Source organism: Lissotriton helveticus, chromosome 5_1 (genome assembly GCF_964261635.1).
Source record: "Lissotriton helveticus chromosome 5_1, aLisHel1.1, whole genome shotgun sequence".
NCBI classification, from domain to species: Eukaryota; Metazoa; Chordata; class Amphibia; order Caudata; family Salamandridae; genus Lissotriton; species Lissotriton helveticus.
In genome coordinates, this window is record NC_136065.1 from 2,109,999,235 (window position 1) to 2,110,071,323 (window position 72,089).

Consider the following 72,089-nt stretch of genomic DNA (forward strand, 5'->3'; position numbering starts at 1 on the left):
CCGAAACAAGAAATCAAGAGTCTAGGAATCTGGCTGGATGAAGGCCTCAATTTCTTCACCCACGCAAGAAAAACGGCTGGTGTGTGCCATGGCCTCCTACGGACCGCTAGAAAAATTCTGCCTTTACTTCCAACACAATCCCCAAAACTCTTGATTCACGGCCTTGTGTTGTCCCACCTAGACTACGCCAATGCCCTCTATTTGGGGGCCCCTAAAAAAGTACTATCAAAACTTCAGACAGTACAAAATACTGCCGCCCGCCTTCTCACAGGAACCCATCGTCGCTGTTTAGCCAAACCAGCCCTGAATGCCTTGCATTGGCTGCCTATTCAGGAGAGAATACAATTTAAGGCACTTTGCACGACATATAAAATTCTGCATGGTAAGGCTCCACTAATCTTAAAAAACCTTATCACCCCCTATACCACCAAGAGAACGCTACGTTCCTCACACTGCAACTTGGCATTCGTACCCAGAATCAAGAAAGCCCGTTCTGGAGGTCGACTCTTTGCATATAATGCCTCCAAGTTATGGAACGCATTGCCCCCAGGCATCAGAGCCCAGCCTAACCTACTCGCATTCCGCAGGGCACTCAAGACATGGCTGTTCCCGTAATGCTCCCCCTACACCTGGTTTCTTGTCACTAGCGCTGGGACGCTTACGGGCAGCCATGCGCTTTACAAATCTGTAAAATAAATAAAATGAGGTGTACCTACCTCTGCTGGAGAACTTATGGCACTATTATACGCTGATGATATCCTGTTGATGTTGTCGCCTCCCTCTACCCCCTCTCACATCTTACTGCATTCATCTCTGACTCTTCCATCTTCTAGGACTACCGGATTACTTGGGGGAAAAGTGAGGCAATGCCAATGACCCGCGCTCCACAATCGTCCCGCTCCTTTTTCGGCAATGCCCCAAACATCTGGAATGCCCTCCCAAAAGACCTGCGATGCAACCCTTCCTACTCCAGCTTCAAAAAAGACCTCCAAATGCACCTCCTTAACCCCTCCCCTGCTGATGACGGAACCGCTCCGTCATCAGCTGCGGTGGCGCTGTGCTGATGACGGAGCGGTTCCGTCATGGCCCGCTCGGAGCGCCTGCGCGGCGCGGATTCCGCGCCTGTGCTGAGCGTTCCATTGAGTGGGCGGGGCCATGACGGAACCGCTCCGTCATGAGCACAGCGCAACCGCGGCTGGTGACGGAGCGGTTCCGTCACCAGCATGCGCCCGCCGCGCGGCCGCCCCGCCCCCTTAGCACTGCGGCGGAGTAGCTGCCGCAGTGAAGGGGTTAATACATATTGGGGATCCCTACCAGTGCCCTGAACTCGCCCCTTACACTTCTCCGGTCCCCCGTCCCTCCTACCTTTCTCCTTCCCCCGCCTCTCCCATTACACTCTACTGGTTCAGCTTCCCCCATTTCCCACTTCTCTCATCCTCGGCCATCACCACCCCTCCTACAAAATTTCCTCCCCTTTGCTTCCTCCCTGTCTCACGTCTAACTGCCTGCACCTTGTTGGCCTTCATGCCTTGCCCCCTCCCATAACACCCTACGAAATCTGATCTCCCACATCCTTGTTTTATTTATGTACATAGCACCCACCCTCTCCACCTGTGTATTTGATTTTTAGTAAACTCAAGCTGTTCCTAATTTGTTGACATGTTGGTTCTATTTGCTATTGACTGTTTTGTTTTAGACTGTGACCACCTTCTTCCCAGGTAAAGCGCTCTGATATCTCTGGGTCGAGCAAGCGCTATATAAAACCTCTACATAAATAAATAAATAAATAGACGTTGTTCTGAACCCCGGATTATCCAATGTGGACAAAGACAATACAAGTCCTATGTTAACTAAGATACACAAGAATTAGAGAGATGGATGAACTTAAAATTTTCCCTTTGGGGCATGGTATAAATAATTAAATAATTCAAATGAACTTAAATGAGATTAAGCATTGAGTAGGTAGTGCACACAGCGCTGCTGGAGACATCCTTTCCTACTTTTAAAAAACATGTTCAATCTTTTAAATTGTTTTTAGCCTGTTTAATTGTAACTGTGTGATTGTGTGGAAATCTTATACTGCCACTACTGTTTTTACTTTGTTTCTCTGCCGGTTGCACTTTAAACCCGCTCATCTTCATTAGAGGTCTCCTGCTGCTCCGCTCCCCGTTCCCCCGCATCAGCCAGGCTGGTGATTGAGTGGAGGGAGTTGTTCTTCTCTCCAGGAAGCGGGTGTTCCCACCCACTTCCGCTGGGCCACTACACGGCGGCCATCTTGGAGGTGAGGCACTCTAGTCTTCCTCCAATTGGCATTTAGGCTCTGGGTATAAGTGTGGCGATGGCGCCAACGCGCAGAGGGCGCGCTATAGGCACGCCAAAGGCAAGCCCATCTGCGCCCATCTGCGTCCGGCCGGGGCCAGGGGCTACCCGTGGTAGTTTTAACTCAGACCACCTTATGCATTCACCAGAGATACTAAGGAGATTAAGGATATCTCCCAGCAAGAAATGCTTTTACTCCATTTGTCCTCTCATGGACAGTCTGAGTTGTTATCAATGCTCCTATACCCCACTTCCCCCACCTAAACCCTGCCAGGGTCCTGCCTCCCACTCAGCCTACAAAATGTTGTGTATAAACTGTAGCTCACTACCTAAACATGTCACACAAATCCCCATCTTACTACAAAAGGAATGCCCTGACGTGCTATTCCTCACAGAAATCTGGCTCAATGCAGAGTCAGAACCAGACCTAGTCCAATGTCTCCCACCAGGTTATTATATCCTGAGGAAAGACCGGGAACAGGGGAGGGGAAGAGGCATTGCCAACATCCTAAAACATGGTTTTAAATGCCGCACCACCCCAGATATCCTCCCTGATTGTGAGAACTTCTCTTTTTCCATCTCACTCTCTCCAACTCACACCTTCTCAGGCATTCTTATATATCGCCCCCCCGGGCCACACGGATAACTATTTAAAACTTTGCCAGAAGTCGTTGCCAATCTGGCAAATTCTCTTTCTTACTTTATTGTACTGGGGGATCTCAACTTGCATTTTGATGACCCCTTAGACCCAGTAGTGACTGATCTCACCCAAAATATTCAGGTTCTTCAGATAAAACAAAAGGTTACGAGTCCCACTCACGAAAAAGGCCACCTTTTAGATACCATTTTCTCCAACTTTAACTCTCAGTCAGAGATCTAGTCCCAGTACCTTGGCCCGACCACTTCTGGTCCACTTCTCATGGGATCTAGCAACCTCTCCAACACTGGCACAATAAGTAGCTGGAAATGCTCCTGGTCCAACCTCCCGCTGGACTCCTGGAATTCAGCTCTGGAAAACAACATACCCATCTTAGATCCCTCCCCAAGGTCGCGAATGACCAATTTAATCAGTGGATCAACTCCGCGCTGGACTCGGCTATACCTAAGAAACATATCCATAAAAAAAACAGGAACAACCCCTCTCCATGTTACTCCTCTAAGCTGAATGAATACAAACAAATCTGCAAAAGACATGAGAGGAAACAGAGATGAAACTACGACACAACAAGTAAACGAACTATAGGGATTCTATTAAAATGTACCAATCTAAAGTGAAGGAGACACAAGCACTATACTAAGAGGAACGTATAAACTCCACCTCAAACTCCCCATGCGAAATTTTTAAGATAGCTAAGCACCTCCTAAAACTAACAGCCAGGGATGTCCCATCTGACAGCTTAAAGACACGCTGTAACAAACTTGCTCAGTTCTTTTCCAATAAAATCAAGGATATCTACAACCCCTTCCCCTCCTCCACCCCTACCATCTATCAGTGGCTTATGGAGTATCCCGTGTCTGGTAAGCATCTTCTAAGGGAGATTCCCTTCATGGACATGGACAGCCTAGTGGATATATGCGCCTCAGTAAAATCTGGTTCTCCCAATGATCCAGCACCTCCTCAAATCTTAAGTAAGGCCGGGGATACAATCCTCCCAGTAATGCTGAAGCTGATAAACTCCTCCAGCTCAACAGGTCTAGTACCCCCACCCTGGAAACACGCCATGGTGAGGGTGCTATTGAAGAAACCCAGTCTCGATCCTGAAACACTTGGGAAATTTTCGCCCAATTTCCCTCCTCCCTGGCATTAGCAAAATGCTAGAGAAACATGTTAACTCAGTGGTCTCTGCTTTTCTTGAATCCAATAATATACTCCACCCATCACAAACTGGATTTCCTCCCCAACATGGGACTGAAACTGCACTACTTGCAGTGGTTGAAAAGGCCAAAAAGATCCTGGATGAAGGAGGATCGACGGCTATCATCCTTTTGGATATCCTTCAGTGTTGCCTTTGACACTGTTAATTATGACATCCTGATCCACAGGCTGAGGAATGTTGGTTTATCAGGTAATGTCATCACCTGGCTACAGTCCTTTCTCAAGAACAGGAGTTTTCATGTCTTTGAAGGAGACAACTCCTCAGATCAAATTCCACTTGGATGTGGAGTCCCTCAGGGCCCGACATTCTTCAATGTCTATATGAGCCCGCTGGCACAAATCGACCTCCCCTTCGGGATAGACACTGTTACCTAAGCCGATGACACCCAATTAGTGGTGGCCCTAAACCATCCAGGAGCCGTTGTGTCCAGTCTAGGCCCCTGCCTGGAGAGTGTCGCCAAATTGATGGAACTCTCCTCCCTTAAATTAAATGGAGACAAAACGGAACTCATGCCGCTGGGCAACTCGTCTATTGATGGCATTGATGGCATTGGCCCAGCACGGCCATGCTCTCTCGGCTCCCCACCCACACCCAAAAACCAGATCAAAAGTCTAGGTATGTGGCTAGATTAGTCACTCACTTTTGATCATCAGACAACAAAATTGGCTGTATCATGCTACAGCATCCTGCGGTTGCTCCGTAAAGTTCTCCCGGTTCTTCCCTTTTCAGCAAGAAGACTCATGGTCCAGGCCTTAATTCTTTCTTGCCTCGACTATGGAAATGCTTTATATTTAGGAGCTTTCAGGCCTACCACAAACAGACTGCAAGCCATCCAGAACTGTGCAGCACGTATGTTATTAATGACTCCCAACAGCCACTCTGCAAGGCCTGCCCTGAAAACCCTACACTGGCTCCCGGTTGTGGACAGAATACAATTTAAATCTCTTTGCATTGCCCATAAATCTTTCTAGAAGAAAGGCCCCTCCATCCTCCAAGCCATAATTTCCCCTTACTGCCCAAATAGACGCCTTCGATGATCCAGACTCTACCTAGCCGCGGTCCCTAAAATTAACAGTGTGAGAAGTGGTGGTCGATCTTTCTGTTTCATTGCTGCTAGGGTCTGGAACACTCTTCCCATCCACTTACACTCAGAACCTAACCTACTTCTGTTCCGTAAACTTCTGAAAACTGGCTTTTTCAAAACCCCAACCTATTAAGCTGCTGTGACCTCCCTCCCTCTCTCTCTCTGCTAGAGCTGGGACGCCTTCGGGTAGTCATGCGCTATACAAATATCCATATCATAACAGAACATAACATAACTTAGCACCCCGGAGAAACAATTTATTTACTATCCTCCCCATGGTCCTCCCCAAATAAATCCCCATAGATCTCTTTCGCATGCTCACATTTTTTCTTTTGGGGAGGCGAGGAAGCCCCAACTAAAGCTTGACAACTTTTACACTAGCACAGTAAGTGGAAGCCTCAGACTAACCAACCCTAAAATCTATTGGTTGTTGTATCGACTAGCGCATCTGAAACACTTCTTTCATACGACTCATGAAACACAGAGATAGGTCTCTATTGGTAAAATCCTCCATGGGTAAAACAGGATGAATGGGGATGCTCTATTCAGAAGAGAAACAGCAGCTGGTCATCGCCCGCCCTGTCCCTAGGGCTACCTCATTTGCATATTGCAAGGCTCATAGCCTATTAAAAGTGGAGAGACACTACATGTAGGGGTATCCTGTGAGGCAATGCCAAAGCTCAAATAGGCTTCCAAGGACCTACATGGGCTGATTTCAGCAATAGAGGGATACACCTCAATGACCACTTTCTAAAGGAGCACAGGCTAATGTAATTTGAGGAGACCCGCACCTCCTACAACCTTCCGGGGTGGCAGTCATGGAGGCATCGTCAATTGTCCCACTTCTTAACCACTGCACCAGAAAGACCACCCATTGCCCTATCAACATCTCCCATACGATCCTACCTCCAACAGTGGAGAGCCTTCAAGGGTGTGGTCTCTGGCCTCTATGACTCCCAATCAACTCAATTGTTTCCGTCCCAGTACGGAACCAGCTCAAAAATGGTAGTCCACACGACTTTCTATGGAATCCACAGACGAAGACTGGTCCGACCGCCTCACCTAACAAGATAAATAATTGCCCGAGGCCAAATAAAAATTGGCATATTTTCAGGGATAACTAAGTGGGACTTGTCCCCACGCAGGTTACACAAGGCAAGGATCGCCATTGATCTCACCGATTGGAAATGCAAGGCAACAGATGATGACACTGCATGCATAATTTGGGAGTGTCTATTACTGGGAATATCCTGGACAGAGTTTTGGGTTGAACTAAGCACACACACAAGGGTTGCGGGACCCTAACCGGTGCAACTGTGCTGCTTCACGATTTCCGGAATTTGTTCCACAACTGGGCCCATGACGTGCAACGGCACTGGTGGTTGCCCAACAATGACTCCTCTAACATTGGAAGACACCCACGCTCCCCACGATTGACACTTGGCTTGGTCGGATGTTTCTTACTCCCTCTTACAAATGGGTTATTTATAAACTGGAGTATCTCCTCCCCTCTTGGATAAAATTTGGGATAACTTCCTCCGAACTCGATGTCGAATACTGACAACCTTTATAGATTTCCAGGCCGGGTCTGCTGGGCAGTGTATGGTTTGGTAGTTAGAGGGTGAGGATGCCCCCTTCCCCCTAGAAGACTGACCACACAGGGATGGAGCCCAAGGGAGACATATCGGACACTTGACCTTTCTTATCCTTTTCTTACTCCTTCATCTTGTATTCATGATACAGTTTGTTTCTCTCCCATGTGCCAGGAGATATAAGGGGGGCTATGATATGGGTGAGGGGAGGGCGATGATGTGGATGAGGGCAGGGTCAGAGGGGCACTGGGAGAGGTAGTTTCACAAACCATGATATACTGAAGATATAAATGTGTGTTGCTCTGTTTATCTCAAAGGTTATTCCTCTCACTCTGGACAGTGGAATCATTGGCATGGTCTTTGTTTTACTAGTTCAGATACTTGCAAAACTTCTATATTGCAATTCTTTTGGGTGGATGATCTCCTTACAGTTTTCGTTAAGACTGTATACTTCTATTGAAAATAATACAAACGATTCACATAATAAAAAATACTGAAAATCTCTGAGGCTGTAATTAATAACACAGGACTTACCGGCTTCTTATAGATGACCGGCCAGCACTCCTTGTCTCCTCTTCCACCTTCCATCCCATGAGCTAGCCCAGCAGCAGGAGACCTGGGGAAGACCCTCAAGCAGCAACCTGGGTCAACAAATTCACCAACCCTTGTGAAGCACTATTGTAATTGTAATTAAATAGAACTTACTACCCGTGACGAGGCATTGAAGAACCTGACGGTGAGCAGCACTCTACTCCGGAACCCAAAATGGATTAGTGATGGATTAAAATAGGGAAATCTTATTTTCCCATTTGAGCGGTGAACATGTGAGTCTGTTAGTTGGATTCAAAAGGTAAAAGGAGGTCTAGAGGAAGGGAGAGTCTAGAACGTATTAGTTAGGAGATCATAGTTGTAAAATGAGGTTTGGGGTGAGTCAAAGGAGGGATAGAGGAAGAAAGAGTCTATAAAGTGTTTTTTGGGAGATCATAGTAGTAAAATGAGGTTGGGGATGAGTCAAAGGAGGGATAGAGGAGGGAAGAGGCTAGAAAAGTTTATTTGGGAGATCATAGTAGTAAAATGAGGTTTGGAAAAGGTCAGAGAGTGGAGGTACAGGATATATTGAAAGAGGTATAGTATGAGACACAAAGTAGTGAGTTGGAGAGAGTTGTAGGTTTTTTTTAGTTCATGTATTTTTTTTCTACAGTAGTGGTAAATTAATAAATATATAGATACATAACTGCATAGAAAGGTATACATGCATATGGAAAATAATGGAGAGATAAACTTGATTATATAAAGTTGCATATGTACATGTATGGATAAATAGTTAGAAACTCCAACTTTCAAGTGTTGCTGTGCATAAAGCAATTTTAATTTATTTTATATTATATTTTCGGTTGGGAGTTTGTTTGCATTTTTGTTTAATTTGTTTATGTACTTATTTTTATTTTATATTTTCCATAATATTTTACTAGTGAAGCATGTATAGATACAATTGTTATAATCATATTCACACTTTGTGATAGATAAATAAAATAAAATAAAAAAGGGACCCATAAGCATATAATCAAATATTTGATATAACGTATCACATATTGTGATAGATACAATAAAACCAGAGACACATAGACATATAATGAAATTAATTATATACAACTATGCAGTGACCTATATACATGTTGAGCATAAAAGAATATATACATTAATCATAAGAACTATATTGATTTGTTAAGCAGACCTATAACAATATCTATATATTTGTAAAGCATAAGTAGTATATATATATATATATATATATATATATATATATATATATATTCACTGAAAAAAAACATAGGTTATAGACTATATATAGTTAGGAATTAGCATTTACAAAACCTAGAAAATTCACTGAAAAAACCATAGGTTATAGACCATATATAGTTAGGAATTAGCATTATCAAAACCTTATTTTACTCACACAAAACCATTGAAATTCGCATATATAGTTAGTTGCACTAACTATATATCGCGCACCCGCAATCCACTGCTGATGATATCACATATTACATCATTCATGACATTGTCAGTGACATCACTGATGACATCACTGATGACATCTCAAATGACATCACTGATGACATCACTGATGACATCTCATTTGACATCAATGATCACATCACTGATGATATCATTCATGTGATAATACAATGCATCTCCTCACACTCTAATATAACCTCTGTTACACCCAGTGTTAAATACAGAGTATAATTTTTGAAACCATTGACACACCAATACTAGTTACTACATACACACTCACTGATTCCTACGTCTACACACACATTCACTCATTCACCCATACAATCATTCATACATACAATCACTCATCTTTACAACACTATCATATGCACTCATACACCTATACAGACACTCACACTCTGCCACTCATCCATGGAGTTACTCACACACCTAGTCAGTCCTGTAAAGAATCAATCACACTTCCATTTTCTCATCTATACAGTTAAACATAGAACACCTTACATTTTCAAACATATACTAACACATACTTACTCTCTTATACAATCACTGATACAAGTACACATTGATCTGCACAGAGTCACACACCTCCCAGCCAGCCACACACACACTCAGTCTCCCATACAAATACTTGGGCAACCAATCAATAACCCATATAGCCACTCATATAGCTACTGATCAACACATGCAGCAGCTTGCACAACAACAGACATACTGATGCACACTTTCAGACAGTTTAGTCACTAACCCATGCATTCAGTAAGACACATTTAATCACTCACTCATACAGTCAATCACGCATCAACTAAAACCTTCATTCAGACACTTATACATCCACTCATTCTTCAATATGTAAAACATATTTAAACTTTACAGAAACACACAGTCACTGGATGATGTCATCAGTGATGTCATTTGAGATGTCATCAGTGATGTCATCAGTGATGTCACTGACCATGTCATGAATGATGTAATATGTGACATCATCAGCAGTGGATTGCGGGTGCGCGATATATAGTTAGTGCAACTAACTATATATGCGAATTTCAATGGTTTTGTGTGAGTAAAATAAGGTTTTGATAATGCTAATTCCTAACTATTTATGGTCTATAACCTATGGTTTTTTCAGTGAATTTTCTAGGTTTTGTAAATGCTAATTCCTAACTATATATAGTCTATAACCTATGTTTTTTTCAGTGAATTTCAATGGTTTTTTAATAGCAAATATCAAATGGTGTAAAATATTTTCTTCTTTTAAAGGAAAAATATATTTTATATGTATCTAATTTAGTTTTTTTATGTCTTTAATTTTTTTAATTATTTTTTTTGTTTCGCTACCGGTCCGCGCACCGGGTAGCTTCCCGTTAGCTCAATTTGGTGCCGCGACCCGATACGCGCACCGGGAAACGTTCCGTTAGCGCAACTCCCGCGATCGAACACAACATCGTGACGCGTCGCGTAAGCGCGACGTATCGCATTGCCGCGTAATGCGTCTTATGACGCGCCGCGTTAGCGCACCCGGAAGCGCTTCGGTCCGCGTCTCGAGGCGCGAAACGCAACACCCCGGAAGTGAACCGGGCGCGGAACGGGACGCGTAACGTAAGTGTAACAGGTCATGTGACCTGAAAATAACACTTTTCATTGGTTCATTAAATTTTTTTTTTCACAAATGATGAAAGCCCCCACCTTTTTTCCTCACTCTGACTTTCATCTTTGTGAGAGGAAGACCTACTTTCCATATTTTCTAAAATGGCAAGTGTTGTAGCTGCAGCTGCTGGGGCCAATCCACCACCACCACCACCACCAAAAAAGGATGGACCACCTCCTCAGGTCATCCTTAATCAAGAGGAGGAAGAAGAGGAAGAAGAGGAAGAGGAGCAAGAGAGGAGGCATTTTTTGCCTGAAGAGCCAAGGAGGTCCCATGTGAAGGATAATTATATCTGGCAATTCTACACATTTCCCCGGGGACAAAAAAAAGTAAATGCCCGCTACGTCACATGTCTGATCTGTGACAAATTTCTGTCCAGAGGGACTGATAAAAAGTACAGCTTCGGGAATTACACCATGCATCGGCACATGGAGAGGTGGCACCCTATAAATTATAGTGCTGCGCAGGTATGGGACCTGCAGGAAAACCCCCCTCCTGTGGCCAGTACATCAACCGAACAGGCAGTGACGGGACCAGAGGCGAGGGAGACGGTCCCAAACATCCAGATGAACTTTGGGGACCTGAAGCAAGTCCGCATTTTTTGCGGCAAATTAATTTGCTATGGGGAGAGAAGCATAAATCTAATCAACAGAGCTTTTGAAAATCATAAATGTACAAAACGCCCCAGAAAGTAAATTATCTTTTTTTTGTTGCTCCTGTTGAGCTCTTTATAATGAATGATTTTCGTTTCCCCCCCCAAAAAAACAAAAAAAATATAAAACCGTTCAAAAAATACAAAAAAAGTAAAAAAATGTTCAGAAAAATAATAAAAAAAATATAAAACAACAAAAACAATAAAAAAAAAGTTATTTTCAGAACTACCTCCCATTTATAAAAAAATGCTAGAATGTTTAGCACTCTTGCAACCTCTATTTCTTTTGATTCGCTTCCCGGTTCGCGCGCCGGTACGCGAACCGGAAGCGAAACAGAATTTTTTTTTTTTTTAAAAGGAAGAGTGAGTATAAGAGAAGGAAACAGAGAGTAATGTTAAAAGAAAGACAGCTAGAGGGAGTAACACAGAGATACTGTTTAATAGATCTATTTACCAAAGAAAAGATGTAAGAGGGTATAATTGAGAAAAACAAAATAGATAAGGAAGTGAAAGAAAAAAAGGAGAGTAGAAGAATAATAAACAAGAGTTTCTTGGAGAATGTGAGTGAATGTTCAAATTAAGAAGAAAAACAGTAAAGGATGTGGAATGAGAGGTAGGGATAGAACCGGACTAAAAGAACAACCCTGAGGGAAAGTGTTAAGAAAACAGTGAGCGAAAGTAAATAGGAATAAAACAAGATGTATGACAGTGACTAAGGTTAAAACATGTGGAATAACAGAGAGAAAAAACAGAAAGCAGAAAAGAAGAAGTGACAGAAAAGGAATAATTGAAACAGCAAAGAAATGTAAATAACATAGTGTGCTTGAACTACAGGGAGAAAGCATAATGAACAAGTAGTGAAAGAGTGATGAGTCAGAGACAGTGAGAGTAATAGAGACGGAGTGAGTGAACAGGAGTGAGGAACTATGAGAACAGAGGGACTGAGAAAAGGAGTGGAAGGAGTAGAGTAAGTAAGTAATAGAAAAAGGAATGAGGGAAGTAGCAAAGGCAGGAAACTGAGGGTTAAAGAAATGAAGCAGTGGAACTAATAGAAGTCAAATGTGATAGAGATGTAACGGAAAGAGTACAAAACACTTACCTTATAATTGTCGTTAACTTAGTTTGAAAAATATTAAAACATGTATTTAAAAATTAGAAAAGACAAGGGAAAAGATTAAAAATCATCCAATTTTACAAAGAAATAAAGTTAGAGATAAACATGCAGAAAGAAAGAGAAAGAAACGGTGATAGACAGACAGAGACAAAAAGAAATTGTAATAGAGTAAATTAATAAGAGAAAAAAAAGGAAGATACTTTCAGTGACAGAAAAGAAGAATAGAAGAGAAAACTAAATTGAAGTTGTGTAAGCTACTAAAATAAAGTGAGTAAGGTAAACTATATAAGGAAAGGGTGAATAAGGAAAAGAGAGTGAGGGAGAGAGGAGACAGAGGAAGTGAAGGAAAGAGTGTCAGATACAGACTGAGTGAGGCAACAAAGAAAGATACATGAGTGAGGGTGAGTTATACTAACTGATTGCACCAAAAAAGGAGAACCCAAAAATATTTAATTTAGAAAACAAAGGGAGAAGAGATGGAAAAGACAAGCAAAGCAGAGGGTCTAAAAGCTGGAAAATGGTGCAAGGGAGAAAAGAAAAAAGCAGAGTTGGAATAGGGAAACAAAGGTTGAAAGATAAGTGGAGTTAGAGAACAAGGGTGAAAGAGAATAAAACAAAAGGCAATGTGAGTATGTAAAGAGGATTGATAGAAGGTAGTAAAAGACGAGTGAGCATGAGACAAGACGAGTACAAATTAAAATTCACAATACAAAGTACAGAATTAATTATACATGTTAAATGGTTTATTTTTGCTGTTCTCAGAATATATCAAATTTCACTAAAAACAGTGAGTTGAAGGTATTCATCATATAACAGCGGGGAAAAAAAACACAATCAAAATGATTGTGTTTAAAAAACCCATATAACATAACCAATCAGAAATCAGAACTCCTCAAAAGTAACTTACTTTCCATGACGTCGAAGGATGTCCTATGAACAGCTTATACTCTGTTGTGCTGCTATTATTTTCTGCCCGCCACTTTTTGAAAGAAAAGCTCCATCGTTTTGACAAATATGTTACATACAATAAATGACTTCTCGCTCTCTACCGCACTTCTCCTCAAGGCCAAATAGTGTAAGAGCCATTTATAACTCTTGGAATTCTTCTAAGCAAATCCCGTCATTTTCTTTTTCCACAACTTTCAGAAAGAAAGAAAACGTTCAAGATCACTTTCACAATCCTGTACTAGTAATATCTCACCCTTCTTGCTCACTCATGTTCCACATTTCCTATGACACTGATACTGCTTACTATGAGGCACACTTACACTACCTCTATGACTACTACAATTATTTAATTCTCTTGATCACTGTTAATCACAAAGCAATTTAAAACAGTACATAAAATTATATCAACTCCTAGAATCATTATAGGCCAGTTACCTACCCTAAATTCTCTCTTCTGAAAACACAAAGTAAGAATATTTTAAGTCAAAAGGCAACATTGTTTCATAGTCAAATGGGAATCATTTCCGAAACACCAGCTTTACATTTTAAATAAGCTGTGTAATAAGCGGATGTTGTCAAAGGACCATCATGTCATATAATAGCTGCAGTTACAAATGTTCTTCCTAAAATCAACGACTGTGTAGCCACAACATTTGTAATTAAAGTTGAAAACTTACTTTCATCAGGTTTATATAGTTGGAATTTTAAAATGACATTATAACCAAAAGTTTGTACAAATAATGTGGACAGCATTGCAGACTTACATTACCTCTACTCCATGTTTTGATTGGCTGCTTGAATTAGCTTATTAAAAGAAACAGTTTTTCTGAACTCATTCAAAGTGCAGTTATTTTTCCATGACGTCAAGTGTTATGGTAAGAACACCGTTTGCTTTGGGAAATACTCTGTTGTCCTTTAACTAATCCGTGCCCACCACTTTCTGTAAGAAAACCTTCTTTTTTTTCAGGAACTACTTAAAACTCAAAAATAACTTTTCACTCTGTACTACACTTATCCTCAAGGCCAAATAGTGTAGGAGCCATTAGAACCTCTTGAAATTCCTCAGAGCAAATCCCGAGATTCCTTCCCTAAAATTTTGGTTGTAAAAACACCAGGTAAGAATTTTTAAGGTCAAAAGGCAATCTTTTTTTGAAAGTTAAAACAGAATCATTGCAGAATGACCAGCCGTTTCCAGACTTCAAATAAGCTGTGTAATGTCCTGATGTTGTTGAAGGACCGTCATGATATATAATTAGGGCTCCCGGTTTTCCGTTTTTACGGATATTTACATATAAATACAGACGGAAATGTATATTTCCTTTGTCTGTATTTATAAATAGAAACGGCAAAACACTAGTAAATGTCGCGCTGCCGATGCATGCAGTTTCCTTTGCATGCAGAAATTCATTTAAAGGCAGCAGCAGGGGATCGTATCCTCCGACGTCATGTGGGTGGGGGGAGGCGGGGGGTTATTCTCGTCTTCACAGTGCAGTGCTTCGATTTTTGATTTAACATACGAATTTAAGTAAAAGCGGTTTCGGAATGGAGGGAAAGGGTGCGATGTCGCGCCATTCCATGATTGATTGCAGCCTAGTTAGCCCGAGGGTTAACACACTGGGGAGGTGGGGGCGGGATGGGGGCTTCTGCTTGGGGGCTCAGAGCGGCCTTTAAGATAGCACCCTGTGCAGATGGAAATTTGGTGCCGATACTAAAACATAAGATGCAGCAGGTCACAGGTCACTCCTTGGCTGAGCAGGGACTGCACCCTGAATAGAAACATCGCCAGACCTCCCTTAGTGCACCCAGAGCACCAATCGCTTAGATCATTAGCTTCCTTATGCTGAGGATGATTTTGTTAATGTGTGTCAGCAGGGGTGAGACGGTGAGGGAGGGCAAGGGGTTAATGCAGTGTTAAAAACATTGTCCACAGTATGATAGTGTAGGATTAAAACCACTTACTGCCAAATGAGACCGAAACAAGCTCTTAGCGACACTGACAAGGCTGGAGCAAGACGACGGAAGTGCCGCTGTTAGCATGACCTTAATCCACAGAGACAGCACAATGCGCCGATCAGAATATTGGCGCCTGGGGCCTGAGCCTAAAGCCTCTCTTCGGTGACAATTTCTAGCGTTGTGTATTTCATTATCAATATTTTAATTCTTTACCAGCCCAACGGCGATAGTATACTCACAAAGCCATCGAGAAAATGAAACAACACAGACTCGCAGCCTATCAATTGAGATAGTGAGTGTAACAGTGGTTTTGTTAGACCCATGCCAGAGCCATCAAGACCCGTTTCTCCCAGTCACGTGGTTTTGCACGGCCCTGAAGCTAATTTTCTTTCCTGGCCTATCTCGAGCAGTTCCTATGGTAAGAGTATGAAATACACTTTAGGTTATCTTTTGACTGTGTCTATTTAGGCACACTCTATGTCTTTCCTAAACATCACGTTTCTGCTGTACTAATACATGTAAATTACTGCCAACCAACTTAATGAAACTGAATTTACTTACCTTGGAAGGATGAAAGGTTGAGTTGGACTTGGGAGGGGAACAACTTGTGACTTGACTTTGACATCCCTGCCCTTTTCAGCAGGGAACGCTCACTCCAGATAAGGACTGGGAGAGGGTGCACTGCTGTGAGATGCATCGTGGGAGGATTTTCAAAGAGTACCCATTGCTTGCCAATAGACATTATCTCTCCTTCATGCACACTGAAGGCCTGCCCAGCTGGGGTGCATCAGTTTGCACGACAGGACACCTCTGTTGAATAACTGGGAGTGACCGAGGAGTGGACTAATGTGTACACTGTAGGGGCATGTTGTTGTTCTCGTGGTTACAGGTACAAATCTGGGTTGGCCCACTTCACAAATAGGCGTTATGTTACTTAGGCTGCCTGCTTGCAAAGTATTTCAGTTCCAGTTGAGGTTCCCCTATGAGATATTGTGGGTGCTTCTGTGGGCACGTGCATAGGGTTAGTACATAAGGCCTTTTATCTCCAAGTTCCTCAAAATGTGCCTTAATCAGCGAGTTCTCATAATCTGACAATCACTCTGCGTCTCCCCTGTCTTTTGAGTGAAATCGAACAGATGAATGTATTGTGTTGACCAATAACAACCGGGCGCAGGTGTGCATTGTCAATTTAAATAAATGCGGAAAAATACTAGCTGTAGCTGCGTCTTTTGCGTGTGGCAAAAATAAAGGTGGATAAATACAGAAACAATACCCCAAAAATAAATATGGATAAATACAGACGGAAATGGCCAAAAAATAAATACCATAAAACCGGGAGCCCTATATATAATTGCTGCAGTTACAAAAGTCCTTCCTGATATTGACAACTGCGAAGCCACAAAATTTTTAATTAAAGTTGTCAATTTTGTTCCATCAGGCCTACATCGTTGGAACATTAAAATGACATACTGGCCATATCTTCGTATAAATAATGTGGACAGCATTGCAGACTTACATTGGCTACACTCCATGTTTTGATCGGCTGCTTTTACTAGCTTATTAAAGGACACTGATTTACTGTCTGGCAAAGTTAAATATATAAATCTTTCTGAGTCTACACTAGTAGTACTTGATACCCTACAGTTCTCGCAGTCATGCTGCCATTGATAAGAAAGGCCAAACAGATGATCTACATCTACACCTTCATCTTGCAATACATCAAGCATATACATTAAAAACTCCTGACAATCTTGCTGAATATTTTGAGAGAATTGCGTTTGACCTGAACATTTGTCTAACAGATTTCGAATTTCAGACACACTTTCTATTTTTGTTCTATCAGTGCTACATTTCTCTAACACAGAATTCAACGAACAGCAAAAACTTTGATCCGAATTGATCACAATCTGTTCTTTTAAAGTTTCTAGAGAAAAGACAACATTAACCACTACATTAGCATAGCAGTTGACACCAGAACTATTTTCAAATTGAAAACCAACAACATCTTCAACAGAATCCATTTTCTTTCTGCTTATAATTTCGGGTTCATCGACTTTTCGTCTTTTTGCTACAACCTCCCTACTAAGTGAAGTAGTGTGGCTCACTGGATAGAGGCGGCAGACCCGAGAGCAGAGGACGGCCCGGGACCAGGGTTCGATTCCCGGCGCGGCAGGTTTCTGGACCAGGGTCAGCGGACTCGATAATTCTCTCGCCTCGGTGCCCACTCTGATCAGCGATCACACTCGGCAACTCTGGGCATTAGCTTGCCTCATCTTCACTAACGGCCCCACCAGACCGCCGGGGATGCCTGGTCTCACCCTGGAGATACCCATTAAGGGACCATCTCTCAGGGAAGCCAGGAAGGGTTTCGCAGCGGTCGAAGCGCCTTGGGACCCTACGGGTAAGTAGTGCGCTATATAAATGCCTATACATACATATACATACATACTATTGGTCACATTTCTTCGTTTCCGGCCTACCACACGTTTCTCAAACAAAGGATATTGAGGCAAATGTGGCGCATACTCTCTTCTTAACCTATTGTATTCCTTAACACAATCTAGATCCACACAAATGTTTGTGACATCACACTCAATCAAGTACAATCCCGATAAAGTTCTGACTCGTGACAATGCCACATATGCCATACCCTCCTTGAACACAGAACTGCCAATATTCACCAATGCACTGTCTACACTTAAACCTTGCGATTTATGGATTGTCACCGCATATGCCAAGCAAACAGGAAACTTCTTACGGCGAACATATAAGTCTTTTACAAGCAAAAACCTAGCAGAGCAACGACCAATTAGCTGTACTTCCTCAATGCCATCAAATTTAATTTTTAAAAATTCAATTCCATCTCTATTTCTGTATTTCTCAAAATCAACAACATTACCCATTGATCCATTTACCAGACCTCTTTCAACATGTAGATTCCTTCTCAAAATGATACGGCAATTTAAGCACACCTTCAGAGTCTTTTCAAAACCAGCAGTTTTAGATATAGTCTTCTCTAATGAATCCAATTTAGATTTCAAATTCTCAGACAAAATAATTGTTGCTCCCATATGCTCTATTCTGTCAATAGCTTCCAGTTTCACAATCTCTTGGTTTTCTAAATTCAACATTTTGTTGTTGAAGATGGCACATTCTGCAAGAGTTGGCATTGTATTTTTTTACAATCACTTAGTATCCTGAGTGCTTCAGTTTTTTTGTACGTTCCTTTTTTCAGATAGCGTCCTTCACTTCTTGATGAGGTATGTTATGTTGTCACTAGATTAACAGTGATTTCAGTCAAATAATCATGCAGTTGTCATATATTATCGTATAGAATTTGTCTGTTTTAATGCCTTCATTTATTTGTTGTGAATCGCTCCTTTTCCCACTTGAAGCTTTCTGAACAGTAGTATGAAATATATATGTGTTTGAAGTACGTTGTTATACTGTGAATCCACTACAAATATTCAGCGAGGCATTGTTTTATTTTGTTTCCTTGTTTTTTTTCAGTTGTCAACCGGAACCCCTGACGAAGGGACAATTCTGTCCCGAAATGCATAGGGTGGTGGTTCATGAATTTGTCAACAAAAAGCAATAATGAAAGTTTAACATGAATTGATGTATTGTATCTTTAATTTAAGTGATGGCCTAAATACATGAACATGTATTAAATACACAGTTGATCAAATTGAAAATTTTTGTTTGAATGCTTATAAATTCATAGTCAGTAGTGCGCACTGTAGTCCTAACAGCCCTGGTGGTGTTAGGCCTTATTTCTAAAGAGTTGGCATCAAACATATTCCAGATTTCTTCTCAGTAATTTTCCGAAAAATATTCTCTGGCAGAACGTCTTCTTCTGGATACAAATTTGACAGTAATCGTGCATGTAAAGCTTCTTTCCCATGCTCGGACACTTTTCCGATTCTAACATCTTGTAGAATATTCTTATAATCTTCATCCTTCGCTTGACGCATATTTTCACGCAGTTCAGCATAATTGAAGTTTAACCATATATTAACGTTGCCAATGCTCCCTAGGCACTTCCTGGTATCTTCATGTGTAAGTAGTTTAAACACTGGTTGTCCTTTCACTGGTGTCAGCTGCAGAAGCTGCATTTGCCACCAAATAACACATCATACTCTGTTTTAAGAACTTCTTGCATTCTCAAATGCACAAAGGCAAGCATGACATTGGAAACCATGCTTACTTCGTCAATGATAAGAAGTTTCATTTTCCTCAAGACTCTTGAAACTTCACAAGAAGCATCTCCAGATAACTTGTGGTATTGTAATTTGTTGTCATGCTCCACTGGCAGCATCAGTAGACGATGCAAAGTAATACCTTTAATGTTATGTGCTGCCAGTCCAGTTGGAGCGGTGACAACACAAGACAGCGATGACTCAGTCCTTTTCTGCAAATAACATGAAATTGCTTTAATGAGGAAACTTTTTCCAGTTCCTGCTTCTCCACTCACGTACAGTCGGACAGGCTTCAACGACGTACATGAGCACTCTTTCTTCTCATGACTTAATCCATGATCAATTTGGTTGGTAACTTCGTCATATATTTTCCTCTGCTCAACGTTGAGTTGTCTTTCCAAATCTTCTAAGTTAACCGCATCCTCCTGAGCCTGTGCCATGGCTCTTTCCACTTCAATCATGGCAGTGGCAGCTTCATTTTCGATAACTGGTCCTCCTAGTGGATCCTGACTCAATGAAACAGAACTCTGACTGTCCTGAGAACTGTCTCTAGCAATCTCGGCTGCAATTGTTGCTTCCTGCTCGATTTCCGCATTCAACATTTCTAGATATTTTGGAAAAACAGGACATTCTATGGTCTCCTTGGCTGCATTGAAAGAGTCTTCGTAACAGAGGAAATCTCCAAGCAGTTCCTCTTCTGCACGCCAAGGCTTGAAAAGTTGCAAAAGAGCTAAATAGAAAAACTCTTTTCTTTCAGGAGATTCGCCACTCAATTTTCAATGATTTACCAATTGGCATTTTCTTTGCTTGACCAGACATCCCTCACTTCCAATTACAGCATACACTCCTTTATCAATATCTTCTTTGATGTTCCTCTTGAATATGTAATTTTGTAGAACCTCATACAGACAAACATTCTCGAGGTGACTGCTTCTATTTGGATAATATGTATCCAACATGTTGGTCTTCAAAATATCTGTACTGTTTGGCTCCTTTTCCGCCAAATACTCAATTTCCCGTACAGGTTTCAGAACTCGATTACGCGTTGCAGCAAGACCAAGACTCGCCCAAATGATACTCCTAGATTTGGCATAGAGACTTGCTAAAGATAACCGGTCAGAACATTCGTAAGCTCCGATTTCTCGATGCGACAACATCTTCAGACTGAAACTGTACAACTTCTTACTGAGGCTCTTTTCATGGGAAATGTCCTCCCACATATCCTTCAATTCTGTCTTTTCTTTTTTTGTGATGTAAGATGTCACATACCGAGCCACAGCCATACAGTTATCAGCCACAAACTGTATATCCATGTTAGCATTCCACATGGACAAAATCACTGGGTTGTAGTCGTTGATGTACTTGGACTCTTCGTTTCTTTTCAAATTGTATGTATTTTTGGGTGATTTCCTCGTCACAAGGCACCACTTTTGCGTCACTATTAACATGGGGAAAATGACATCAAAGTGACTCAAAGGCCTTGTAAATATGCCCCAAGCAGGCTATGAAACTCTAGCAGTACATATCAAGAAACCTAAATGATTTCAAGAAACGTTCTTAAACACATCAAGTAAGCAAAGTATTCACCCAGATTCATGGTGAAGTGACTTAAAATGCCCTAACACACATGGGGGCGTATTTACAAGGCCCTTGCACCACTTTTGCGTCACTATTAACATGGGGAAAATGACGTGAAAGTGACTCAAAGGCCTTGTAAATATGCCCCAAGCAGGCTATGAAACTCTAGCAGTACATATCAAGAAACCTAAATGATTTCAAGAAACGTTCTTAAACACATCAAGTAAGCAAATTATTCACCCATATTCATGGTGAAGTGACTTAAAATGCCCTAACACACATGAGGGCATATTTTACAAGGCCCTTGCACCACTTTTGCGTTACTTTTAACATAGGGAAAATAACATGAAAGTGGCTCAAACATGAGAGTGTATTTACAAGGCCCTTGCACCACTTGTACGTCACTTTTAATATGGGGAAAATAACGTGAAAGTGGCTCAAAGTCCTTCTAAATATGCCCCATGCTGGCTATGAAACTCTAGCAGTACATATCAAGAAACCTAAATGTCTTCAAGAAACGTTTTTAAACACATCAAGTAAGCAAATTATTCTCCCTAAATCATGGGGCAAGTGAAATATTTGTTTAAAGAAGCAGACACCATTATTTCCTTGTCATAAATTTAAAAAGCATTCCTTTTCCTCAAAAACGATTTTCAAGTCATAATTTGAAAACACAGCACAGCTCCTATGTACAAGCACACCCTGTCAGTACTAATACTTCACATTATCTCCAATTACAATTTGTCAAAGAAACAAAATCTATTTCTAAAACACTTGACACAAAGCAACATTTTAAATACAGAACTTTCTTCCTAATTTTTTCCCTTAAGCATACTAATCTCTATCTAAATTAAATGAATCTTTTCTCACCTTAGCAAATACTTTTTGAGTTTCAAAACAGTCTCAGACACACACCAATTTTTCTTTAGCAGAGCAAAGGGTATGCACTCCAGAGGCTGCAACCAACAAAGGCACAGAAATGCTGTAATTCATCACACATATCTCTCATGTCACCCAATCAAAACTCTTCCCTCACTTTTTTCAAATCAACACCCTTCCCCCCTCTACCCTTTCTGCCTTTTTTCCATAGCAACTACCTCCTGAAAGACCTCTCATGTTTACAAGTTCACACAACAATGTTTCAATTGAACTCTGAACTCTCAGTACACCTGCGTATCCAGTGCATTGTTTCTTAAAATGATTTTTTCTTAACCATTCAAATTTCATCTTTCAAAGAACTCATCCATGCACCCTAACTTTCTGTTTTCAGCAATCAAAATCCACCAATCACTGCTACTGAATCATTAGCACTGAAACTCCACAGTTTTTTTCATTACAAACTCCTACTGTTTCAACTGCCATTTCATTCCCACACTTCATCTGACTGCAGCAGAACCTCCTCTCACCATGTTTTCTGTCTGGATTATTGGACATAGTTACATCCACTGGACTCAAAGGTATGCTGATAACAGAAATTTACACAACCTCAATTTACAAAATGTGGAAATCAACTGGATTGGCCACAGAGGATTGAGATGTCACCAATTGATACCATTGGTGAAAACCTTTTTGCATTTGCCACACCCTGACCTGTTAATTGTGCACTGTGGAGGAAATGATTTGGGCACTTTGACTGGGGTAGGTCTGGAAATGCTTTTAAAGGACACCTTTGAACAATTGATGGCACTTTTTCCTCAAACTGCCTTGGTATATTCAAATATATGCCACAGACAGAAATGGAGGTGGTCCAAGCAATTTTGTCCACAAATTGAGAAATCGAGGAAGCGTGTAAATAAGTCTGTTTCAGCTTACATGAGAGACCATGGAATGGGCTCCATCTACAACAATAACTTGCGTTACTACATGCAAGATATCTACAGAGGAGATGGAGTGCACTTCTCAGATGAGGGGAACAGAATTTTCATCCTGAATTTAAGACTATGTATTGGTACCTACTTATAAGTACCTAAATCTACCACAGACCCAAAAGCTCTTTTCAGAGCTACCCTAACTATGATCACTCTAAATAAATTTTAAATGTAATTTTTTTTAACTAATTTTCACGATTTACGCTTTCCGGAGCGCTACCCGGTTCGCGCACCGGACGCTGACCGCGCAAAACCTAGGGGGTCAGGATATGTCTCCCTTGCCCCCTTTTACACAATCCCAGCATTGTTTAGCATCCATCTTGTGTCCAAATTAGACCTTAATGCAAGATGGCGGACTCCCGTTACGCTACCGGTAAGCTACCCGGTTCGCGTACCGGGTAGCGCTTCCACCGCGAAAAATCGATTTTTTTTTTTATTTTTTTTTTGCCCCGTGGGGCCCTTCAATAGGCCCCACGTCAATCCTAGGGGGTCAGGAGGGGTCTACCTTGCCCCCTTTTATTCATTTCCCCCTTCATTTATTTCCACCTCTTGTCTCTCGATCCTACCGAGAGACAAGATGGCGGTCGCACCGGACTGTTTAGAATGTTGACAGTCACCGGAGAGCCAATCCGCTTCTCCTCGCAAAGTTCCGTTACGCGTCAGGTACGCGAACCGGGGCGCTAACCGGGACGCTGTCACAGATATATATATATTTTTTTAACGTTAATTTCTCAAAATCCACTGGAGCACATATATTGAGACCTAGCAAAGGCGCATCGGGCAAACAATATCTACAATTTTGCCAAGTTTCGTGGAAATCCATTCAGCCGTTCGAGCTAAAAGTGAGTCCAACCGCCCTATGGAAAATTGCATGGGAAAAACGCGTTTTGGGACCCCCTTTTTTCTCGGCCCCCCCTTGACGAAACCCCCCCAAATTTTCAGGGGCTGCTCAGAAACAAAATGTTCCATTTTCCTGAAAATTTCAGCCAATTCCGTCATCAAACGCCAAAGTTATTCGACATAGAATTTTCAAAAATCCCATAGGAAAAAAATCCTAACTATATATACCTACTGGCGACCGCCAGTAGGTAATAAATATATATATATATATATATATTTGTAGAAAGGAATGCACATATCTAAGTCCATACGTATAATTAAATTGTACATGTTTACATACCCAGGGATATGCTGTACATTGTTGTTTGGTGGTCATGTAGGAAAGAGCCAACACTTGAGTAGTCTTTTGAAGATAAGAAAGGTATTTGTGGATCTTATATTTGGGGGTAATGAATTCTGTAGTTTGGCTGCTTGAACAGAGAAAGATGTATTGCCCATGTTTTTTCTTGTATGCTGGGCTTTTGAGGCGAGGTGTCAATCTTGTGCGAGGTTTCTTTGTTGAATGTATTTGGTGATTTTATTCCTGAAGAAGAGCAGTCCTGTTCCATGTATCGCTTTGTGGGTGATACCGAGCAGCTTGTATGTGGATCTTCTGGCAACCGGTAACCAATGTACGGCCTTCAAGGCAGGGAAGATGTGGGCTTGTGGCTTTACATCAAGGAGTAGTCTGGCAGCAGAGTTCTGAATCTGTTATAGTCTTTTCATAGTTGTTAAAGATTATCCATGGTAGAGGATATTGGCGTAATCAAGTTTACACGAGAGATAGTAGCCTGGAGCTTGTGTGGAAGTCCCAGGAGGGGGAAGATGCGTCGCAGAGTTTTCATAGGAATGAAGTTTGATCTTGCTAACTTATCCACTTGGACATTCATTGATAACTTGGAGTCCAGGGTAAATCCATTGCTTCTTACTTCCTGAGATACTTTAGCAGGTGGTCCCAGATCATAGGCCAGGCTAAGAGTGGGTCATAATTTCCATTTGCCACATGTGAGTATTTCAATTTTTGAAGCGTTCAATTTGAGATGGCTCTGTGTCATCCGCCGATCAACGGCTCTGAGGCAGCTGAAGATTATTGAGTTTCCAATGTTTTTGGGGCTTTCCAGTTTAAGAAGTGTTGCGTGTCATCTGCGTAGTTATAGCATGTGAGCTGAGATTCATTAACCCCTGAACGAGCTGTTTGTTGTGCTTGGTAAAGCCCAGCCCTCCGAAAGAAGGCAATGGTAGCCCCCCATAAAGACCTGCAGACTCCGGCCAATCACCGCCTAATCTTGAGCCTGCCCTATTGCTACAAGATGATGTCACTAAGGTCACTAAACAACCCCACCACAGCAGAGCTTAATTTGTGCTGGTGGTTGCAGTTGGGGAACACCGGCACTCATTTTTTGGGACCAACAATTATTTTTCCTCAACAGACTTATCTGAGGTAAAAGAGAGAATACACATAAGGAAGAAGAGAAAGTCTGACAAACAGTGACAAAGGGAGAAAGCAGGGTTAAGAAATAACCAGAAAGACTGAGGTAAAGAGGCAGGGAATGACTGTGGTGGATGAAAGAGCCATGAGGTGCAATCAAGACTACACAGTCTTGGTATTACGCACCCTGACATTCAATAGCTCCAGCCATGGCCTTCTGAGCAAAACTTAGGCTTTGTCCCCTACAAATTAAGCAGGGCACCACAGTGAGATCCCCACACTCTTTAGCAGCCATCAGCCAATGAGCTTCTGAGCTTGCCCGCTTTGTTTGTTACCCAGGTACACCCTGGCCACTGCTCGCCTCAGGGAGGTGTTGATTCTCTCTCCAGAGGGGTCTACATAAAGACATGCCCCATGAAGAACCCCCAATGGTGGGTGCACTACGTAATCCCCCACTTATTGTCAACACACGTCAACCTCGGGGCCCCATGGGCCCCACGTGACCAAAGCAACACCTTCAGCTAAATCAGTACTTAATTTGTAAAACAATACGTTCCAGGGCCCCTGTCAGGAGGACACTGCACCTTGCACCGCCCATTGCCCCGTCAGTGTTGCCAATGACAGGAGCAAGACAACCACCAACCATCACACTCCTACAAGTGTGATAATTCAAAGTATTTCAGGCCCTTAAAGCTATAAGAATGGCTTGGACGCCAGGGATTAGTCATTTTTTAATGTGTGAATTAATACACAACTGTAAGTTTGGTCATCTCTAAATTAAAGAAACAGCGCCACCATTTGGCAGACTGTGCCAGTGTTGCCAATTAAGTGCCTGTGCTGAGCACCGGAAACCACTGGCTCAAATTAAGCACTGAAAATTAAGGTTACCTCATGTCAACCAGTGTGAGTCCGGGCCTCAGCCTCAAGGTTCATGTGATAGCATTGAATATTTACCTTTCGGCCCATCAGTGAATCCTGACGTCAGACAGCCGCTCTTGCTTAACTTCCACCGATGTAAAGTCCTACTGTACCCTTTCTCGATACTCACGCTACTCCTTCCCTCCTCTCCACCCACCTTTCTGCCTGTTTATCTCTTTGCTGTCTGTCCGCCCATTCCGTCTGTCTGCCCATTCTTCGGTTACCATACCTACTAGAGGTTGGCGAGCTCCTGAAAGTCGAGCCAGGCTCGAGCCTGCAGCCTGGCTCAGGCTCAGCTCAAGGTCCTTTTGGAACCTCAAGCCCAGAACGAGCCGAGCTTTCATGTGGCTTCTCACTTCTGCCTCCTTCCCTGAACCTGGGTGTGGATTTATGACCCGAGCTGCCGACTATGGAACTCGGGAACCAGGTTTGAGCCTCAGCGTTGGCTCAACATCATGTGATTCCGGCAGTGGTAGAAATGGGCGGGATCGGAAGGGCACGGCGTTCCCCTACTTGTAAAAATTATTTCAGTCCATTCCCCTACTGTTCCCCTACTTCTTTCTTTCAGTAAAGCATCCCGGGATGACAAGAATAGTCCTCCTTAAAATGATAACATTTTCATTCAGCTTGTGTGGTGCCAGGGGCGGCTGGCACTTCCCTGTTGAACTCCAGAGGCTGCAGCAGCCCCTCCCTGAGCTCTCACCGGCTGAGGGCGGCCCATTGTCATTTCGATTGAGGCTGATTATCCCCTTTCGAATGACAATGAGCCCGCCATCTGCATTTAGCACATCAAGTGCCAGTGAGGTCGTAGTTAGTGATTACAAAGGAGCTTTCCCCAAACAGAGTACTGTGGAGAATTTGTCCCCTTGTGTAATTTGTCAATGTTGTACACAGAGTGAGCAGGTCAGGAGCAGTGTCGGGACAGGAGAGGCGGCAGGAAAGGAGAGGTGATGGGGCAGGAGAGGTGACCGGGCAGGAGAAGTGACAGGGCAGGAGAGGTGATGGGGCAGGAGCAGTGACGGGACATGAGAGGCGTCAGGAAAGGAGAAGTGATGGGGCAGGAGCAGTGACAGGGCAGGAGAAGTGACGGGCAGGAGTGGTGATGGGGCAGGAGAGGTGACGGGGCAGGAGAGGTGACGGGGCAGAAGCATTGATTAGGCATGAGCAGGAGGAGTGACCAGGAAGGAGCGGTGAATGGACAGGAGCAGTGAACAGACAGGAGCGGTGAACGGGCAGGAGCGGTGAATGGGCAGGAGCGGTGAATGGACAGGAGCGGTGAAAAGGGCAGGAGCAGCGAACAGGGCAGGAGAAGTGACGGGGCAGGAGAAGTGATGGGCCAGGAGAAGTGACGGGCCAGGAGAAGTGACGGGGCAGGAGCGGTGATCGAGCATAAGCAGGAGTACTGACTGGACAGGAGCAATGAAAGGGCAGGAGCAGCGAACAGGGCAGGAGAAGTGACGGGGCAGGAGAAGTGATGGGCCAGGAGAAGTGATGGGCCAGGGGAATTGACGAGGCAGGAGCGGTGATCGAGCATAAGCAGGAGTACTGACTGGACAGGAGCAATGAAAGGGCAGGAGCAGCGAACAGGGCAGGAGAGGTGACGGGGCAGGAGAGGTGACGGGGCAGAAGCATTGATTAGGCATGAGCAGGAGGAGTGACCAGGAAGGAGCGGTGAGTGGACAGGAGCAGTGAACGGACAGGAGCGGTGAACGGGCAGGAGCGGTGAATGGGCAGGAGCGGTGAATGGACAGGAGCGGTGAAAAGGGCAGGAGCAGCGAACAGGGCAGGAGAAGTGACGGGGCAGGAGAAGTGATGGGCCAGGAGAAGTGACGGGCCAGGAGAAGTGACGGGGCAGGAGCGGTGATCGAGCATAAGCAGGAGTACTGACTGGACAGGAGCAATGAAAGGGCAGGAGCAGCGAACAGGGCAGGAGAAGTGACGGGGCAGGAGAAGTGATGGGCCAGGAGAAGTGACGGGCCAGGGGAATTGACGAGGCAGGAGCGGTGATCGAGCATAAGCAGGAGTACTGACTGGACAGGAGCAATGAAAGGGCAGGAGCAGTGAACAGGCAGGAGCGGTGACGGGGCAGGAGTGGTGACGGGGCAGGAGCAGTGATTAGGCATGAGCAGGAGCAGTGAATGGGTAGGAGCAGTGAACAGGCAGGAGAAGATAACGGGCAGGAGCATTGAACGGGCAAGAGCAGTGACGGGGCAGGAGCAGTGACAGGGCAGGAGAAAGTGGCAGGGCAGGAGAAGTGACTTGTACTTGTGTTCCTTGCCTATTTATTAATATACTATTGAATGACATCCACTGATGTGTCTGCAAAGCATACCTGTTGGAGAGAGAGGGAAGCGTGTTTTGTCCAGTGGCTGTTTTACTCATCTAAGGTAGCGTAGAGGAGCAATATGCCTGCTGCAAAGAACGTGTACAATGCATATCAAAGAGCAATATTTTATGTGCATAGTTCAGTGGGTACTGCTTTATGTTCACTTCCCGAATAAAAGGACACATGAATACATATGGCCTGCCAGTTCGGGCTGGTCTGTTCCCATTGGGCACAGGATCAAGACTGATTTGCATATGGCTGGGTCCAAACTGGAAAGGCATGGTGATCAAAAAAACGATGGATTTAGGCCCAGATCTCTGTACTGGGGTGAATGTATGACATTGTTCTGCATTCTGTCCATCAGTTGTTCTTTTTGCTTTTGTCACCCCGAGTGTGACGGGTATGCCCAGACGTGGGTCCTGTGCTCTCCATGCCACTAAAATCAAGCTATCCTGGCTGATGGGAGCTGAAAGTCCGAAACCGGAAGGACCTGGCCTGGCAGTTCGGGCTGGACTGTTCCCATTGGGAGCAGGATCAAGACTGATTTGCATATGGCTGGGTTCAAACTGGAATGGCATGGTGAGCAAAACAAACGATGGATTTAGGCCCAGATCTCTGTACTGGGGTGAATGTATGATATTGTTCTGGATTCTGTCCACCAGTTGTTCTTTTTGCTATATTATGATTGAGCAGCTGGCTGGCTGACATGAATATGAAGGAGCCTTTGTGGGTTTCCATGAGTCTAGATTCTCCTGAAGAGTCCCTTTCTCTTCTGACCCCTGCTTAACACATGTGTACAGGAGGAGCCCTGTATTCATGTCCTCAATGTTTGAGACAAAAAATACTCATGGATTTCTGAACAATGAGAGTAAAAGCATTAAGGTAACATGTTGTTCCTGCTTATATTTCGCACGCTTTACATAAACCTGTATTCCCTATGAGTGTTTGATTTTTCCTGAATTAAACCTCAAATAAACATGTGTATCCATTGTTTGAATTAAATAACATTATAAGCTATAACTGTTAAGTGAAATGCTAAACGTACTAAAAATTGGTATGTTTTGCTATTTCTATCCACACCCCTGACTCCGCCCACTGATCCAATCTTCGGTTATTCCCGCCACCGGATTCTCCACCCACAGTTCCCCTACTGTTTTTTCCCCACTTCGACCATTGAATTCCGGTCAAATCACTTAATCCCCACCATGCCCATTAACAATGCATGTGACCTTGTGTAATGTAAATAGAGCTCATGTAGAGAGCTCCAATATTTTCCGAGTTGAGTCTGCCCTATATTTTGAAAATTACAGAAGAATGCACTAGGACAAAGGTCTTCAAACTGTGGGGCGTGACCCCCAGGGGGGCCCTGGAGTCCTGGCAAGGGGGTCGCGCATTCCCCAGCTTCACTAGTCTCTGCAATTCAAAACGTGCGCTTTCCTTTAGAAAAAAGACAGCCCTCCCGGGAGGCGGTGATTTAGATCGTTATCAGCTGCTCTCTGAATGAAATGAAAATGTAAACGATGCTTGGGAGTAGTTCTGGCTTCTTTTTTGTTGTTGTTAATTTTGTTACTTCATTTAAATCTGTTTAAGCCCCGGGCTAAAAGAGGAAGCCTTCCTGGCAATTAGGCATAAGGACAGACGGCGAGCCACACTAGATGGTAGGGACTATATTAAAATAGTTGCCACAAGAATTAATTCAGTAATATCTGGCTTTAATTAATCAAATCACTCCAAGCTTTGTGATAACAAAGATGTGGTTTTCGTGAGTGGAAGTGCAAAGCGTTAACAACTGGGCCTGAGAAGTGCTTGCCTTAATTTTAACTGCATTTAGACAGCCCTTAGTACCCCTGAAGAGGTGTTGAAGGGACAGCTATGGAAAAAATTTGCATTACAAACTTTGGCATTATTAAAGTCTACGCTTTGAAAGCACCATTTTATCGTAAAACCATTTCCACCTTTTACAGCATTCTATCAAACACTGTGTAATAGAAGTATGAGATAATGACTTACATATTCGCAGTGCTTTCTGTCACAGGCTGTGACCTTGTAGCACTAATAATGCACATCACTAGTCTCCACTGAACCAACCAAGATGTAATTCTGTGGCTCTCTGGTTACATGTAGATCTCTGCAGTGCTTTAACTAATAGAGGTTTCATAATGTACTACAGTGCATTTCCCACTGAGTAACAACTTTTTTATTTATTTTCCATTTACTACGCTATTTTTATGTCGATACCTCAAAAACGTAAAGAGGGCCTTATTTATGAAAATTGTTGCATCGCTGTGACAAAACAGCGAAGCAACAGTTGTTGATAGTTGTCGATGATGAAGAGTACAAGGTTCTACAAATTTTTGTCAGAAGGGGGTCATTATGCCTAAAAAAGTTTAACAAGGGGGTCTCGACATCAAAAATTTTGAAGACCTCTGCACTAGGAGGTCAAAACAAATCTTAGCATAAGGAAAGACAAATAGATACCCATGTACCGACTGATTTATATAGAGGGACACCAAAAAAACAGGATAAATAGCAGCTTCCCTGCTTACATTGTGTGATCTTAGGCAAATATGTTTTTTCATCAAAACACTTTTTCTTCATTATCGCGTATGAAAGTACTTTGGAATATTTGAGTTCTAACCACCAGTTTTACAAAACTATCCCTTTTAATAAGTTCTTCTCAGTGCAGTGCTGTCATGTGCCCTGTTAATTACAAAGCTTCTACATATTAAATAAATAAATAAACTTTTTTTTTTTTTACTTTGGAGAGACTTTGTCATGTTTTACGCTGTTTGTTGTATGATTTACATGAGACATTTTTCAAAGTTGCATTGCTTAATATGTAGCAAACTTTCTTTCGATGCAGACAATCTTTCCTGGGGGGAGTGAGTAAGATTGTTGTGAAGGCTCTGTTCGTGCCCCTCCCCAGGCCTCACAATCACACCGCCCTCTGGAAGCCCCTTCAAGGCTCCGGGTGTCGCCTCGTAACCCTCGTTCCCGGACTCGCACACTGCTTGCTCCAGCTGCCTGGGCGCGATAGCGCTCCGTGCCCGTCGAGGCGCGCTGTGGGCGCTTTATCACCCCTGGGCAGCTGCCCGGGGGGCACCGCCTCACTCTCCCACTATGATTCAGCAAAGCTTCTCTCAGACCAGAGGAAAATAAGCAATGTGCAAATCACACGGTCTGATTATACAATCCTGCAAAAATAACAAGAGGGGAAAGACATGTTCTTCAAATACCACGAGGCGAGATAAGGGGGAGCGCGCGTCACTCAACACTTATCGAGCGCGGGCCCTGCTTTCTGTCACGCGCAAGCTTTGGGCTAATATTGCGAGGTAATATTATATACAAAATAACTAAGAAGAGAGACGAGGTGTGGTGTGCCGCAAAACCATAAAACTTCATTTACAAGAGGACTCACAAATGTAATCTGCAACTCATTTACTTTAAAAAAAAATACCGTTTTAAATTGAAAAATCGAAAATTTGTTTATTTTCTGCATATGTTTTCGAACACTCCTAATAAAAATAAAAATTACAAATTCATCCTTTTTAATAAACCATGGTTCGGGTTAATATTTGGAGTAATGTGGTGCAGGATACGGCGCCCCCGAGGGTTGCGCTTCACAGTTGGAGTAAGAGTTCTCAGTTAATTTGAGGTGACATCGCAGTAAAGGGGTGCAGCAAGTGCATTTCGATTTTCTACCACTATATTTTAACATTTATAATTGAAGTGTTTGTAAACTCCTGGGGCCTCATTTGTGAAAAGTGACGCATCGCTGCGTGAAAACAGCGGTGCGTCACTTTTCACTGCGCACTCCTTGCGACACCAATGATGCGTCATATTTACAGTATGACGCATCATGTCGCAAGGAGCTACAGATCTGTCAGTATTTCTGACGTATCTGTAGGCGCAAAAGTGTCGCATTGCTGGAGTGTGTCACAAAAGTGACGCAACTCCAGCAATGTGTCCTTTCACATGGGGCAAGGGCCTGCGACAGTCTTACGCCTGCTGTGAGGCAGGCGTAAGATTTTGACGCATTTGAGTCCTGGAAATGGCGCAGTGAAATCTCATAGATTTCACTGCGTCACTTCTATGACCCTGTCTTGCGTCAATACGCCCCCTTGCATACATTATATCTGGCGCAGGTATAATGTGGCGCAGGGGTTTACAAAGTGACGCATCTACCTAGATGAGTCACTTTGTAAATATGGCGCAACAAGGCGCATTTTTTACGCCACTGGTGCGTCACAAAAAGTGACGCACCGGCTGCGTAAAAGTGACGCACCGGCGGCGTAAAAGTGACGCACAGCCTCATAAATGAGGCCCCTGCATTTTTGTCACAAACTTTATCCAGGTGCCCCCAGGCATCCTGCTTGCGTTCTGCATATACCACAGAGGTATGAATAAATGTGAGCGTCGATATGACGTTGCATGGGGTGCTAAGCGCTTCTTAATTTTAGCAGAAAGATGCACTGAAAGTCTGGGGAGAGCACGTGATTTCTATGGATTTGTCAAGAGGTGAAGTGAGCATTATGACGTGTGTGCACTGGATTCAGTATCAGGACCTTTAAAGCCTGGACCCCATCCTCACCTCACACTCCGAGGGATCCCCCGTACAGCACCCATGATGTCTATGCGCAGGGCTTAAAGTGGGATAAAAAAACTGGGGGTCTCTCAAAGGGACGTGGCCAATGGAATTAAGGGCGTGGTTTAAAAACACGTAAGCCAAAAATCTGAGCTTAGCATAGTGTGCCGACCGACTTGTATTTTGCTGTTTCTGTCATTGCATCCAGATATATGATACAACAAGTAACATCAGACCTACAGCAAGTCAGGACTGTTGGCTTTGTCAATGGTTGTTAGTTGCATAAAATAAATAAGCAGCAACTATGGCTTGTATATAATATTGAAAAAGCTTCCACTTAAAGCCCTGGTGACACCACGACGATGTTGCTGCTCCTGAGTTTAAAAAAAAGAGAAGGGAAATCCAGAGAGAAAATGACGCTTTAAAGGATTTCCCTCCCCTACAACGCTTGTAAAAAGTTCAATCGGGTCGGGGACAATCGATATTTGCCCGGCGGTATTGCCTCTGTGACCCTCTAGTTATTAAATCAAATGAAGAGGCAGGCGCTGGAGACTGGAAAGCAGGAAACAAGGTTTTTTATTCTCTCCGGAGGAGAACACAACGAAACGGACAGAAGGTATCGTTCTGAGGTGCTCTAACTGTATTCCTGAGGCCTGGCCTCTTATACACACATTTATGACTTTATTGTAGATTACACATACATGTTAAAGCTTTGATGTACGGAAAAGACATTCTCGGAACTCCCCTTTGGGCCCGTTCCCATACACATTTACAGTTGAAGTCCCCACCCTAGTCACAACAGGTGATGAGCATCGCGCAGCTGGATAATCCGCCGATTCACGGAATGTGGGGGGTTTGATCGGGTCTCATGGGGTGGGGGCTTTGATCAACCCGGGGATTCTTTGATGGGGGAAGCTTTCTATTGTACGGGGAGGGGCAAGGATGGTATCGGCAGAGCTGGGTGTCGGCTTGGGAACGGGGAGGACAAAACGGGCACACGGGGAAAAAGGGGGTTTGCATCTAAGGGCCGGAGATCATGAAAGGAAAGCAGGGAGGTGTCGCGCTGGGAACAGGATGAGGGCCTGGGGCAGAGCAGCGCCGAAGAGGGGTTTATGACTCAAGGCAGGTGCAAGCAGGGGGTGGTCAGCGTGCAGGCTTAGCGAAGGCAAAGGGCTATGTCAGGGGCCAGGGCATGCAAAAGGGTTTGTTCTGATCGGGGCATCTTAAAATGGCGGGCGCGCACGACAAGAGTGTGGCATCAGGGGAAGAGGCAAGATGGCGCAGATAATGTTCACCAAAACGTACTAATTTTCAACAGTCCTCCCTTTAACATATTCAAGACATCTTGCTGGTTCATTTTCTACTCGGGTCTATTGTGGTGGGCATGAGAAGGAAAACGGTAGGAACCCTAGATGAAAAAATTGTAAACAATACATTTTGAGATTTCTAGTTTTTAGGAGGTGGGCCCATTTGATAAACTTTGATAAACTTGTTCAGCAGGAAAGTCATAGGAATGTAATACAAAAAACGGTTCTGTAGCGAGCGGCAAGTACATATCATAACGTGAACTGGCAGGTTATTACATATTTCAGATTTGGATTGGAGCAGGATCAATACAATGGCGGCTGGGAGAGAAATGAGGCATAGCAAAAACGGTGATTGTGGATGTCAAATGTTCGAAGTTTTACGAGTTCTCATTGTTCTTTGTGGTCTTTCGTTGGCGCTGTTGAGCACCGGCGGTGGAGCTACGAGTCCAGCTCTGTTCTAAGTTCTGCGTTGCAGGGCACGACCCTTTCCTCGCGTTTCTGGTCGGTAAGGTCCTTTTCGCCCTGTGTCCTTTGAGGTGATTGTCAGAAAGTTCCGATGGAAGAAGAGCGTTCAAAACAGTCCATAGGGTAGGTCAGAGGAAAAAAGGGGGATGGAACAAGGCCAAATTGGGAACAAACTAGGGGAACGAGAGACTTCAAATAGGCGGGCGTGTGACAGAATTCAGAGAGCGGGGACTTGTCGACAGGCACTGGACGTCGAGCAGGGGCATCAGGTCGACCCTTTCTTTTCATGCTGTCGAAAACAGTGCCTCGTCCTGCAGCTCTTTTCTGTCGTGGTCTCGCCTTGGCTAATGTCGCAGGTGTTCCTTAGTCTGCAGTCAGGCCTCGTGCTCCCACATCCGGTCCTTCTCTCCTCCAACAGCAGTACCCTTAAACAAGTTTGAAAAGACAGTCTTTAGAAAATTTGCAGATGGAGATAATCAAAAAGTCTATTTCTCTCCCAGCTCCAGGCAAAGAATGAAAATGCTCGTTCTCACAACTGGCATATGAAATGACCGGTGACGGGCCTGTTGGATTTACTTATGACTTTCCTTCATAATTAGTTCACGACAGTTCATCTGATGGTGACCCACCTTCGTGAGACGAACCTGGCGAAGATATGCTGTTCTCTAGAGTTTTACATTTACAAAGGGTACTGTGAGTCATCAACATGGTACTACACAGGTATTTTGCTGAGAGACGAACATGACTAAAACATCTCCTTTCTATAGATGCATCCTGCTTTTAAACTACTACGGGGTTCATTTCGGTTATTTCTTTACCTTGGGCTAATCTGTTAACCTTTTAAAACATAATTCTGGATCCTACGTAACCTTTTACAGCCCGATTACTTAATCAGGAAGGACAGGGGTTTTATGGGAAACAACCAGGGACATATACAGGGGAGGTAACGGGGGTGATCATTTTTTCGGCTTGGGTATTGCGACAATTCGGGGAGGGGAGGGTCGCGTATTCTGAGGTCCTTGTTTTATACTATGGGAGCCGTTGACATGTAGTTCCCTTATTTCGGGTCAGATTAGGGAACCTCTGTCGTCTTACCTGTCCTTTCCCTTACGGTCCCACCTGGGTTCATTGACTTCTAGCGGAAAAGGAGAGGTAACGACGCGGTCTCAGGGTGATTGTATTAAAGACAAGTTTTTGTGCAAATACTGACGGTATTTGAAGCCAATTAGGTGGGGTGCTAGGGGTGGCAGTCTGCCAATTTCGGGGCTAACCACTCGGAAGAGTGGGAGTGCAGAAATAGAGAGAGAGAGAGAGAGAGAGAGAGAGAGAGAGAGAGAGTGAGAGAGAGAGAGAGAGAGAGAGAGAGAGAGAGAGAGAGAGAGAGAGAGAGAGAGTGAGAGTGCAACGGCAGGCTAAATAGTACACGTGCAACAGAGAGGGTGGCAGTGTATTCAAGAAAGGCTATTTAGTGCATTACACAGTAAAGGGCATTCGCGGGTCTGCGTTAGGATCTTGTAATCATGCAGTTTGAGCATTAGACAGGGTAGAGGGGACGCGCCTTGAGAAGAAGGAAAGAAGAAAGGAGGTACCATTTTGTCGCACTTCTCGCATTCTCGGTCCTTCGACCAGTTGGGTCGACGCCTCAGTCACACACACACATTCCCTCATAGTTTCGCATCATACGTGACATGGGTTCATTCGTCCGGTCTGGTTTAAGGGTGATCACTTTGTATCAGGGTTGTGCTAATTTTTCGGGTTTGTTCGGTACGTGAGTAGTCTGCAGGCATGCTTAGACGCCACCTTGCGGCGCTAGTCCGTTTCGTGCATTAGACATGGCAAGGTTTCGGATCTTCGCCACACCTCGGCTGTAATCTCTGATGTAACCTGCAGAGGGAGGAAAAAAGGGGGGGGGGGTGGGAGACAGCATTCGCGCACATTCAAATACATGGATTCATAAGTCCTTTACTTACCTCTTACTCGTCTTTCCTCCTCGGGGCAGGGTCCCTGGGGATATGGTTTCTGGAGTCGAGGGGGGGGTAGTGTGTTCATATAGGTCGTGTGCGGGGAAACGTAAAAAGGAAACCAGAGGTGCCTAGTGCGAGGTATCTAGTCAAAAGGATGTATCTCACTATCGGGGTCCTTAAACCTCTTTCAACGCTGTGGCGTTCTAAGGTTCTTCGGTTCTTGGGCCCCTGATACTTTGGAACGTGGTACTTTATAATATTTACATTATTTTATTTCTCCCTCCTTTTACATTCCCTCATTTACACCGTTCGTTTTACCCATCCTTGGAAGTCAAGGTCTTCCTCTACGCGAGAGTTCATGGGTCAGTTGCGTACTTTGAAGGCGGAGTGTCGTGTTGTTGATCCGATCCGTCCTCCAGGGCTGGGTAACCATCTTCCTTTAACCTTAAAGAGAGAGCAGAGTAGGGTGCACAGAAAAAAAACTTTCCCACCGATCCCACATTTTTTTAAAATAAAGCATGCAATACCCGTCCATAGTTTCAAAGACTTTATTTTGCAAAATCATTTCAGCATATGGATTATGAGGGTGCGGTCGTATTTGGCCGGTCGTGGCAATGGCTAAAGTGCATACAGTGGGGGGTTTCGCTTGCAGCAATAAAAACATCGGAAAGTTTTACTCGTTCATTTGTAAGTAACTAAAACGTCTATTAATTGGTTGGGGGTTCGGGGGCATTTATTTTCCTATATGCATACCGTACGTGAGCGTCGTAAATGAGGTTTACATCAGTTATAAAAATATAATACATTGTACATTTGTAATCAACATTTGTAACGGGGATCCTTTCATACTGTTCGTCGTGTGAGTTCTCCTTGTCTTTTCTAGCCAAGTGTACAAAGGATCATATAAAATCTCAGAACATCAAGTTCATATTAGTGCGAAGGAACACCACGAGGTGTTCGTAAGTTCCGATTGATACCAGCGCCATTTTGGGCGGGGCCGGCACAGTCCGGAAGCAGCATCAGGGGGAAATGTTTCCATTACTGGCAGTTTGGACCAGAGTCCTTTTCGGCAGTTCTAGAATTCACGCTAACAGAAGGTGTGGCAATGTCATGTTTGTTTCGTTGGCGATCAAGGCAGCCGTCCCTTACCGGAAACCTGCAAAGGCCGAAGGTTCCGCCGGGGACCTTTGTATGATCTTCAAGGCTGCGGAGATGCTGTCGGAGATGGGGGCTCGTGCTCCATGGGACAAATGTTCGAGTTATATGGCTGGCCAAAGTTACTCTAGTGGCCGGGGCCCGCCTTCCAGCGGATCCAGACGCCATTTTGAGGCCCTACAGGGGCCACTCTCGTCGAGTTTGCAAGAATGGAAGAGATCCTTCGGAGTGAAAGGAAGAGGTCCCTTTTTTGTGTAAGCGGGACGTTCAGCTGGGGTGCAGCTGTGATGCCCCCACCTGGGGGGGCGAGGGAGACTCGTTCACATCGTCTCCTTCTCCCGGTGCACTCCATGCCGCTCCTTTTCATCGCCCCGCATGAAGGTCTCTCCACATCCGGTGTTCCCCAAGTGCCACCATTGTACGTTCGGTGCTGCGCAAGTACTGGGGTGCCACCATTGTACGTTCGGTGCTGCGCAAGTACTGGGGTGCCACCATTGTACGTTCGGTGCTGTGGAAGTATTGGCACCATCGCCTGACTGGGGGTGTTCGGCGTCGGGCCGGGGGCTGGGAAACCTCCTATCGGTGGAGGTGGGAGAGGCTCGTCCGCGTCGCCTCTCCCTCCCAGCCCAACTTGGACAAATTGTTGTGGAGGTACGTGCAGGACATCCCGCCGTCCAGGACTGCTGCGGCTGTGACGGAAGAGAAAAGGAAGAGGTGCCTCGTTCTCCTCTGGACATGTGGCGGGACTACCTTAGTCTTTCCAGGCCCGTTGCGGCCGGCCAAGGAGACATGTGGCGGGACTACCTGCAAATGCCCAGGCTGCGGGCTCCTGCCTCTCCTCCGGCTCCCCCATACGTTAAGATTTCCTGACCAAGAGTTGGCGGCCGGGCTCGCCTTATATGGGTTGCCGTTGGTTGGGCGTAGCCGTAACCCTGCCCTACTTTGGAAGGTTCCAGAATGGGGGGGGGGCGAATGTTCTGTTTGACTTTCATTTTCTACAGTTTATCGTTATTATTCCTTGTTTGTTGTGTTAAATTAAAAGTTCAAGTTCGTTAATGGTCTACGGATTTTGTTTTACCATTTCTTTCTTTCCAGGTTGCTTTTATGCTAAGTTTCTGCTAACAGAGGTCGAGTAACACGGAAACACGTGTAGAGGGATGACGCAGATTTGTACATTACATACACACAAACTCAGACGGGGGACAGTACAAGTACGACATACAAAGACCCAAGACAAATATAAAAACAGTTATTGGTCATAATTATCTCTTTCCGTCTGTGAATTTTAAACGAGGCTGGGTTCCCGTCTTGACATTGCCCGACCTAGGAGAACTTGAGCATGCCGCTGAGATTTTCCTGGCGAAATCTGTGCCATCGGGCATAATCAAACGTGGTAGTTCTGTCTGGTCTGTCTATGTAAGTCGGGTTCTTCTTTGTCTCGCGCCTTTTCTCGTACTGTCGGTCTGTCGTTCTTGTCGGCCCCTTGCCTTTACTCACGCTCAGTAGAGTCGGGCATTGGGCTTTCCAGTGTCCGACATACCTACAAAAAGCGCATTGGTTTGACCCTAAGTCTGGTCGTCCTTTGCATAGTGTCGGGGGATAAGTCGTGGGTAGCGGTGTCCTGGGGTTGTCCTGTCGGTATATTTCTCTACTTTGTTTGTCCTCGTCTTTTCTCAGTCGTTGCATAGCCTCTCTGCGCCACATACCGAGACTGTCGAGCATAATTGGCGTTGTCTTATTATTTCGAAGGGCTATTTCTAACGTTTCTATTTTATCAAGGTCAAAGGATCCTGCCAGTGGCCACTGTTTGTCTTGACTCTCTTCGGTATACCTGTGCCATAATTTATTATAAGCTATGGTGACTAACCCATAGTTTATGAACATGTCCTTATTAGGGGTGCCTTCTAGTGGAGCTATATGGTCCACCTCTAACACCCGGTCCGGGCTAAACAGGCTATTTATCAGTGGGGAGAAGACAGACATGACGGCTCGTAACGAGGGACTAAAAAAGTCAGCACTGCCTATCTTATCACTAGGTGCAAAGACTAGACAGAATATTTCTATTCTACGTTGTTTGCAGGCAGTGAATACCTCATGGACCAAAAAACCAAAAGACCAATAAATAACAATGGGGAGAATGAGTAGGTCCGCAAAGATCTGCGTTACCTACCCTTTTCACTATCTGCAAAAAGGGTGGTCACTTCCCTGTTTGCAGACAGGGAATCTCCAGGAAACAATATTTTTGCGAACAACAGTTCAGTTTCAAGCAATTATTAAGTGGGGGAGAAAGAAAACAAGCACGGCTGCTACCCTACCTATCCTCCACTGCTTGCAAAGAGAGAGAGAGCCTGTTGTTTCTCCGTTTGCAGACAGTGAATCTCCAAAATAAAAAAAATAAAAATAAAACGAGCAATACTAGTATTTTTGAACAATCAAGCAATCAAACAAATTTTTTCGCAACTTGTCGTGGCAACACGACCTTACCCGGACCATGTGGACAGTTTCTTGTCTTCCGAATCCAGCGCCCGATCGTCCTCTTTTTCTCGTATTTCTCACGGCACTCCTGATGGTTCCCAGTCAGGACCGTAGATCACTCGAGAGAGGTCTGTTCGGAACTAGTGAAGTTCGGATGATCGGCTGCCAGACGAGGGTCTATTGGGCAAGAGCTCTCCCGATCTTTGCAGTCGTTCACTCTGTCGTCGGGACCTCTCCCACTGGATCCACGAGTCGCTGATGGGCCCCACGCTTGGGACGCCAATTGTAAAAAGTTCAATCGGGTCGGGGACAATCGATATTTGCCCGGCGGTATTGCCTCTGTGACCCTCTAGTTATTAAATCAAATGAAGAGGCAGGCGCTGGAGACTGGAAAGCAGGAAACAAGGTTTTTTATTCTCTCCGGAGGAGAACACAACGAAACGGACAGAAGGTATCGTTCTGAGGTGTTCTAACTGTATTCCTGAGGCCTGGCCTCTTATACACACATTTATGACTTTATTGTAGATTACACATACATGTTAAAGCTTTGATGTACGGAAAAGACATTCTCGGAACTCCCCTTTGGGCCCGTTCCCATACACATTTACAGTTGAAGTCCCCACCCTAGTCACAACAGGTGATGAGCATCGCGCAGCTGGATAATCCGCCGATTCACGGAATGTGGGGGGTTTGATCGGGTCTCATGGGGTGGGGGCTTTGATCAACCCGGGGATTCTTTGATGGGGGAAGCTTTCTATTGTACGGGGAGGGGCAAGGATGGTATCGGCAGAGCTGGGTGTCGGCTTGGGAACGGGGAGGACAAAACGGGCACACGGGGAAAAAGGGGGTTTGCATCTAAGGGCCGGAGATCATGAAAGGAAAGCAGGGAGGTGTCGCGCTGGGAACAGGATGAGGGCCTGGGGCAGAGCAGCGCCGAAGAGGGGTTTATGACTCAAGGCAGGTGCAAGCAGGGGGTGGTCAGCGTGCAGGCTTAGCGAAGGCAAAGGGCTATGTCAGGGGCCAGCGGCATGCAAAAGGGTTTGTTCTGATCGGGGCATCTTAAAATGGCGGGCGCGCACGACAAGAGTGTGGCATCAGGGGAAGAGGCAAGATGGCGCAGATAATGTTCACCAAAACGTACTAATTTTCAACACGCTCACCTGGCATGACGTCATGTGGTAACTTCTCCACTAGTGAGAAGTAAGCGGTGAGAGCAGCGCACATCGATGTGCCTGCTGTAACTGCAGTCCGGGAAAAAACGGACCACCTGTGCCAGGGTACAAAACCGAGCCCGATAGGGAACTGTTTTGAGGCCTCCTCAAAAAACTGCCACTGCTGAGACCCAATGAGACCTGGCCCACTTAAAGCCCTGTCTACGAGTCAGTTTATTGACTTGTCAATGTCATCATTGGCAGTGTTTGCAGGTGCTGAACTACCACGTTCACTGTTGTTTATCTTCTTCTCGTTCTTGGAGGGGGTAGGGGTAAATTCAATTTTTACATCTCATATACTGGATAGCTTGCTGCAGTTAGTTGGCAAAAGACATTTTGTGGAACATGCCAAAACTGAAAATTCGCTTAGAGCCCACCAATTGCTTACTATTCCTTGCATTTATTGTCACTCAAATTTGCTTGTGCCCTATTCAATGGCAAAACCAAAGGAAATGATGGACGGGGCGTTGACAATACAAGCACTCACCCCCAGTCAACTGATCTGGGTTTAATCCATCACCGTTCTTTAGCCCACTCTGCCACCCCAGTTCAGACATGGCTATATGCAAATCAGTCTGACCCTGTGCCTCATGGGAACAGTCCAGCCCGAACTGCCAAGCCATGTCTTCCCTGGACTGGAAACAAGCTACCGAGGACCGGTTTCTGGCATTCCAGCCGTCTTCAGCCCGGCTTGCTTGAATCCAGTGGCAAAGTGAGCAAGGGACTCACGTCTGAGCATACCCTGCCACACTTATGGCGGCCAAAAGCAGTACAAAAGGGGGTGGTGATGGACGGAGCATCTGAATCAATCAAACACTCACACCCAGTCAAAAGATCTGGGTTTAATCCATCACCGTTCTTTAGCCCACTCTGCCACCCCAGTTCAGACATGGCTATATGCAAATCAGTCTGACCCTGTGCCTCATGGGAACAGTCCAGCCCGAACTGCCAAGCCATGCCTTCCCTGGACCGGAAACAAGCTTCCCAGGGCCGGTTTCTGGCATTATTCAATGGCTTCAAAACGTGGGTTTATTCTGTTCCTCTGGAATAAGGGTTTGCAGAGTCCAGAGAGACTGGATCCAACTATGCCCTGTAAGGGTCAGTGTTGGGAATCCATATGTTGGATTGTAATGCCCTCACACACCCTTTCAGGTGACCTGCTTCATCATTTGGGCTGCTCCTTGTTGGGTCGGTGGTTCAATACCCAAAGGGCTCCCTAGTAGGGGCACTTTATCTGAGATTTTCTATCCAACAGCCGTTTGGTGAAGTGCAGTGTGGGGCCAGAACTGTGTAGATGTGGTGCAGTCAGTCTTTATTCTGGGGTCTCCTACCCTAAATAGAAACAAAGAACAAGGCACTGGCCCGGGTATAATGTCTTGTGTGGTGGTGTCCTTGTTAAAACGTGTGGGTCAACATGTTTCTTGCTTTATGTTAGTTGAACCTGCGATTCTCCAGGACACAGATGATTGATCTATCTTCACCTAGAGTTTGTGGCATAAAGTATTACTCACATTAACTGTGTCTACTACTAAATGTACCTGTTATAACCTGGATCTACCTGTTATGGGAGACAAAAGTATAGAGGCATCATTCAAGTTCATGTAGTACATCACAAACGTAGACATGGTCTCAACGTGACTCTGACTCCTATTATTTACATACGTGAAGTGAAAGCAAATGCATCTAGAGGACATCTAAAAAACAACAGATTTAAGAACAAGTGGTGAGTCTCCACAGTGAGCTATTGTGACTTCTTGCCCCTGTGGAAAAACAATGATGTAGCAGAAATACATTGGTCTGGACTCACCCAATCAGTATAGTCTCCAGGCTTCAACAGTACCCGGTGGTTCACGCATAAGGCTTTGCTACTATGTGTGATGGACTGGTAGGAGAAAAAAAACATATATGTACAACATAACATCTCTCTCTATACAGCAGTGATTGGCATCTCCATCAATGTCAGGAGTCGTGCATCAAGTGGTCAAAAGCCTGTGATCCTGGTTACACGGTGCTAAAGTGGCAGTAAAGAGTTTTACACATGTGTGTTATTGTTGTAGTCCTTGACGTGTAATGGCCACACCTAATACGCATTGGTTGTGTACAAATATTGTATGCCATGGGTTGATAGCGACCTTCATGTGCGCCCTATTGTGGGGCTGGGAAACATCCTTTACAATGAAACTTTTACCACACAGTACCTTTACAACGCAGGTATTACAACGCAAGTCGTTACAACGACTTGCGCTGGAGGGCGCTGTAGGATAGGGAATAGTTTGATTTACTATCCAAAACCTTCCCTACTATCCACGGGTACTGGAGTTGGAATAGTAAATTAAACCATTCACTATCCAGCGCCCCCCCACGCAAGTCGTTGTAACGACTTGCGTTGTAATACCTGCGTTGTAAAGGCATGCGTAGAAAAAGCATGTGTTGTAACGACATACATCCGTGGGGCTTATTGCGCTGCTGGGTTTAAGTAGTTTAATCACTCATGTCTCCCTTCATGGCTAAGTAACAACATCAGTTGCGATGTTGCATAGGAGTAAATTGTTTAAAAGCAATTCATTAGCAAGTATCATTGCTGCGCGTGGAGTGCGCCCACCCACACATATGTTCAGTAGATATCTTTTCCCCAGAACTCCGTACTTTGAGTGGCTGTATTAGTTAATTTAGGAGTGGAGGCGCCCGCAGTTCGACACTGGTGTGGCACAGGTAGTCTGACTTGGAGTCAGAGAGAACATATCTCTGAACTGATTGAGCACCTGTCTGCAATCAACTTGCTGCTGCTGGGCAGTGAGGATGCCTGCCAAGGCTACACCATTCACTGATCCATCATCAGGATTCTGTGAGAGCAGGTCAGGGAGTGGATCACTCTCTTCCTCCTGTCCCTCATCAGTAGCCATGAGCAAGCCCATGTCTGCCCGGTCAACATATGGCTTCAGTCTGTTGACATGAAGCACCCTACGGGGGCTCCTGGGAGTTCCAAGGTCTACCAAAGAGGTAACCTCTCTCTTCTGTTCAACAATTGAATGGGGGCCACTCTACTTGTCCTGGAGGGCTGCTAGGGCCACAGGCTCCAACACCCACAATGTCTGCCCTGGCTGGTTAACAGTCAGTACAGCCTTTTGGTCATGCTAGGCCTTTTGCAATTCCTGGCTAGCCTCAAGGTTTTTAGTTGCCTTTTTCATGTACTCTGGCATCCTGGAGCGTAGACCAAGTACCTCGTCCACTATGTCTTGTTTAGGAAGTTTGAGAGGTAACTCCCATCCCTCCTTAACCAGACACAATGGACCTCTTACAGGATGCCCAAACAGAAGTTCAAAAGGGCTGTAACCAACCCCCTTCTGAGGAACCTCCCTGTATGCAAATAAAAGGCAGGGCAAAAGGATGACCCATCTGCGCCTAAGCTTTTCTGGGAGACCTTTGATCATGCCCTTCAAGGTTTTGTTGAATCTTTCAACTAAACCATTTCATTGTGGGTGATAGGGTGTGGTGAATTTGTAATTCACTCCACACTCCTTCCACATTGCAGTCAAGTAACTAGACATGAAGTTAGTACCTATGTCTGATACTACCTCATTAGGAAAACCCACCCTTGAGAATACTCCCAAAAGGGCCCTTGCCACCACAGGAGCTGTGGTGGGCCTAAGTGGAATGGCTTCTGGGTACCTAGTGGCATGGCCCACCACCACCAGGATAAATCTGTGCCCAGAGGCTGTCTGAGGATCCATGGGACCAACTATATCAATCCCCACCCTCTCTAAGGAACCCCCACCACAGGTAGTGGTATCAGGGGGACTTTGTTGCACCACCTGCCTTACCACTGGCATGACAGGTGACAGAGGAGCGACAAAACTCCTTGGTGTCTTCAGATATATGGGGCCAATGAAAGTGAGGGACAATCCTGTCCCAAATCTTATTTTGGCCCAGGTGACCTGCTAAGGGAATATCATGGGCTAGAGGTATAACCAACCTCCTGGCTGCACCAGGCTTGGGGTCTCTACTCTCTGAGTATAGGAGTCCATCATCCCAATAGATCCTATGGGTACCACTAGCATTCCCAGCAGCCTCAACAGCAGCTTGCTGTCTGAGGGGTTCGAGAGAAGGGCAGCTCAGCTGCTCCTGACTCAGATCTCCCCTGGAAGGGCCCTGGAACTCAACCTGATCAGGCTCAAGCTCCTCTGGGACAGTTTCTTCTTCAGGACTGGGATCATCTCCCTCAAGAGACTGATCTGTATTCTAAGTCAGGCTGAAGGCTCCGCCTTAACCCTACTGCTCCTTTTCTTGGAAGGCACCTGGTCCATTCTTCCAGAATCCAGGACCTGTTCAGTTTTTGACATTTTGGCCTGTGACCTAGTCACAGCAAACACATGTGCAGGGATTCCTAACATTTCTGCATGGGTCCTGAGCTCCACTTCAGCCCAAGTGGAAGTCTCTAAATCATTGCGTACTTGCCGGTAACTGCCGCAAAAACTTTAATAAGCTCTCTAGTGCTATCAGCCCTTGACTATTGTAATGGTCTGTTTTTAAATGCCCAAGCCAGGACTACGAATAAACTCCAATCAGTACAGAATGCAGCGGCGCGTCTGCTTTCCAAAACACCTAAGTTTTCCCCGATATCGGATACTATTAAGAGATATCATTGGCTAACGATCCGAAATCGGATCAAATTTAAATCGCTTTGTATCATTTACAAAACACTCCATGATCAAGGACCAATTTTCTTCAAAGGTCTGCTGATACCTTATAAACCAGGCAGACAGCTTCGATCGGCCAATATGAACCAACTTGTGGTCCCTCGAGTGAAAACAGTCTCCTGGGGAGACCGGCGTTTCACAGTGGCAGCCTCCAAACTATGGAATACTCTGCCACACCACATTAAGATGTCCTCCTCACTCTTTCAGTTCCGTAAGGGGCTAAAGACGTGGCTCTTTGAGCAGTAAAGTATATACCATCCTCTGTGCCGCCAAAGATATTTAGGGAATCTCATCAGCGCCAAGACGCCCACGGGTATACGTTGCGCTTAATAAATTGCAAAAAATAAATAAAAATAAATTGCCAAGCAAGCATTCAACAGGGAGGTTTGCACTTACCACAACTTTCTTGGGGCCAGTCACCCTTCCCAGGAGAAATTAACAATTGCCAGGGCATTGGTCACTTGGTACATTTCACCAAGTATGATCTGCTCAGGAGCCACAAGGTCTTGTGTCACCATTGTGACACTTGCCCCTGTCTCCCTGAATGCCAAAGCATCTTTTCAATTAATCAAAGGCTGCTGTCTGTATTTGCCCAGATTACTGGGACTCACCAAGGAGGACATATGCATGCCTCCATCACAGATCAGTACAGCCTGAGATGGAACTGTGACTAGGCCAGAGTCCATCTCGGCATCCAGAGTTAACCCTACTAGACCCTTATTTTGAGTACCACCACTTGGAGCTTAGCTAGGGGGAACAATTGCCTTAGTGGCAATGTTGGCTGGAGTTGAGTCTTTGGACTTAGTACAATCACTAGTCCAATGGGTTTTATGTTTACAGATTTTATACCATGATTTCTTTTGGACTTTTCCTTTGGTTGATTGGGACTCCCTACCAGATGCAGATTTGTGGGGATCTTGAGAAGACTTCTGGTCTTTACCCTTTTCCCCACCCTTATCAGGGGTCTTGGAATCTTGCTTCTTTTGGTCACCACCTTGGTTCTGAACCTTTTGCTTCACCCTGATTCTGACCCATTTGTCTGCCTTCTTTCCGGATTCTTGGGGAGAGGTCAGATCAGAGTCCACCAGGTACTGGTGCAATAGCTGATTTTGACAATTATTAAGGATCTGCACACACCTTACTGCCAAGTATCCAGACCTCCAGAGCCTTAGTAGCACAATCAACAAAGTCAACCCAGTCATGAGTCTGAGCCTTTTGGGTATCTCTGAACTTTATCCTCTATTGTTCAGTGGTTAGGCCAAACCCCTCAATCAGAGCACTCCCCAGGACTGTATAATCATCAGCATCCTCCTCTCTAACAGTGATGAACTTGTCTCTACCTTTGTCTGCAAAAGAGAACCACAAGATTGCTGCCCACTGCTCCTGGGGGACCTTCTGAACTTTACAGGCCCTTTCCAGTGCAGTAATCCATTTGTGGATGTCATCCCCACTCTGGTAGGAAGGGACAGTCTTGCTTAAGTTCATATGGTCATGAGATCTCTCTCTCTCTACCTCTAGGGATGTAGCTGCCACCACGGGACTCTAGCCCCATCTTCTTTCTAGCTATTTGGAGCTCTAGGGACTACCTTTCTAAGGCTGCTTGCTGTCTTCTAATTCTCAGATGGGCTTCCTCATTCTTGATCTGCCTTTCTACCTTCTCCTGGGAGGATTCCCTCCTGTGAGAAGAAACAGAGGTCCCTATAGATGTGTCAGAATAGATAGACTCCTCTGAAGGAGATCTTGACCTTCTAGGCACACCTCCAACTCTCCCTGGTGGAACAAAGAGAAGGCCTTCATGGCATTCTTCCTCATTTCCAGGAGGAGCTGCATTTTCCAGGTTAAGGTCATTGTCACCTTCCTGGTCAGCTTCAGAGGTCAGGACCTGGTCATTTCCACCCCCGGGCCTTTCCTCATCTGCTGCCCCACCCACACTGCCTACCCCTCCAGGGCCTGAGGCCTTTCTGAGATCATCCAACGGCAGTACCTCTATGAGGCATTGGGTGTTTGCACTTTTGCCTGTCTTAGGAATGTGTCATACTTGGTTGCCAGTACTGTACTGACATCTGGCAGGGACCCACTGGTTCCTGGCCTTGAAGACATCACTAGTGTGGCCTACTAAACTTTCTTGAGTTGTAGAAAGGGTGTGCTAAGCCCTTGACAGACAACTCTAAGTTCAGTAGAACTTACTGTAGTTTAAGCTTGTATTATATGTACCTAAGGTACCTTTAGTGGTTTTCAGTTAGTCACTCACTTGAGATTATCTGGTAAATCAATGGCAAGCTTGAATCCCAACCCCAGCACTCGAGTTACCTCACCCAGGGAAGCCAGGTGCATAGGTGTCTTTTGGTGACGGGAATCGTCATTGATTTCAATGGCGACCTGCTGCAAAGTGCTGCTGCCGTAGAAGTGGAAAGTGTCCGGTGTGATCTAAGCCTGGGTCGAAGATGAGAAGAACCTGAAAGCAGAGGGGACAGAGTCTGGGTCACTTACCAGTGACCAGGGGCATGATAGACAGATGTCACATGATTTCAGGTTGAAGAGGTGAAGCTTGACTCTGCAGCCACAAGGACCAGGAGGCGTCAACGATGACCAGGAGCTGGATTTGAGCTGTCCCACAAAGGATGTTGAGTGCTGCGGCGTCGGTGATCGGATTGGACCTAACAAGTTTTGGCGACAGCAACCCACACAGAAAAAGAAGAAATGCTTCGGTGCGGACCAGCAAGGTCCGAAGGGACTCACCAAGTAGTGGAGAGTCATCCCCACTCTGGTAGGAAGGGCATATCTGTAGCAACCAAGGAAACCCAATGAAAGTCAAAGTTGCCCTCTCAGGGACCCACCAGTCAAAAGACCATGGATCGCGAAGGTACCTCGAGCAAAAACACAAAGGGCCGTCTCACAGAACACTCATGGAGTGTAGGCCAGCAATCTTTGGTGGAAAAGGTGCTCAGGGTCTGGGCTACAAGTAACCCAATGCACAGCTTCAAGAAACGTCGAGAAGCTGATGCACTTGCAAATGTGCACGGTGTCCAGTTTCACGGTACTCACAAGGGCTGCGGGTCTCAGCTTTGCTGGGGACTCAGGTCGGCCTCAAAGATGTCTGGAAATCCACCTCCTGGGCTGAAATTACTTGAGAGTAAGGCGGGAGCTTCGGAGATGCACCGGTCTGATGTGTCTTTGGTGCCTGCCAAGCAGGGGAGTAACTCCTTTACTCCAAGGGAGATTCATCAGTCATCTAGTCATGTAGATCATCGAAGTTCCAGGATTTCCATAGCAGAGTTTCGTCCAGGTGTAATCTAAAGTCCTGTAGTCAGGGGTTCCTTCCTTATACCCAAGTAAGGAGTTGGACATACTCTGGGGACCCATCTATGGGAGGGTCGGGAAAGAGGGGTGGCTACACCCATTTCCTTTGTCCAGTTTTGCGCCAGAGCACCGGTTTGATCAGGGCTATGCACAGGGACAGCAAATGTGCCCTCAGTGCAGTCAACAAAGCACCCTTGGAGTGCACCCACCCAGCCCTAATACACTAAAGCCTGTTTGGGAGGTGGTTACACCTCCCTGTGACAGGAAACCTATTGACCAGGCCTCCCCTGCCAGAGTTTCATCCAGCAGCAGGAGGCCTGACTCGTGTCTGTGGCTGCAGCCTCCATTTTGTGATGCCAGGGCTCTTTTAAACGGGTACCGGGTATACGGTACATGTCTCTCACTCTAGAAGGGTGGAATCATACCCCCGCCACCAGGACTGGCGGGTGGTATGATTCCACAGTGTTTGACACCAAACACATGTTTTAGTGCAGCCATTCCAAAGAGGTTATAATGCACTTAAGAGTATATGGTCTGGCTGCATCACAGAACAGCCCCAGAGAATAGGTTCCGAAGGCTTCAGAGGGACACTGCTCATGCATGGGCACCATCTCACACAAACCCAGCACCCTCCCTTCAGGATTGATAAGGCCTGCCATAGGGGTGCCTGATAGGTTTATATGTGTAGTGATTTAAGGTAGGTATAGGTAACCTATACCTAAGTAAGGGGTGCATGCACCACCTTACCCAGGCTGCAGTAGCAGTCCTGTGGTGTCTTTTTGGAAGGCTTCCCAGGGGTGGCACAATACATGCTGCAGCCCCTGGTAGGCCTCTGGGGTACCTATGCCCTTGGTACCTAAGGTACCATATACTAGGGATCATAAGGGTACCCCAGTAACCAAACTGGAGTGTACCTAAAGTGCTTGGAATCAATTTAGAGAGGAAGCAGCTAGGCTGGGGTCCTGGATAGCAGGACCCCAACCAGACTAAAGTAAAAAAAACACTGAGACATGAGCAAACAAGCATTGAAAATGCAATAGGTCTCGCAATAACACGAGTCTGAACTATTAGCATTGTAAATGATTATGCCCTTTATTTTTGCGTTCTGGTTTTTGGAACATAAATAAAAGGCTTTGCCATTTACAAGGCCTATAGCTTAAATTTGCGTTAAAACGAGACCTATTGCATTGCAATGGTGGTGGTGCTGCTGAGTTTTCTCAGAATCTGCACCCACAATCTGCACCCACAATCTGCACCCACAATCTGCACCCACAATGTGTGAGTGGCGTTGCGTGTGTGAGTGGCGTTGCGTGTGTGAGTGGCGTTGCCTGTGTGAGTGGCGTTGCCTGTGTGAGTGGCGTTGCCTGTGTGAGTGGCGTTGCCTGTGTCAGTGGCGTTGCCTGTGTCAGTGGCGTTGCGTGTGTCAGTGGCGTTGCGTGTGCGAGTGGCATTGCGTGTGCGAGTGGCGTTGCGTGTGCGAGTGGCGTTGCGTGTGGCGTTGCGTGTGCGAGTGGCGTTGCGCGTGTGTGTGGCGTTGCGCGTGTGAGTGGCGTTGCGTGTGTGAGTGGCGTTGCGCATGTGAGTGGCGTTGCGCGTGTGAGTGGCGTTGCGCGTGTGAGTGGCGTTGCGCGTGTGAGTGGCGTTGCGCGTGTGAGTGGAGTTGCGCGTGTGAGTGGTGTTGCGCGTGTGAGTGGAGTTGCGCGTGTGAGTGGCGTTGCGCGTGTGAGTGGCGTTGCGCGTGTGAGTGGCGTTGCGCGTGTGAGTGGAGTTGCACGTGTGAGTGGCGTTGCGCGTGTCAGTGGCGTTGCGCGTGTGAGTGGCGTTGCGCGTGTGAGTGGCGTTGCGCGTGTGAGTCGCGTTGCGCGTGTGAGTGGCGTTGCGCGTGTGAGTGGCGTTGCGCGTGTGAGTGGCGTTGCGCGTGTGAGTGGCGTTGCGCGTGTGAGTGGCGTTGCGCATGTGAGTGGCATTGCGCGTGTGAGTGGCGTTGCGCGTGTGAGTGGCGTTGCGCGTGTGAGTGGCGTTGCGTGTGTGAGTGGCGTTGCGTGCGTGAGTAGCGTTGCGTGTGTGAGTGGCGTTGCGTGTGTGAGTGGCGTTGCGTGTGTGAGTGGCGTTGGGCGTGTGAGTGGCATTGCGCGTGTGAGTGGCGTTGCGCGTGTGAGTGGCGTTGCGCGTGTGAGTCGCATTGGGCATGTGAGAGGCGTTGCGTGTGTGAGTGGCGTTGCGTGCGTGAGTGGCGTTGCGCGTGTGAGTGGCATTGCGCGTGTGAGTGGCGTTGCGCGTGTGAGTGGCGTTGCGCGTGTGAGTGGCGTTGCGTGTGTGAGTGGCGTTGCATGTGTGAGTGGGGTTGCGTGTGTGAGTGGCGTTGCGTGGGTGAGTGGTGTTGCGTGGGTGAGTGGCGTTGCATGTGTGAGTGGCGTTGCGTGGATGAGTGGCGTTGCGTGGATGAGTGGCATTGCGTGGATGAGTGGGGTTGCGTGGGTGAGTGGTGTTGCATGTGTGAGTGGCGTTGCGTGGATGAGTGGCGTTGCGTGGATGAGTGGCGTTGCGTGGATGAGTGGCATTGCGTGGATGAGTGGCATTGCGTGGATGAGTGGGGTTGCGTGGATGAGTGGTGTTGCGTGGATGAGTGAGGTTGCGTGGGTGAGTGGGGTTGCGTGTGTGAGTGGTGTTGCTTGGGTGAGTGGCGTTGCGTGGGTGAGTGTGGTGTTGCATGGATGATAGTGGGCTTGCGTGGGTGTGAGTGGCGTTGCGTGTCTGTAAGTGTTGCTGTGTGGGTGAAAGTGGCACAGAGCCTTTGATGTGGCCTGGCGCAGGAGAAATGCTGCTGCTGCTAATTAAATACAAGAGCGGCCGGGAAGCGGCCAGGAAACACAAGTACGGCCGGCCACATAATTAGGGGAGGAGAAGCCGCACAGCACACGCTGGGAGAAGCCCTTTGATGTGCTGTGCGGCCGCGATGCGCGCTCTGTGCTGGGGGAGGGCCATTAGCCTGAACTCGCGGCAAGATCAAACGAAGGGTGGGAGGGACATTGAGGAACAGGAACATATGGCCATGAAAGTGTATGGGCCAAAAGCACGTGCCTGTACGTGCACTCGAAGAAAACGCCACGAAAAAAAGCGGTGGTTTGACAATCAGTTCGAGCACTTGAATTCTCCCCATTTCCCATTCCTTCGGAATGGTAAAGGACGAGACCTAAAAAGTGGGGGTAAGCATAAGAGCAGATCCTACTCTCCTACACATGTTTAAATAAAAAGAAAATAAATATTAAAAAAATCAATAATCTTAGTTCCCCTTTGGAAGCTTGGTATGAGCAATAGAACACGCCCCACATAAAATATAAGTGGTACTGTGCATAACAAACCATCCTCATGCTGAGGAAATACAATACTTATTTAGGGTTCCATTCCAATTTTAAGATGAAAGGTAACATTTAAATTTAAAAAAATGCCACAGCCGAAAACAAATTGAATAATTGTGTTAAAATCCATGGGAAAATGTCAAAAATTGTAGAAACTGTCCTGAAACTTTTCTTATGTAGATCTGACGGGTCTTGGGAACTTCGTAAAGCCAAAGAAGCCCAGACTGAAGCAAGGGTGTTACATCCTTCATCATGTCTTTTTATGTTATCTGTATCTGCTTGTGTGACATCATACAGTTCCAGAGATGCCTTCCTGTACACCTTGTGTATATTCCAATTACATTCTGGATTCTGAAGGTGGTTAGGTAGAAGAGAGCCAGTTGCATCTGGACCTGTTGGTGGACAGACTGTTAATGCTGTGCTGGACAATAAATCCTATTTAACTTCTTTGATTCCTGGATTAATTACAACCATTTTTGGCGACGTGGGAGAAGAACCTAACTAAACTCCAGTCATTTACCAGCACAGGTACGGAGTGTTTCAAGAATTTAATCTGATTTCTTAATTACTTTATGTGCCTTGATAGCACCTGCGGCAGTTTATAAATCTACTTTTATGCTGTGCATTGATAGCACCTGCGGCTGTGTTTAACCTTATTCTACAAAAATTTGCCTTTTTGGAAGTACTCCTCCAATTTTGGGATTTATCAACTAATTTTGCTTGCTCACTGACGATTTTTTTCTTGCTGCTTTGGATTGGATTGACTTTGAATTGGATTCATTGATATTCTTTCATTTTTCGTATTTTTTTTACTTTGAAAATATCTCGTATTAAAATTTCGTCAGCGTGTTAACTTACAGTTACACATCACATCGTTTGGATGTGAGGGCGCAATCCATCCCAAGCGCGATCTTCGTTGGAATGCGGTGACTTCATTCTTCTTCCTTGTTGTCAATAGCGCACTACCTCGTCAACGTCAACGCGCACAACGCGCACAACGCGCACAACATCAACGCGCAGCGTCAACACGCTACGTCAAGCTGCAACGTCATTGGCATCATTGTCGGCCATTTTAGTTTCCATGGAAACGGAAAACACTCGCAAATGCAGATGATTTTCTTCGTATGCAGTTTAGAATAACGACGATTTATTTATTTATTTACTTTTCGGCGAATTACATAATTTCTAGGTATTATTTAGAGTATTTTCTTACAAGGAAATTGTATTAGGATTATTTACAACTTACATTTTGTTATATGTTAAAGTTGGATTACGACTATAAGCAGTTATTATTATTTGACATTTACATGTATTATATTGTTAACTGTGTAGATTACCTTAAGTTATTTGGAATATAACTTTAACATGCAGTTTGACCCCCCAGCAAAATTTTTACAATCCAAAGGTGATCCCCCCATGCCCTGGGCAAGATGGAAAGAGGAATTTATTACATATATGAAAGCTATAGATGGTGAACGTATGGGGGCAGAAAGAAAGAAAAGTATTTTTTTGCATTGTTTGGGATCGGAAGGTCAAGTCGTTTTCAGGTCTTTACCCCAAATTACTTCACAAAGTGATGGTAGTGGTGATAACATGAATGTATATAATGAAGCTTTATTACGAATGGAAAAAAGATTTAAACCTGTTTCGAGTATTGCTTTAAATAGATTCAAGTTCTATACAAGGTCTCAGAAAGATGATGAAAATGTTGATGATTTTCTTACAGGATTAAGATCATTATCTTTACATTGTAATTTTGAACTTCTAACGGATGAAATGATTAGAGATCAGATAATTGTTCATGTTAGGAACAAAAAGATCCAAGAAAGATTATGGGTGTTAGGGAACCCTAGTTTAACTGAAGCCATATCAGAAGCGAAAGCTTTAGAACAATCTGAAAAATGGATGGAAGTGGTTAAAGACAATGCTACTAAAAATAAAAATACTGATGAGGAAGTATGCTATATCAAACAAAAGATTGATAATCAAGTGCAGCAACATCCTTCACGTTTTCAACACAATTACAGAGGGGGCTTTAATGCGAACATGTACAAAAATGTTCAAAGTTCTTCACGGAACATGACGGCTTGTTTTAGATGTGGGAATAGGTCTCATTTAGCGTCATTTCCAGGGTGTCCTGCAATTAATAAAGAATGTAGGAACTGTGGGAGAATGGGACACTTTACAAGTGTATGTAAGGATATGAGGCGTAATGTCACACCTTCTAAGGGAGCTGTATCGTATGTTACTAATAATGAAGTCATGATACCTAATTCAACGGGCTATACAGAGAATATTGACAAGGGTTTTGTTGTTTCTATTATTGATGTGGTTCCAGATCATATTAAAAAATCAACTAACATTGATTTTAAAATATGTGGAGTGGACATAGTCTTGATGGTAGATTCCGGATCTCCTTGGACAATTATTACTCAGCAATATTTTTGGGAGAAATTGGGGAAACAGTTGTGTTTAGAGAATTTAATATCCCCTGACATCATGGCAGTTAGTTTTGAAGGGAATCAAATTGAAGTGGAAGGTTATGTTGAGGTGAACATTCACTTTAAATACAGATGTTCTACCATTAAACTATACATTGCAAAGAGAGGAGTTAATGTACTAGGGTGGCGTGACCAATATAAGTTAGGGATCATTTTGAATCCAAGAGCAAAGGAACCTGTGACTTTATGTGATGATGCATTGTACAATCAAGTTGCCACTACTGGTAACAATGATGAGTGTAATGACAGGGAGAAGTTGTTGAAAAACAGATTCAAGAAGGTATTTTGTGACAAGTTGGGGAAATTGAAGAATTTCTCTCACAAGATTGTTTTAAAAGAAAATGCCACACCTATTAAACAAAAAATTAGAGGTGTCCCAATAAGTATAAGACAAGAACTGAAGGATATGTTAAAAGAACTGTTGGATGAGGGTATCATTGAAACAATTGAATCGGCTGAGTGGGTTTCTCCCATAGTTTTGGTCCGCAAACCCGATCAAAAATTGAGGGTGTGTGTTGATTTAAGAGCCCTCAATTCTAGCATTATCATAGATTGTCATCCTCTGCCAAATATCAATGAGGTTGTATCAATGTTTGAGGGAGCTAATATCTTTTCAACATTAGATTTACGTTCTGCATACCACCAAATAGAACTTAAAGAAGAGTCCAAGAAACTGACAGCGTTTATCACACCGTTTGGTCTTTATCAATATACAAGGATGCCATTTGGCCTGGCATCAGCGGCCTCAGTTTTCCAAAGGGTAATGTTTTTGATTTTTAGAGATTTGGATGAATATGTAAAATGTTTTCAAGACGATACTTTGATCTTTTCAAAGACTGAAACTGAACATGTAGACCATTTAAATGAAGTTTGCATGAGATTAGAAAGTCATGGCCTTATCTTAAAAGCACATAAATGTAAGCTATTCAAAAGTACAGTTGAATATTTGGGTCATACATTGTCTGGGAATGGAATTGTTCCAAAGAAAACCAATGTGGACGCCATTGTCAAGGCTCCGTCACCGATCAACAACGATCAATTGTTATCGTTCACTGGTATGTGTGAGTACTATAGTAAGTTTGTGGAAAGTTTTGCGACAAAAATGGAACCTTTGAGGAGGTTATTAAGACAAAATGTTAAATATGTCTGGTCAAGTGAACAACAAGAAGCCTTTGAGTGTATAAAAAAGGACATCATTAATGCACCCACGTTGAAGCCGTTTAGGATGAACAAGGAATGCATAATAACGGTGGATGCCAGTTTATATGGTTTAGGTGGTGTTTTGTCACAAAGAGAGGGTAGAGAAGAGTGGAACGTTGCATTTGCTTCACGCACACTTAATGAATGTGAACGGAAGTATGCAGCAATTGAGAGGGAATTACTCGCCTGTGTGTGGGCAGTTGAACATTTTAGGCTGTATGTGTGGGGATGTAGGTTCATTTTGAGGACAGATCATAAACCTCTGGTCAATATATTGTCCACAGGTGGTGGTTGGAACGCTACAGCCAGAATTGCAAGGTTATCCTCAAGGCTGCAGGAATATAATTTTAGCACAGAATATGTCCCAGGGAAAAGGAATGTCACTGCTGATTTCCTTTCTCGGTTGCCATGTGAACAAGATAAAGTTGATGTGGTTGAGGGGAAAGAATTTATTGTAACGATAAATGATGTAATGGGTGACCAGTTTCAAGATATTACAGAGGAAAAATTGAATAGTTGTGTCAGGATATATGATAGGTGGGATTCTCTTAAAAAATATGTGATGGAAGGATGGCCTAAAAAAAATGCAATTAAAGAGGAGTTGTTACCGTTTGCAAGAGTAGCAGATGAGTTGGAGTGGGAAAATGGTTTTCTATTTAAGTCAGGGAAGTGTGTTCCACCACAGGGTATACAAGAGGTTATTCTTAAGTTGGCTCATAAGACGCACCCTGGCATATCATCCATGAAGAGATTAATCAGGAGATTTTTTTGGTGGCCAGGGATGGACGCATTCATAGATAGAGTTGTAAGGGAATGTGAAAAGTGTGTATCAAGTGAGAAAATGCTTAGAACTAATGTTCCACCCTTAAAGGTAGTTAAGTAGCCAGACATGCCGTGGCAAAAGTTGGCTTTTGATATTTCGGGGCCATTCAAGAATTTACCGGTGAATTCGCAGTATGCTTTGGTTTTGATTGACTTTCATTCAAAATGGCCCGAAGTGAAATTTGTTTCTAATGCTACCACTAATGCTGTGATTACGTTCTTTAAAGAGATTTTGGCTCGTGAGGGTTGCCCTTCAATTCTGGTAACAGATAACGGTGTGCAATTGAAATCTATAGAGATGGAGAATTTCTTAAAGCACATGGTATATTACACAAGTGTACGTCATTATATGAGCCACACGAAAATGGCCAAGTTGAGCGATTCAACAGAGTATTAAAGTCCTACGTATCAGAGGTAGTCAAAACAGGAGGAGAATGGATGAATGAGTTGAGAGAGAGGTTGTGGGTTTACCGCATCACACCCCATTCTACTACAGAACTTAGCCCTTTTAGGTTGTTAAAGGGAAGAGACCCGGCATCTAAGATCTGTCCGTGGTGGTTCAAAAATAAGTGCCAGGATAAGTTGGATGTTATGGAATGTTTACATGAGACAGCTAAAAGAGTTGAAGCAAAGCAAGCTAAGACCATGGATTGGTACAACAAAAAATGGAAAGTTAAAACGCATAGTTTTGTTGTGGGGGATTGGGTGAAATATTATGAGACCTGGTCTGATGTTGAAGGGTTCATGTAAATTTGGTAGGCCTATACAAATTAAAAAAGTGTTTTCTAATTCTGTTATTACACAAGATGGCAAGTTGTGGAATGTAAGGAGGATTGCTAAGTGTAATAATATAGTCCATGGCGCTGGTTCAAAAGATAAAACTGACTCTGATCTTCTAGGTCAGAAAGTTGATGACACCATTTCTTCTAGGATCAAACAAGATGTTCGTGTAAGAAATAGACCAACAAAGTTTAGAGACTATGTGTAAACATCTTTGTTTTCTTTATGAAAAAGGGGGATATGTTACATCCTTCATCATGTCTTTTTATGTTATCTGTATCTGATTGTGTGACATCATACAGTTCCAGAGATGCCTTCCTGTACACCTTGTGTATATTCCAATTACATTCTGGATTCTGAAGGTGGTTAGGTAGAAGAGAGCCAGTTGCATCTGGACCTGTTGGTGGACAGACTGTTAATGCTGTGCTGGACAATAAATCCTATTTAACTTATTTGATTCCTGGATTAATTACAACACAGGGGTTTATACATGTGAGTGTGAAAGAGTTTACTTCTGCACTCATAGACTCTGTGGAGCTAGCATCTCGCCAGCTGAGGGCCAGACCCAAGCAGAGCCCTGAGAGTTCGGATGCAGAAGGTGGAAGCCTCCAGTGAACCACTAAGATGAAGTAGATAAAGCTCAGAATGGGATGAAGAGACCCCTGTGTCTAATGATCTTTGGATCTGCATAGGACCTTCTCACTTTTCTTGTCCTGTAGTGTGCACGGATCTCATAACTTCTCAGCTGGCATCACCACAGGCTTTTTTCCAATCAGGGTTCGCCTAGCAGGCTTTACAGAGGTTCTGAAAAAACACTGAGTGGGATGAGCCATTTCCCTTCTCCGGGAAGAATGTGTTTCTCAGATACATACTACATGGAACCCTTTAGCCTCTGCATGGAAGTCCAAGATTTTACACTGGGTCTGCACTTATAACCAAGTGACAAGTGAATCAAAAAACAAAGTGATGCATTAAATGCTTGAAAAAATCTAAGCCACTGACGATCACTCGGGCAGCATCCCAATCCATTGTTTTTCACTCACCATGCCACCCCAGTTTGGACCCAGCCAAATTCAAATCAGCCTTGACCATGTTCCATTGGCAACAGTCCAGCCTGAACTGCCAGGCCAGGTCCTCGCTGAACCGGAACACAAGTAACCCAGGACCGGCACTTCATTTCCCCTTTCCTTTTCCAGAATCGTAGCCACTTTCTTGTATGGGTGGACCGAGGCTGCAGACGGCCCTCTGGCAGCTGGCCACCGATGGGGGAAGCAGTGCCGCTGCTGAGCAGTGTGAGTCTGAAACAAAATAGTGGTCACCGACTACATATCGAGGACCGTGTAACGCCGTAAGTAAACGATCTAGTCCGGATGGGCCATCCCAAAAGGAGACAGGGCGGTAACAAGGAGGGACTAAGAAGCCTAATTTTCAATCACAAGCCAGCGTTTACCATGTATGATGACGCCAGCCAATAAAAACTAAGGGCGGGCTTCAACTCCACTTCTAAAATCTCCTCTAATACAATATGCCTTGCAGAGCGAGCACCGTATGCACGCTGCAATGCTAGGCGAGACCTAAAAAGACTCACTGTGTAACAACAGAAGTAAAAGGGCCAGTCCTCATGGGAGGTTACAAATGAAGACTAGGTGGTACTAAGGAGGGACTAATAAGCCTATTAACGAATCAGAAGCTAGCATTTACGAAGGGCAATGACACAAGCCAATGACAAATATGGGTGGAGAGTGGGCGGGCTTCAAGGCCATATTCCAATACAGCATGACTCGCAGAGCAGTGCATCGCTGCCCAGGCTCGACCTAACAAACCACCTTTTGAGTTGTAGGTTTCCAGGCCAAATGACACAAACACTGAAAATAGATGTCAGTGCCTTAGATCAGGCCGTGATTTATGGTGAACCCTTTCTCATGGCAGGTGGGCTGCAGCAAGGTTCTTAACCTTCAGCTTGACACACTAGGCCACTTGAGACAATACTTGGACTGTGGTGATAAACATCACACGCAAAGCTCCTGCACACAGCTCTCTGTGGAGGGGAACTTATATTACACAAGCGAAGACCTGGCCCTGGCCTTCGAAGAGCCTGTTCCTGATTTATTCCTTTGTCACACAGAGCTTCTTCTTGAGGGAGAATCTGAACTGAAGAGTGTGGGACAGGGCACAAGGTGACAGGGTGCAAGGGGACAGTGTGCCAGGGAACAGGGTGCCAGGGGACAGGGCGCCAGAGGATAGGGTGTCAGGGGAAGGGATGCCAGGGTGAAGGGAGCCAGGGAACAGAGTGCCAGGGGACAGTGTGCCTTCTATTTTCTATTACAGGGAAGGGACCCAAGTGCCCACCCAACAGCTACTATATCCTTGTATTTCTGCAGCCTCCACCCACTACAAAGCTCTCATTTCCAAGGTTTTTCGCTCCCAGGGAACAAGGCTGTGAGGCCTGTGACCCCAGAGGAACGCCTCTGCGCACTGTGGGCAGACACTCTTCTGCTCAGAAAGGAATTCTCTTTGGCTTCAATGTAACAGGAAACGGGGAGGGCACCTAACTCTCTACCCAAGTGGGACTTTAGTCAAGGGGTCAGAGGGCATAAGAGAACCCCACAGGCAGCTCACCGCCCAGGTAACCACACTATGGGGTGTCTCTGTTTGATCTACTATTTGATCTACTACAGGATTCCTCACCTGATATATTACTCCTGACGGAAACCTGGTTAACTGCCGACTCAGTGGCTATTCCTGCCTTGGCCCTTCCTACAGGCTACATGATACATATACAGAATAGGACTAGTGGGAGGGGGAGACCTAGCGGTCATAGTTAAATCAGCATTCTCTTGGGGGAACGTCCTTTACAACGGAACTTTTACAACGAAGTACCGTTACGACGCAGGTTTAACAACGAAAGTCATTACAACGCATAGCGCTGGGGGGCGGTCTAGGATAGGGAATAGGTTTAATGTACTATCCAACACCTTCCCTACTATCCACGGGGACTCGAGTTGGAATAGTAAATTAAACTATTCACTATCCAGCGCCTCCCAACGCAAGTCGTTGTAACGACTTGCGTTGTAAAACCTGCGCCGTAACGGTACACGTTGTAAAAGCACGCGTTGTACCGTCATACATCCTTCTCTTGCACTCTTATTCCTCGGTCCATTTCAGACTGCGAAAGTGCCTTGTTTAAAATTACTCAGTCACATAATTTTACTTTCACTGGGCTTCTTAGCCTTCCAAATATTTTCAAGAAGCCTTAGCACACACTGCATCTACTCTCGTCCTAGAAGCTGCCAATCTGAGCATTTTAGGAGACCTTAACTTACATTTGGAATGCCTCAAATCCCAGGAGATTACCAACTTCCTGAGTGACATGGGTGCTTGCCAACTAACTCAGTTAGTGGAAGGACCTACACATGTTGCAGGTCACTTACTTGATTCGATATTTTCAAATCTCCAGTTTCTGGAAGTCAATACATCGCTCCCTCTGACCTAGATGGTCCACTCCCTCATTTCCCTGTGCCTTTGCACTTCAGGCACCCCCGTGCACACCCCTTATCAGTCTTCCCTGAAGCACCCTTGGCACAAATTGGACACGCCTACCTTTGTATCTACCTTAAATCTGTCCCGGCCAGAATGGCCCACTGACCTAGATGCAGCCGATAGTGCTTTCAGGGGCTGGATCAACAACACGCTTGATCACTGTATCCCGAGGAAAATGATCAGTGTCAAGCGTACTCAAACCTACGCTTGGCACAACGAGACCTTGACCACGGAAAAGAAATGCTAAATTTTAGAACGGGCCTGGAGATCTGTCTATAACATTACTGAAAAAATCCCTTATACAAAATCAATTAAGCTTATCACAAACTAGTCCAAAAGACCAAAGCTTCGTTGTATGCCAACCTGATCTCGTCAAGCCCCAACCCCTCCAAAACCATCTTCTCTCTTTTGAAAGACATGGTGAAACTCCCGACAGAGGCCAACAATATCATATCCGCTAATACACAATGTTAGTCACTGGCCAAACATTTCATCAATAAGGTGGAATGCATCTACAGCAGTGCCCTGGAAATGAGGATGGGAGTCCCCAAATCTACAGAGAACCCCACTATGACAGTCATATCTTATTCCTTACAAGATCTCCCACCCATGTCTCTTAACCCCTTCCACGCTGATGACGAGCCCGGCTCGTCATGAGGTAGCCTCCTGCTACGCTGATGACGAGCCCAGCTCGTCACGTAAAATGCGGTTTCGCAAAACTCCACGTACGAGCGGAATTCCGCCCGCACGCATGCGGTTAAAGATTTGGATGTTCTGGAAGCCAAGATCAAATCTGCTTCCCCCGACAATCCGTCAAAACCTGACCTTTTCAGGAAATTTCATGACTGCCTCTTGATTGAGGGTCGGGAATTGATTAATAGGTCACTCCAAGCTGTGGAGATCATGGAAGCACGCTATGGTGATTCCTTTGCTGAAAATCCCACGTTAGACACGTCTCTGCCGGAGAACATCCGCCCAATTTCTCTACTCCCATATATGGCTAAGATTAAGGAGTGAAGACATCGCCCTGACCAATTATCTAGAAGCAAATGAGACTCTGGACGGATCACAAAATGGCTTCTGGTCCAGACACAGCACTCTGCCAATGGCCTGTACTCCCAGAGTGCGCAGGCGGAGAGCAGGAGGACGCTCCTTCTAGGCACTGGCCCACCCTATGGAATGCCGCCCCACTTGCTGCTCGGAGCACACAAGATCACTGGGCATTTACAAAATTGATTAAAACCTGGCTTTTTTCTTCCACTTAGTTCGTCCTTCCTGGCGCTTTATAAATTTGCTTAACATAACATCTGTGGAAGTGGACCAGACGTTCACCTCCATCCGGTATTCAGGCAACAAGGGGCTTCCTCCCGGCCTCATCCGGATTGGCAGAAAGACTTGTGCTTAAGGACAGGACCAGAGAGGGGCAGGCGGATCTCAGGAGGGAGAGGGTGAGGCATCAGTGTCAAGGTCACATTGCCTGGGGTGACTGATGTTCTGAGCTCACTCTCTTCAGTGAGAGCCACATTCATCGGGCCCTTGTAAGGCAGACCCACCCACTCATGGGCACTGACACACACAATCACAACTCAACATCCACACAGTTGTGATGGGGAAGCAAGTGGGTGCAGTTAGTGGACACTGCCCTGATTCACTGTGAGAAGCCTGGTGCAGGCAGGGCCGGACTGGGAACCACAACCGGCCCAGGCAAAGTGCTCGCCAGCCCGATATGCTGCAAAAACGACCCTGTAACAAAAACGGCCCCCAGGGGCCCAAAAACGGCCCCCACCCGTGCGGCGCACGGGGGGATTGCCTGGTGCCCACTATGACCAGTCCGACCCTGGGTGCAGGGAAACACCTGCCCAGCACCCCTGGAATCAGTGAATACTGTCAGCCATAGGAAGTGGAGTCTCCCCTTCTCTTGATCTGACGAGGGGGCCTCTTTCAGGCTGCCCCCTCTCTTCCAGGGCCTTGCACTTTACCAGAAGATCACTGGAAAGAGGACATTCTGAGCAGCACAGCCTGAGCTGGCAAAGTCTCAGAGCAGTGACATGTAAAGTGCACGGTCACCCAGAAGGGTATAGAACAGTTGTTTATAGTTTCCCAACTTGTGCCCAGAGTCACATGGTGCTGGGCTGACCTGTCGCCGGTGCCGGGGATCGAACTGTGAGCCCCAGATTCCAGCATCAGTCGCCCTGGCCACAGCACCACACCTCTTACCTACTATTTGGGTGTTAGACTGGTATGGTGCTACCAGGGCTTTAAGTGGGCCGGGTCTCACTGGCGCTGAGCACCGGCAGTTTTTTAAAGGGGGCTTGGAAAGGGGTCTCTATCGGGCTCTGTTTTGTTCCCGTGACACATTCGGTTCGATTTGGACTGCAGTGACAGCGGGCACATTGATGTGCACATCCTCACACTGCTCAATGCAACTATCAACCATTGACAAAGCCAATAGTCCTGACTTCTTGTAGGTATGATGTCACTTCTATCATATATCTGGATGCAATGACAGAAACAGCAAAATACAAGCACAGATTTTTAGCTTATGTGTTTTTAAACCTCGCCCTTAATTACATTAGCCACGGTCCATTGAGAAACCCTCCCCCAGTTTTTTCATTCCACACTTAAAGCCCTGGGTGCAACCAATGGCCAGACAGTGTAAACAAGTGACAAAAATCACAAAATAATGGATACTATAACAAAAATGTACCACATTACGCCGCATATGTTGTTGCCTTTTCTTGCTGAATCATTAACTCAGCTGCGCCGCGCAATTTGGTCCTCTCCACTCCAGGGGCCTCATTTATGAGGCCGTGCGTCACTTTTACGCCGTTGGCTCGTCATTTTTTGTGATGCACCAGTTGCGTAAAAAATGTGCCTTGTTGCGCCATATTTACAAAGTGACGCATCTAGGTAGATGCGTCACTTTGTAAACCCCTGCGTCACATTATACCTGCGCCAGGTATAATGTATGCAAGGGGGGCGTATTGACGCATAAAGGGTCGTAGAAGTGACGCAGTGAACTCTATAAGATTTCACTGCGCCACTTCTAGGACACAAATGCGTCAATTTCTTATGCCTGCCTCACAGCAGGCGTAAGACTGACGCAGGTCCTTTCACATGGGGCTTGCCCCATGTGAAAGGACACATTGCTGGAGTTGCGTCACTTCTACGAGGCTTTTTGCGTCAAAATCTTGCACCTGCCTCACAGCGTAAGACTGACGCAGGCCCTTTCACATGGGGCTTGCCTCATGTGAAAGGGCGCATTGCTGGAGTTGCGTCGCTTTTGCGCCACACTCTAGCAATGCGTCACTTTTGCGCCTACAGATACGTCAGAAATACTGACGTATCTGTAACTCCTTGCGACATGATGCGTCATATTGTAAATATGACGCATCATTGGTGTCGCAAGGAGAGCGCAGTGAAAATTGACGCATCGCTGTTTTCACGCAGCGATGCGTCACTTTTCAGAAATGAGGCCCCAGGAACATAATTCCAGCGCATTGGCAGCTCTATAGCGCCTCGAAGCGGTACCAGGATGACATAGCGTCATGGACCAGATGATATAAATCTTGTCCAAGGAGGAACTGTTCTTTTGCACCAGCTGTCCTGCTTGCGTCATATGGAGGGGAACAAACAGAATCTGCCCCAGTTCATATCGAATGAATATGTTCCCACCAGGACAGAAACTGAGAAAACGCACTAGACCAATTATCAACACCTGTTACCCAACATTCTGTTACCAAGCATTTCCTTTTGATGTTTTGAACAAAAAGAAAAAAGATATACCTTGAATGACCTTTGTTGAAAATGAAACCGGTTGATTTTGCACTGTTTTGTTTTAGAAGCGGAGCGGGACGACTTTTCACGAAATCTAGTTTAATCTTTCACATTTTATAGGCGGGAAACGCGGTCTGCTGTTCTCCTTAACACGTAACCTCGGCAAAAGTAGAGCAGGTCGCTTTAATCTATCTCTTGCCAGGGTGCAAAATCGTTTTGGAGTGGAGCAAATCCTATCCAGTTCCTATGAAGGAGACAGAATATAGCGCAAAGGAGCGTCTGCTTTGAAGTTTGCACCGGTGCAAAGTGTGTGTATGACTGGGTCATTTCGGCCTTGATTCCGCCTCATTTCTTGCCCCCTTTTCTTTCCTTACCCCCCCCCCCCCCCCCCCCCCCCAGCGCCCCCTTCCCTCCTCGCAGTGCTGTGAAGCGGAGTTTGGGTGGCATGAGGCGCCCCCAGCTCGCCCACGGGTCACGGGGGAGGGAGGGGGCGATAATGTGGTCAGCCCGGGCCCTATCTGTGCCCGTGCCCTGGGCACCACACCCAGGCCGCCTTTCACACGCTGGCAGTTGCCTCCCGCCCGGCTCTGATAAAACTATCTGGTGGCCCCAGACCCGCAGGGGCCCCTCCGTGCCCAGGCGTCAGATTTTCACAAGCCCCCCTGTGCGCCCCCAGTCCTCTCTCGCATCCTTCAGACCTGCCCCGGATTGCAGCCCCTAGCTCTGCCCATGGTCCGGGGCAGTGCCTGGTCATGCCCACGGAGCCTTCGGGGAGCTGAAGCCAGGCCCGGGACTCTGAACGGCGGCCGGGCTGGGGCGGAGTCACATGACATGCCCCTCTCCGAGTCCGCACCTACTCGTCCTCCTTGCCTTGACAATAGGGCTGCTCTCCCCTCCCTCCAGCTCCCCTGCTCTGGCGACTTTTCAGTTCTTATTTTATTTTATTTTATTTTATGCGTTTTTATATAGCGCGGACTTTACCCGAAGGTGTCAGAGCGCTTCACAGTAGGAACAGAACTGATACATGAGGAGAAAATTACAAGTGAACAAATTATAAAAGCAAACGTTAAGTTACATGAGGCAAAAATGACAATTGTGAGCAAACAAAATACAAGAGGTAGCAAACGGTGCATTACAGGAGGAAAAAGTGACATGTGTGCAGGTTACAAAAGCATACAAAGTAAAAGTCGAGGTATAATACTGCAATGAATGGAGGACATTCAAACACAAGAACAAACGTCACGTAGGCAATGGTGGCGCTTGTGCAAGTATCTAAAGCAAACAAAATGTAAGAGGTAGCAAACAGTGTGTTACAAGAGAAAAGTGACGTGTGCATGTTACGAACGAGTACCAAACACAGGTAGAAGGATAATACGACAATAAATGGCAGACTCTCAAACTACCAGAACACACTGGGAAGGCACTTCCATAGTCATGTAGAACAGAGTTTTCTATAATGGAAGGTCTTCCTTCAGATAATAGAGAGGGTGTGAATTACATTTGGAAGTGTCTTTGAAGGAGGAGAACTTTGAGGTCAGTTTTGAAGTTTGGGAGGAGGTGGTGGTCCGGAGCTGAGGCGGAAGTGAGTTCCAGAATCTCACTGCGTTGCCTGAGAAGGATTGGGCCATCGATCTTTCCTTCTTGAAAGTGGGAGGTTGAAGCAGTACATTTTCCGCATTTCGTGATGGTCTAGAGCCTCCAGAGAGTTTCAGTGTATTCGCCAGGTAGCAAGGAGAGGAGGAGTGCAAGGCTTTGTGGGTGATGCAGGCAGTCTTGTAGATAGCTCTAGCCTCGAAGGGAAGCCAGCGGAGGGTAGATAACATCGATGTGATGTGATCGCTTCTTTTGGCCCCATAAATGAAGCGAGCTGCTGAATGGAGAACAGATTTAAGGAGGTACAGGTGGGATTTGGGGAGGCCAGTAAGAAGAGAATTGCAGTAGTCCAGTCTGAAGAGGACCAGCGATTGGACCAGGGTTTTAAGGTCTTGTTCCGGGAAGAAGCTACAAGTTCCCCCAAGAAGGCGCAGTTGGTATCGAGCAGACTTTGCAATGGAATTGATGTGGGGGATTAGATTGAGTTTTTTGTTGAGTATGACATCAAGGGATTTTGCGCTGTCAACATTGATGGGTTTATTGTTCAGTAGATTCATCTGATCCATCCATGATTGAACCGGGGGAGGAGAAAGTGAGGAGGAGAGGAGGAGGAATTCAGTTTTGGAGGGATTCAGAATCAGTTAATGAGTTGACATCCAGTTTTGAATGGTGTCGAGAGTAGAGCTTAGGACGGAGAGATCGTGAGTGGAGGCAACCTTGAGGTAGATTTGAGTGTCGTCCGCATAGAGAGGATAGTGGATCCCGGATTTACTTAGGAGATTTCCCAGTGGTTCTAAATAGAGATTGAACTATGTGGGTGGAAGAATAGAGCCTTGAGGAACACCTTGACCCACCGCCAAAGGAGATGAAAGACTGTCCGCTATTTTGATCATTTGGGATCTATCAGTGAGGAAGGAAGCAAACCACTTAAGCACAGTGCCTCCATGCCCATTCTCTGTTGAAGAGTGTTGAGGAGAGTGTTGTGATTGACAGTATCAAAGGCTGCAGAAAGGTCAAGGAGCATTAGAAGACAAGACCCCCCCCAAATCGAGTATCCGCAGCACGTCATCAATCACTTGCAGCAGGGCTGTTTCTCTGTCCGTCCACCATCTCTTCGGCTCTATGTTCCCTCTATTTCTAAAACTTTCTATCTGTCGCCGTATCTCTCACTTTACCTTTCACTCCCCACCCCCTTCTTACCTTTCCCTCCCCACCCCGTCTTACCTTTCACTCCCCACCCCTTCTTACCTTTCCCTCCCCACCCCCTTCTTACCTTTCAGTCCCCATCCCCTTCTTACCTTTCCCTCCCCACCCCGTCTTACCTTTCCCTCCCCACCCCCTTCTTACCTTTCCCTCCCCACCCCCTTCTTACCTTTCACTCCCCACCCCCTTCTTATTTTTCACCCACCACTCTTTCTTACCTTTCACTCCCCCACCCCCTTCTTCTTTTTCACCCACCCCTCTTTCTTAACTTTTACTCCCCCACCCCCTTCTTGACTTTCCATTTCTCCTTCTGGGTCTGCCAGGCTCCTTCAAAGTTCTCCTCCTTCAAAGACACTTCCAAATGTAATCCATGCCCTCTCTATCATCTGAAGGAAACCCTTCCATTATAGAAAAATCTACTTTACATGACTATGGAAGTGTCTTCCCAGTGTGTTCTTGTGGTCTGAGAGTCTGCCATTTGTTGCAGTATTATCCCTCTACCTGTGTTTGGTACTCGTGTGTAACATGCACCAGTCACTTTCTCTTGAAACACACTGTTTCTACCTCTTACATTTGTTTGTTTTCGATACCTGCACAAGTGCCACCAGTGCCTACATTACGTCTGTGCTTGTGCTTGAGTGTCCTCTATATATTGCAGTATTATACCTCTGTTTATTTTGTACGCTTTTGTAACCGGCACACCTCACTTTTTCCTCCTGTAATGCACCGGTTGCTACCTCTTGTATTTTGTTGGCTCACGATTGTCACTTTTGTATTGCACCGTTTGCTACCTCTTGTATTTTGCTGGCACACGACTGTCATTTTTGCTTCATTTAATGTAACGTTTGCTTTTGTATCTTGTTCACTTGTAAGGTTCTCATGTATCAGTTGTGTTCATATTGTGAAGCGCTCTGACACCTTCGGGTAAAGTCCGCGCTATATAAAAACGCATAAATAAATAATAAATAATCCCTTATTGTCCTCCACCTTTGCCCCTCCCTCTCTCTAACTCTTATAGCCTACATCTACCTCTCCCCCCCTCTCCTCCTCTCCTATGTTACCCGCTCTCACATCTCTCCCTCTGGCAGTCAGCGCTTTGCATTCACCTTATTTGCAAAGCAAACCAGCAGCAGAAGCGCCTGAGGAGGGAAGGGGGGGGGGGGGGGGGGGGCAGACACACAACCCCCTTTGTCACCGCGGATCAGTAGAGATTTGACCATTTTTAAATTTGCCTTTTTGAGATTCGAGCTTTTGTTTTCCTGCCGAAAACACCCGCGAGCTCTGCGGCTGCCAGAGGCATCTTGTCAGTAATATATCCGTGCAGTGTCAGTAATATATCCGTGCTGTGCCAGTAATGCACACGTGCTGTGCCAGTAATACACACGTGCAGTGATAGTAATACACACGTGCGGTGTCAGTAATATATATGTGCAGTGCCAGTAATACACATGTGCTGTGCCAGTAATACACACGTGCGGTGTCAGTAATATATATGTGCAGTGCCAGTAATACACATGTGCTGTGCCAGTAATACACACATGCAGTGTCAGTAATATATCCGTGCTGTGCCAGTAATGCACACGTGCTGTGCCAGTAATACACACGTGCAGTGATAGTAATACACACGTGCGGTGTCAGTAATATATATGTGCAGTGCCAGTAATACACATGTGCTGTGCCAGTAATACACACGTGCGGTGTCAGTAATATATATGTGCAGTGCCAGTAATACACATGTGCTGTGCCAGTAATACACACATGCAGTGTCAGTAATATATATGTGCAGTGCCAGTAATACACATGTGCTGTGCCAGTAATACACACGTGCAGTGGTAGTAATACACACGTGCGGTGTCAGTAATACACATGTGCTGTGCCAGTAATACACACATGCAGTGTCAGTAATATATATGTGCAGTGCTAGTAATACACATGTGCTGTGCCAGTAATACACAGTGCGGTGTCAGTAATACACATGTGCTGTGCCAGTAATACACACGTGCGGTGTCAGTAATATACATGTGCTGTGCCAGTAATACACACATGCAGTGTCAGTAATATATATGTGCAGTGCCAGTAATACACATGTGCTGTGCCAGTAATACACACGTGCGGTGTCAGTAATACACATGTGCTGTGCCAGTAATACACACGTGCAGTGATAGTAATACACACGTGCGGTGTCAGTAATACACACGTGCAGTGTCAGTAGTATATATATGTGCAGTGCCAGTAATACACATGTGCTGTGCCAGTAATACACACGTGCGGTGTCAGTAATACATATGTGCTGTGCCAGTAATACACACGTGCAGTGATAGTAATACACACGTGCGGTGTCAGTAATACACACGTGCAGTGTCAGTAATATATATATGTGCAGTGCCAGTAATACACATGTGCTGTGCCAGTAATACACACGTGCGGTGTCAGTAATACACATGTGCTGTGCCAGTAATACACACGTGCAGTGATAGTAATACACACGTGCGGTGTCAGTAATACACACATGCAGTGTCAGTAATATATATGTGCAGTGTCAGTAATACACATGTGCTGTGCCAGTAATACACACATGCAGTGTCAGTAATATATATGTGCAGTGCCAGTAATACACATGTGCTGTGCCAGTAATACACACGTGCGGTGTCAGTAATACACATGTGCTGTGCCAGTAATACACACGTGCAGTGATAGTAATACACACGTGCGGTGTCAGTAATACATATGTGCAGTGATAGTAATACACACGTGCGGTGTAAGTAATACACACGTGCAGTGCTAGTAATACACACGTGCAGTGATAGTAATACACACGTGCGGTGTCAGTAATACACACGTGCAGTGCTAGTAATACACACGTGCAGTGATAGTAATACACATGTGCGGTGTCAGTAATATATATGTGCAGTGCCAGTAATACACATGTGCTGTGCCAGTAATACACACGTGCAGTGGTAGTAATACACACGTGCGGTGTCAGTAATACACATGTGCTGTGCCAGTAATACACACATGCAGTGTCAGTAATATATATGTGCAGTGCTAGTAATACACATGTGCTGTGCCAGTAATACACAGTGCGGTGTCAGTAATACACATGTGCTGTGCCAGTAATACACACGTGCGGTGTCAGTAATATACATGTGCTGTGCCAGTAATACACACATGCAGTGTCAGTAATATATATGTGCAGTGCCAGTAATACACATGTGCTGTGCCAGTAATACACACGTGCGGTGTCAGTAATACACATGTGCTGTGCCAGTAATACACACGTGCAGTGATAGTAATACACACGTGCGGTGTCAGTAATACACACGTGCAGTGTCAGTAGTATATATATGTGCAGTGCCAGTAATACACATGTGCTGTGCCAGTAATACACACGTGCGGTGTCAGTAATACATATGTGCTGTGCCAGTAATACACACGTGCAGTGATAGTAATACACACGTGCGGTGTCAGTAATACACACGTGCAGTGTCAGTAATATATATATGTGCAGTGCCAGTAATACACATGTGCTGTGCCAGTAATACACACGTGCGGTGTCAGTAATACACATGTGCTGTGCCAGTAATACACACGTGCAGTGATAGTAATACACACGTGCGGTGTCAGTAATACACACATGCAGTGTCAGTAATATATATGTGCAGTGTCAGTAATACACATGTGCTGTGCCAGTAATACACACATGCAGTGTCAGTAATATATATGTGCAGTGCCAGTAATACACATGTGCTGTGCCAGTA